At 37.4% G+C, this 72,089-nt stretch overlaps 2 protein-coding genes across 2 annotated transcripts in view; one reads left to right on the top strand and one right to left on the bottom strand.

The window, feature by feature from the left end:
- Positions 1 to 4,062, top strand: part of LMOD2 (leiomodin 2) — a 9,325-nt gene extending 5,263 nt beyond the window's left edge. The window contains exons 2-3 of the mRNA XM_006149199.3: positions 1,815 to 3,176; positions 3,685 to 4,062. Coding sequence (XP_006149261.1) covers positions 1,815 to 3,176; positions 3,685 to 3,711 — 1,389 coding nt within the window. The 3' untranslated portion in view covers positions 3,712 to 4,062. The remainder of the gene's footprint in view (positions 1 to 1,814; positions 3,177 to 3,684) is intronic.
- A 19,076-nt stretch (positions 4,063 to 23,138) lies between these two features.
- WASL (WASP like actin nucleation promoting factor) lies at positions 23,139 to 55,374 on the bottom strand. Its single transcript, XM_006149198.3, has 11 exons — positions 55,362 to 55,374; positions 55,012 to 55,146; positions 52,870 to 52,956; positions 52,484 to 52,580; positions 46,558 to 46,581; positions 42,357 to 42,525; positions 41,550 to 41,592; positions 40,467 to 40,620; positions 32,825 to 33,345; positions 28,588 to 28,696; positions 23,139 to 24,945 (listed from the first exon to the last, which is right to left on the bottom strand). Exons 2-11 carry the CDS (start codon positions 55,141 to 55,143, stop codon positions 24,884 to 24,886), a joined length of 1,398 nt encoding a protein of 465 aa, XP_006149260.1. The 5' UTR covers positions 55,144 to 55,146; positions 55,362 to 55,374; the 3' UTR covers positions 23,139 to 24,883.
- Between the last annotated feature and the right edge of the window lie 16,715 nt (positions 55,375 to 72,089).

The following is a 72,089-nucleotide window of genomic DNA, read 5'->3' as shown; positions in this document are numbered from 1 at the left end:
TCTGCTCCACATTATTGGTTAAAATCTAGTGAGGGCCAAGGGTGATTATCTTTCCTACCTGGACTCTGCAGCCTGTGTCACTTAACCCTGAGTTAGCTGGAGGTTTCAAGGTGATTTGCCAGATGCGGCGACCTGCACGTTTTCCTTTGTGGAGTTTTGACCTCCCATCTTGGGCAGCAGTCCTACCTGCAGGCATCCCTTCTCCAGAGGAGGGTAGGCACTGCAGCAGCTCTCAGGGGGTATGGAATCCCTGTGCCAGTTGTGTACTGGAGAAGGAGATAAAGGCTGGAGGAGCAAATGACAGCCCAGCTTCTGTCTACACTGAGACAAGCCAGGGCAGAGGGCAATGAGTTCTTATCACATCTGCTACTGATGGCAAATTTGGGGAAAAATTTTTAACATTATAAAAGGAGACTTAGGGGCAACAGGTGGCATGATGGTTAAGGTGGCTGTACTCCCACATGGCTGACCATGGTTCGAGTCCCAGACCTGGCAACTTGCCTTCTCACTTTCCCTCTCTCTCTGTCTCTCTCTGGTCAACTTCAACAAAGTAAATAAATTAATAAAATAATAAAGGGACCAGCAGGTGGCATGGTGGTTAAGGCGCTGGACACTCCCACAAGGGCAACCACGGTTCGAGTCCTGGACCTGGTGGCTTGCCTTCTCACTTTCCCTCTCTCTCTTTCTCTCTCTCTGTGTCTCTCTCTCTGATCAAATTAAAATAAATGAGTGAGTAAATAAAATCAAATAAATAATCCTAAAAAATTATTAAAAAAAAAAAAAAAAAAACGGAGGACTTAGGCCAGCATGTGGCATGGTGGTTAAGGTGCCAGATTCCCACGTGGCTGACTACTCTTTGAGTCCGGGACATGGTGGTTTGAAAATCATGCCAGGTGTGTATGCGTGCATGTCTAAAATTCCTAGAGGAGAATGAAAAGAAGGGATTACAATGTGGCCATCCCCCCCACTAGTGGGGTAGGGATTTCTCACTTACCCTTTCTCTGTCTCCCTCTATCTCTCCAGCAAGTGCATGCACTCTATGGCAGATACTTAAAAAAAGAAAAAAATCGGAGGACTCATGGGCCAGCCCCTGGCATGGTGGTTAGGGCAGCTTACCACCTTGTCAACTGCACTGCTTGAATCCTAGGCTATGCATGCATGGTGTGTGTGTATGCATGCTCAAAATCCCAAAAGGAGGGAGAAATTAAGGAGAATGGATTGAAGCACGACCATTCTCCATGGAAGATGTTTTCTCACTTTCTGTCTCTCTCTCTCTTTCCAATGAGCACACGAAATCTTGCCAAATTTAAAAACAAATTTTTTTTTTCTTGGTATAAAAAGAAGGACAGGTGATTCGGAAGGGAGGGTTGAATTTGTGAAACTAAGTATTAGGTTGTTGGGAAAGTCATGACATGTTTTCCTATACAAAAATTCATCACAGCTTTCCTAATGACCCAATAGATGAAAATCCAAGTTCAGAATCAGTGGATACAAAATTGAAAAGTTTATCAAGGGTTTTTCAAAGCTGAAGTTCTGACTTGTTTGAATTGGTAGATTGGTACTATGTTTTTATTCAATAAATTAATTGAATTCTGGATATTCTGCAGAAAACAAAATAAAATGTTAGTAGGAAATGTTATTGATGGTTATGTGACAAAATGTTAATTGTGGTCACCTGAACTAAGAAGATCAGAAGGCTGGGATTGTTCTTTTCTTTTGTTATAGGCTTTTGTATCACTTGCCACGTGTGACTTTTGTAAATTTTAAAATATGCTTAAAAATGAAAAACTTAATGACAATACCATTCTCTGCAGGTTGCAGAAGAAGACAAAGAGGAGAGTGAGGAAGAGCTGATCTTTACTGAGAGTAACAGTGAGGTCTCCGAGGAGGTATATACAGAAGAGGAAGAGGAACAGGAGGAGTCCCAGGAGGAAGAGGAAGAAGAGGAGGAAGAAGACAGTGAGGAAGAGGAAAGAACAGCTGAAAGTGCTAAGGGGATTAATGGAGCTGTCAGTTATGAGAGTGTCAGTTCTGACAGCTCTAAGCCAAAGACATTTAAAAGTCAAATAGAAAACATAAACTTGACCAACGGCAACAGCAGAAGGAACACAGAGTCCCCGGCTGCCATTCACCCTTGTGGAAATCCTACCGTTATTGAGGATGTTTTGGAAAAGATTAAGAACAACGACCCTGACACCACGGAAGTCAATCTGAACAACATCGAGAACATCACAACGCCGACCCTCACCCGTTTCGCCGAAGCCCTGAAGGACAACACGGTGGTGAAGACCTTCAGTCTGGCCAACACCCGCGCTGATGACCCCGCGGCGATGGCCATCGCGGACATGCTCAAGGTCAACAGGCACATCACGAATGTAAACATCGAGTCCAACTTCGTCACGGGGAAGGGGATCCTGGCCATCATGAGGGCGCTGCAGCACAACACCGTGCTCACCGAGCTGCGCTTCCACAACCAGAGGCACATCATGGGCAGCCAGGTGGAGATGGAGATCGTCAAGCTCCTGAAAGAGAACACGACGCAGCTGAGGCTGGGCTACCATTTTGAGCTCCCAGGACCTCGGATGAGCATGACCAGCATTTTGACAAGAAATATGGATAAGCAGAGGCAAAAGCGGATACAGGAGCAAAAACAGCAAGAGGGATATGAGGGAGGAGGCTCCAATCTGAGGACCAAAGTCTGGCAACGAGGAACGCCTGGCTCTTCGCCCTATGCATCTCCCAGGCACTCTCCTTGGTCATCACCAAAACTCCCCAAGAAAGTCCAAACTGTGAGGAGCCGTCCTGAGTCTCCTGCGGCCACACCCCCACCTCCTCCTCCTCCACCTCCTCCTCCCCAAATGCTGCCACCACCACCTCCCCCACCGCCTCCTCCTCCTCCTCCACTCCCGGAGAAGAAGCTCATCACCAGAAACATTGCAGAAGTCATCAAACAACAGGAAAGCGCCCAACGGGCATTACAAAACGGACAGAAAAAGAAAAAAGGCAAAAAGGTTAAGAAACAGCCAAACAATATCCTGAAGGAAATTAAAAGTTCTCTGAGGTCTGTGCAAGAGAAGAAAATAGAAGACAATTCCCGACCTTCTACCCCACAGAGATCAGCTCATGAAAATCTCATGGAAGCAATTCGGGGAAGCAGCATGAGACAGCTAAGGCGGGTAAGTCACCCAAGCACAGGCATCCCCACAGAGTTAGTGAATGAGCCGGCCTCCACTGCACCATGGTACCCTGGTCCCTTTGCAAGATGCCTATTCATATTTGTAAATGTTTTAGCATGTGAGAGCAAGCCTTTCGGGTTTGAAGCATTGGGAGCAGGCTTTTGTGTGAGCACATTTCCATCTGGGAGGTTTGCCTGAGCCCCTTTCTTTGAAATATCAATCTTGTGAGGGCCACCATCATTTGAAGACACTCCAACATGTAAAAATCCTGATTTCCTTAATAAGAAAATCAGGGAGGCTAATCTACATTCATCACTAATAAAAGATTTGATTGCAATGTTGCAAATGACTTAAAACATAATTTATACTATAAAATGTGAATGCCATGCAGTAATAATTAATCCCTAGTTGAATTCTTCTCAGAGAAACTGCTACGGTCGCACCCCACAGACATTTTTCTTTGTATCTTTTACATTGTTTCACTGAAAGAAATCCCCTATTTTTGTAGGTGGAAGTTCCTGAAGCTCTGCGATAAACACACCATATTTACAAGAGGATGCAGAACTGTTCAGTAGTATTAAATAAAGCGCATTGAGGTGTTTCTAAAATACCTTCTTTCCATTTGAAATGTTCCCTGACTTTAAAAATAGCCTTACCCACTAATTCTGCAGAGAATTTTAAGAAACGATCAGCATGATTCTTCTGTAAATATGAAAATGAACTTTTTTATGTGAGATTTGTATTGGCAAGAAACGTTTAAAGAAGCTCTTCATAGTTCTGGATTTGTTGGTTACTCTGAGGTAAAATGAGTTAATAAAACGTGCTGTTATTTTTGTAATCCCAATAAATTTGGATCGAAGTATTTTTTTCTTTTTTTTAAAAGCCAGACTAGTATTTTTTTTCCTGTGTGTATATATATATTTATTAGATGTGTTTGTAACATTGCTGAATATTAAACAATCACATTCTCACCAAAAAGGGTTTGGGGCCTTAGCATTTTCCTTTCTTTGTTTCCTCATATACAAGAAAATCTGAACAGATCTTTCTTACAAACTGGAATCAAGAACTTTCTTAGAAGATTATTTTGGTAATGAGACGAAAGTTGGGAAAAGATCCCAATGTGGCCATTATCATCTTGGATTCATTGAAGTTAGACCTTGACTGACAGCTGACACTCCTGTATTTTGCTCAGTCTGATGGGTACTCAGGAATCAATTTAATCATTCATTATGATAATTATTTCTAGAAAGAAAAAAAAAAAAGGAAACTTAGGAAGTCTCTTTTTTTTTTTTTTCTTTTTTTTGAGATCTTGTTATAGGGTGTGTGCACTCGCCAGAGAAACAGAGAGACAGAAAGCAAGAAATCACCCTCCAGGGAAGATGGCCATGCCACAGTCCCTTCTCCTCCATTCTCTTCTCAGGATCTTGGGCACACATGCACATGTGCCCAACATGAGTTTCAAGCCACTGGGTCCGGGACCTGAACTTTGGTTGGCCATGTGGGAGTCTAGTGACATAACCATTATGCCATCTGCTGGTCCCAGGAAGTTTGATAGGGTGGAAATAAGTGCTTGGAGGATACCTGAAAAATAAACACACAAATTTAGAACTTCTTTATGTGATCTTAAAGTTGCACCATTCAAGTCTCCAACTGAATTCTTTGGATAAGTCTTAGTCCAGTGGTTATCAGCTTTATTTATTTATTTATTTATTTATTTTTTGCCTTCACAAACCATGGTGATGTCAACATTCACAAAAAACGCTTAGAGACATGCGCACATGTATTCACAAACCCCAGCTATCATTTTACCCGTGACTCAAGAAGGGTCTGAATCCAAATAAGAGGACATGTTGGAGATTGCCTTCACTCCACTCTAATTTATGAAAGCTATAAATCCCTTCTAAAGTCCTTTGTATTAAGTGTGATTAGCAATGTATCCTTTGTGTCCTACAGTTCATAAGAGTGGTCTTGGCAAGCTCTCTGGATGACCCATTCAATAACTGTTTGTTTCGTGTACAGACCTTTGGATTATCTCCAATCAAGGATTGAGTTTCACTAGAAAAATCTCTTCAATAGTTCTTGAGCCTATTTCTTTTAGCCTGTTCCTATTGTTTCGCCATTTTCTTACTTGAGAAGAACAGCAGATGTAATCACTTTTAAAGAAAGTTCCAGAAGCCTGTAAACTAAGTCAGTGCCCTGACTCCATGTGGGGTGGAGGTGAGGGGTTTGTGGGTGACTATTTCTGAACCAAGTCATCTCATGTACTTCTCACAACAGTGAAAGGTGCTATCCCCATTTTACAGAAGAGAAACCAAGGTGTAGAGAAGTTCAAGTTGCAGGGGAAATTGGGCATCTCATGCCATAAAGCCCATGCTCCTTTTCTGAACCTCTCTGCTTCTGTCCAGACTAAAACCTTCCAAAGGCTCCTCATTATTAGAATAGTGAAAATTTCCATTTTCTTTGGTACTGACTTCACTATTTTTGCCTCTTTCCACTAGTGTTCACAAGTGTGTTAATTATACTTATTGTACAAAGAAATAAAAGCCCAAATGTAGGTTTTTAAAAGGCATGTGCGTGCATATACATGTGTGAACTTAGAACAGAGAACCAAGACACCACTTCCTTTTTCCTGATCCTTGTATGTAAGCAAGGACGGGGCTCTCCTAAATAAAAGGAAAGGCATGAGTACTAAACAGCTTCTAACCCCCATTATGATAAGGTAGAGGAGCAAATGTTTGCTGATAAACTATGTCATTGATAAAGCTACACAGCACTCCTAGAAGGGGGCTAGCGTAGCCCTCCTAAACAGGAGTAGAAGGCGTGCCCTTGCGTGTCAGGAGCTGTGTGGGCTGGGAAGAGAATTATTTAGAAGTTGAATTTTCTCCTTTGCATTTTAAAAAGCTGTCTTTTTGACTTGCAGAAAGTTTCTAGGAGAGCATAGCATGCACCTAGAAGGCACTTCACAAAATTTAAATAAAAGTATGGACCTTCATATTCAATTTATAAAACAAAATATTATAAAGCCCATAATAGAACAAGCACGAGTAAGTCAGATATTGTGTACATTTATCATTAAGGAAAAACATTTCTAGAACATGTTATTTCAGAATCCAGTACAGTAAACATACATGGTGTTGTCCATCATTCTTCAGCACAGGACAGGGATCCTAGTTCATCCTCCCTGCAAACTCATAAAGCTGGAATGAAAACTAATTAGTTCATCCTTTATAAAGAGCCTTTCAACTCACTGGGAGAGAGGCTGTCCAAGACCAGGAGTGTTTAGGGGATGATTTATATGTGCATGCTAATCTCTGAAAGTACACCTCATCCTGATTCGAAAGGGAGCCAGAATGCTGAGTCTCTCTGCTGCCACAGGTATTTAATAACTCAGTGTCAGCAGGATCTTGATTTCACACCTGCCGTGAGATAGTTACTACCAGTGAGTGAAAGGAAAAGGTTAGTAACAGGCTGCAGTATCTATACTGAGATGCACTAAGATGGGGTAAATCAATAACATCTTGATAAGGCCCCATAACCAGTTCCTTCATGATAAAGTTAAAAGCTTTTTCTTTATTTCTCTGGGACTCTTAAAGTGGACTTCTATTTCCATTAATTACCAAATAACAAGATGCGAAACACTAAGAGCTGACTTAAGACCGACAAAACTCAGAACTTGTTACCAATAGTGATGCAAATATCATTCTGAGAATCCACCATGATCCAAATATTCTGGAGATATGTAGTGAGTAAAGAAGATAAAACCCTGTTTTCATGTAACTTACATTCTAGTGTGTGTGTGTGTGGGGGGGGGACTACTCTTTAAGCATCCATGCATTTATTTATCGAGCGGCTCCTATGTACAAGAAACTGTGCTCTAAGCTCAGGGAGACCAAACCACATTAGAAAGTGTCCTCCTCCTCAATGCACTGGGAATACTAAGAAAACTAATTTCAGCAAAATAAACTTTTAAAATTGTATTATTAATTTATTTATTTTTAATTTGATCAGAGAGAGACTGAATGAGAAAACAAGCTGTCAGGTCTAGGACTCAAACCGTGGTCGGTCAGGTGGGAGCTCAGCGCCTCAACTGCCGTGCCATCTACAGCCCAGTAAAATCTCTTTTTAATTCAGAATCTCAACCTAAAAAGGAAGACCGAGGCAAAGTAACTTAAACAAAAGAATTTATTTGGACCAAGGTTAAGACAATTGACTGCATAGGCACCACAAAATCCTGAATAATGTGTGCTGAGTTCTTACAGATTTCAGGGGCAAGAGTCAAGGATGAGAGCGTGGAGTAGGAAAGACCCTGTACAGGAGAGGTTGGCTAAATGCAATCAGCAGGATGGTCGCATGGTTACTTGTAGTAATTATGTTTAATCTTTAGCCAACTGTGGAGACAGCATGTCTGGAAGGTGTGGAGGAATGAATGTGGGCAATAAGGATGTTACTCGGCAACCAGTCCAATGAGTCCAGGTAACATCTTGCACTACTACAGGTACACATTCCTAAGAATGCCAGAAGAAGTTTTATTTCCTTATAGCACTGACTCAGGTAGACTGGCATCTCCTGTTTTCAGGGAAAACGAGTCTATTTTGGGATCTCTTAGCTTCCTTAAAGTTTCAGTTTGATGATAAGACATTATACATGAATAACTCTATTTCAGTCTAGATTGCTGAGGCCTAGCACAGGAGCTTTGTCTAAAACAATGACTTTCTATAATTTTTATTTAATAATAGACTATACAAACATAGATGTTGGGGTGGATTTGGCCTGTGAACATTTTGCCAAGGATCCTTAACCTCAGATACAGGGTCAAAGGAAACTTTACAGAAGGTGACAATTTAGATGTTTAAAAAAAGTTTATTTTGTGAACCAGCAGTTAGCATAATGGCTATGTCACTGGACTCCCACATAGTCGACCGCAGTTCGCGTCCTGGACCCGGTGACTTAGAACTCACGCCGGGCATGTGTGCGTGCGTGCCCTAGATCCCAAGAGGAGAATGGAGGAGAAGGGACTGCGGCGTGACCATCCCCCCTGGGGGGTGATTTCTCACTTTCTGTCTCTATGTCTCTCTCTGTCTGTCTGGCGATCTTACACGCCCTATAGCGAAAACCTCTCCAAAAAAAAAAGTTTATTTTGGGGCCAGCATATGGCAAAATGTTTATATTGCTGGACTCCCATGTAGTCAACTGTGGTTTAAGTCTTGGATCTGGCAGCTTAAAACTCACACCAGGTGCCAGTGCATGCATACACAAAATCCCAAGAGGAGAACAGAGGAGAAGGGATTGTGGCATGGCCATTCCTCACTGGGGGTGATTTCTCACCTTCTGTCTTTCTGTCTCTCTGACAAGTGCACACATCCTATAACAAAAATCTTTCTAAAAAAAAGAGAGAAAAAAAGTTTATGTAGTCCTTCCATGAGTGAGAAAGACAAAGAGAGGGAAAAACAGAGCGAGAGAAAGAGAGAGAGACAGCACTCCCAACGGGGTCTTGAGATCACAATCCACCCTCAGCTCAGTTAGCCTTGGATCATGGGTATGCACATAACCAGAGTATTCAGGGAGGTCTCCAGACTTGAACCAGGAACCTTCCCATGTGAGATTACCTCACAGAGTGTCAAGTTTTACTGTGCTATTGTCTGATCTTTAATCCAAATTTTTGAACAATAAAAAAAGTCACTAGGCTGAAAGAAAAAGAAAGACAAAAGTGTCCAATAATGAGGAGTGGGAAATGGGGAAAGATATTGAGGAAACAGGTTGGTACAGATTAAGTAAAAAAAAAAAAATCATAAGATTTAATGTAATTCTATAAAAACAGTAATTTGATAAAAATTAATATTTTAGTCATTTTTTCTATTATTAATAAATTCATAGATTAAGAATATGACTACCATATAATTCCCACATGTTTTTTCCTTTCTATAAAAATAGTACATAACCATTAAGAAAAATCAGAGCATATTATATAAAGAATATAAAGAATCCCCATAATCCCATCAACAGAGAACTACTGATAACCATTTTTAAATCTTTCTTAATGCATATTTGAACATTTAGCTACAAAAAAGGAAAGCTAGCTTAGATACCATTACACAATCCACATTTTATTTTAGCAGTTTCAGTAACTGTTGGATATTCAGATTATTTGCTTAGTCCTCTGGTATCGAATATTCATTTGTTCCAGTTCATCCCCTACAATTTGGTTATTCTTCTAACTTGTTCTAAAACCCTTACAAGAAATGAATGGTAGAAAACTCACAGCTAAAAAGCCATTTTCCAGATAGACTAGTGTTGAGAGACATCATTGTGGTGCACCCAAACTGGAAATTAGGTTTCAACCAAAATGCCATGCTTACAAAATTTCTCTCAGCCAAATTATATGCTTCTCTGAACCACAGATGGATGTATTCGTAACGTGCATTTCAAAAAGCTAGTAACATGTTTTATGTCTGAGAAAAAAAAGTGGCTATGGGCCAAGAATCACAACTTGAACCTGAACAACTTAGTGTAAGTTAAGGGATGCGGACATAATTATGAAAACCAGGAGGAGCAATAATGGATTTCAAGAGGCGGAGCCACATGGTGTTTACATAGGATTGAAAATATGACTTGTGTAACCAAGAGAACGATAGCTTTGGTGAGTCCCAGGCTGTGGCAGGAAGTCCAGTGAAGAGACAACTGTAATGAACTAAGAAAAAGTGATGCAGGCTTGAGCCATGAATACTGTATAGGTACAATGTCAGAGCAGATAGAACAGAGACTAAGAACCCCAAAACTACACATAATTTAATTACTAGTTAGATGTAGGGGGCATGAAAGAGAGGAGTCTAGGTTGACATCCCCATTCCTGGTCGAACCATTTGGGCGGTCCCCAAATGCCACAAACTGAGGGGCTGGCAGGTGGCATGGTTGTTGGGGTGCTGAACTCTCACATGACTGACCATGGTTTGAGACCCAACCCTGGCTGCTTGCTTTCTCACTTTCTGTCTCTCTGTCTCTTTCTCTGTCTGGTGAGCACACACGCCCTATAGCAAAAAGCTCTCCAAAAAAAATAAATAAATAAAAGACAGAGACTTGGATGAGGTTGCCTAGGGAGAGTGTGGAGAACAGCAGAGACTGTCTGACCAGAGAGAAAGGAGAGAAACCAGTCATGTTGCACTGCAAAGCTGTACTGAGGATGGAGCCACCGAAAGTCTCAAATGCTTCTAGGAGTTCTTGAACTTGAAAATGTTCAAACTGTTGACCTTGGTGACAGCAAATTCACAGGGCAGTGGGCATGGAAAACTAGATAATAGGTTGGTACAACTCACCAAGATGAAGAATGTATATACTACAAAAAAACCCGAGTATCTGCTCTGGGGAAGAGTCAGAGGGTCCATAAAGGCTCAGGATTTTAAGAGTCACATCTAGTCTGTCATGTTTACTTAACACAAGAAAAAAAGATCTAATATATATGTACCTACATATGTGTGTGTGTATATATATATAAACTTATATCTAAGATCCAGATCAAGTCAACTGGAAACCTCATCCCAACCGTGACAGCCCCAAGTCTTCTGCAAGATTTCTGAGGATTCCTGATTGACAGGTGGGGGCTTCATTTCCACAGTCTCAATATGAAAATTTGGAAAAAAAAGGTAAGATTGAAATTACAACACCGCAAATGTTAAACTGAACACGAGATGCTGTTATTCAAAAATTCTTTGACTAACTCACCACTAATTATTTTATACGACATCATAGTCTATGTTCTTGTGAGTTTATCACTTCCTTTCTGATAATGATTCGGCCTCATTATCACCCTCCTCAATTACTCTTGTGAATTCCAAATTCTTTCACTCTCTTATGCACAGCAAATTCAGCTCTCTATCCTGCACCCAAAGGCAGCTCTAGTTCTACCTCTGCATATCCCAAGCTGGTCAATGTGGCTATCAAATCAAAAGCACCTTTAACAGGCTAAAATTAGGGTTGCAGATAATAGCCTCTCTCTGTAAAACAGGACATTCTCTCCATGGCCACCACAAATACCCTTGGCGAGTCACTCACAACCAGTTATGTGGACTGTAATAATGCTGCTGATTCCAAATTGGTTCCTGTCTCCATTCTTATTCACTCCCAGTTTGTCTTCAACACGTCAGATGGATATTTTTCCAAAATACGATTCTCATTACATCAGTCATATGCCTAAAATTCATCAATGGACACCTATATTCCACAGAAACCCCAATTCTTTAGCATGGCAGAAATGATCCATTTTCCCATGGTAATATCAGACTCCTTGTATGTTTTAATCTTCCCATTATCCTACTGGACTGACATCCTGGAGACCAGGCACTGTAGCTTATCTTTGTGCCTTATAACAATAAGAACTTGTACATATAGTTGAATAGATGGAGATAATTAGCTATTCATCGACAAGAGAAAGACATTGTGATGACATTTCTTGCCATGCCTCATGGAGTGGCCAACAGTGATATGAGATCCTTTTCTTTTGTGCAATGAGTAGATATTATCTGGTTGGTGTTGTTCATCTATGAAGAAAGTCCCAATCAGTCACTTATTCTGGAACTTTATGATCAAAAAGATGTTTTTTTTTTTTGTTTGTTTGTTTGTTTGTTTTAAATGCCAAATTAGATAACATGTTGACATATAGAACTGTTTCTAAACCCAAGAAGGAGATTAGATGTTAAGCGTCTTACCTTTAAATAAATATTAGAGTCTATGGTAGCATGGTAAACTCCCCAACAAAGCGAACTACTTTGAATTGGCCTACTCCGGATTTTTTTCCTACCCTCTGAAGAAGGCTATTGAGGCCTACAGATCAAGCCATTGGATTAGCGGTAAGTAACCTAGACCAGAAATGCCTGCAAATCAGAGAACAGCACATTTGGAATGGCTAGATATGAAGGCATATCAGTCAGCAAAGAAAAATTCATGTCTAGACAGGATAGTAATTACCTGGTCCTTGTGTGCTAGAGCTGAGTGGGGGTGCTGGAGGTGGGAGGATGGTGCAACATATAACCACAGTGTTCAACTAGAGCAAGAAGTGACCCAGGCTCTGCAATGGGGCTTAAGGCAGTTGGTTGTCATTTATGAAGGACAGGGGAAAGCTGTACTTCAGATCTAAACTAGGGGTCAGTCAAGGAGCTAAGGGAGTAGTTCAGATGGGATGGGTGAAGTCCAGTTGTAGTTAGTGGTCCTATTTGATAGCTGAAGAGCAAATGGTGTAGAGCATCCTGTAGAAACATGGTTACCCACAGTGGAAGCGGGCATTGCAGAATAGTGCAACAGGAAAAGGACATTATTATTCAAATGTTGGTATGCTATATATAAGCCGAAAACCAATTGTCTGCAATTTTGGCCTTGCTCAGAAATTTTTTTTTACTTTTTTTTTCTTTTTTTTAATTGGGCAAAAAAGAACATAGTTGAGCAGGTTATGGAGGCAAGATTGGTTACAGGGCCTGGGACAGGGCAGGATCGACATGTGGATACCAAGGGGCAACAAACATATCACCAAGGAGCAGCCACATGTATTGTATTCTGTGTACATTTTGGAGATGAAATTTAAAGAATACCCACATCCACTCCTTCTGACCTTCCTCCCTCAACGATTCTATTTCTCTTCCATGTGTGGTCTGGGGTAGTGGTCAGGCTGTAGTCATGTGTAGCTGGACAGGCCAAAGACAGATAAGTGGAAAATGGAAATTCTCTAATAATTATCATAATCTTTAAAATTCTAGACAAGTTTTACACCCCAAAATTGAAGTTTTTACTTTGACATATGATGTCTGTACAATAGCCATTCTACTTTTCAGACAAGTAATCACTTATCCCAGATAGAAACATTGTGCAAGTAACCATATGATATTTACAAATTAAACAGTTTGCTGGCAATACAACTATTGTAGTCATGTATTTAGAATTTATAAAAAGTTAGGCAGGTAACTGAAAAGCATACTAATCTCTCATCAAAATACTATAGTCACAAACTGCTAATTTTCTCTCCCTTCCTAAATGAAACCTCAGGTGATCCATTGACCACCATTACAAACACACAAAATTAAATCATTGGAAGTTATTTTTAGGTTACTGTCTGCATGTTGTCATTTCTGAATTCAAAATCACAGAATTCCCCTTCGAACTGGGGCTGGGTTGGTGGCAGCACCTCAGATTAAAAAATCAACACGTTCATGCAAACAAATATCCAGCAAATAGTAGTTGAAAGGAATGCTTTACATAAAGTTGGAATAATGAAGTTTTAAAGAAAAATACATTTTAGGGAAGAGTTGGGGAGAAATCTATTTACAAAGGAGGCTCTTCGAAAAGTGCATGGAAAATGCATTATGAGAAAGCAATGCATTAGTTTCAATTTTTGCACTAATATAAATTAATACTTTAATCCCATTTTTTTCTATGAAGTTTTTAATGTCCCCTCATATTTGTACCTATTTGTGAATGTCTTTCTGGAACTTACACTCAGCCTTCCATAGCTCTTGCTTTTTCAATAAGTTATGAATTGGCAGAATAGTGGACAGGTGAAAAAAATTGTATTCAAGAGGAGCAAGGTAATACCAATATCTTTCTTCATTTTTCTGTTACTAAAACTTTTGGGTGACTCTTTGCATAGACATTCATAGATAATTAACAGGAATCTTGACCTGTCAGAACTTGTTAGAACGAATTAGAATCCTTTTTATTCCAGAAGCTGTCTCAAATAAAACTTTTAAGAAATACAAGTTTTTTTAAAAATTTAAGTCAAGGGACCAGCAGATGGCATAACGGTTACATTACTGGACTCCTATGGAGTCAATCACAGTTCAAGTCCCAGACCTGGTGGCTTAAAGCTCATACCAGACATGTATGTGTGCGTGCCTAAGATCCTGAGAGGAGAAGGGATTGAAGCATGGCCGTCTCCCCTGGGGGTGATTTCTCGTTTTCTGTCTGTCTCTTTGGCGAGGGCATGTACCCTACAGGAATAATCTCTCTAAAAAAAAAAAAATAAAAAATAAGTCATAAATACAAATCCAAGTCATCCTTGATCTATAAATTAAGTCACCATTGATTTGATTAAAAAAAAAAAAGAACACAGAAAATTCTTAAGAAGACACTCTGGCAGAGGTTACTTTAAATTCACAAAGAAGAGTCTGAGGTAATTCCAAATAAATTTTTGTGTAATCATTTATTAAGCATTTGGGATTACTCAAGCATACCACGTACCTAATATGATATTTCAAATGGAAAACATATTTTAATGATGATAGAATACGACTTGAGGATTGGAGCTGAGCAAACCGGAGAGAAATTATAAAACATTTACTTACCAAAAATATGGAGCTGCCCTAATCTCAGAATTTGTCTTGGCTTCCCTTCATGGTTGCTGGTTTAGCTGCATGATTATAATGAGTTTTCCTTTATGCTGTGCTTTTGTTTTTTGAAAACAGATCCTGACATTTCTCTCTGATGTTTGTATGTGCATTAGCAGAAAAATTTCACGCCTTCTACATGCGAAGTAGACACTGAAGTAACATCTTAATTTTTTACTCAGACCATCCCTGGTGTCTTCTTGCCACCTGGTAAGCAGGTGCCAACAGCGTTAAAGGTTTGTATTAAGACTGATCTGAGTTTGAGGCCCAGCCATCACTCACTAGCTATTTAACTTGGTGCAAATTATTTTACTTAAGTTGTGTTAACTTTGGCTGAAAAATGGGGATATTTCGATCATAATGAAACATTTCTTGCAGTGCCCAACATTCAATAAGTATCCTCATAAAGCCTGGTTAGTATTATGATGGATGCTTTTCAACATGACTTTCCTCAATGGAAAACATCTGGGATGAAATGTCTGGGAACGGAGGGAGCACAACCACCACGAGACTTTTAAAGCCTCTTTAAGTGGCTGCATCATTGTCATCAAAAAGGAGACTGATCTGAAACTAGGTGAGGGCCCACATTACACTTCTACAAAAAGGAGGCAGGGTCAGTGGATACCACCCTGAGTGAGAGCACAGTCTGCACTGGGAATTGCAAACTAAGTGGGCATGGGCTGACTCTGGCCTCTAGGGAGTGTTTATTTGATAAAAGACTTCTATGGACTGCTAAAGGGATTGTCATTACAAAGCAGGACTAATATTTGAAAGTGTTCTTGCTATAAAAGTGGCCCATGGAATTTGCAGCTTCCCAGTCTCCACTATCAATTCACTTAGAAACCACACATGCAAAACCAAGTCTTCTTCTGTGCATTTTATAGATCCTCACTCTTTTAATTACCTGACAATCACTGTTTATTTCTGTGATGGGAGAGGGGAAGTAGGGAGTAATGGCAAGCACCATAAAAAACACAAAAAAATTGGATAATTTCTAAAACTAATAAGCAGAATGGATATTAACACAACGTTCACTGAAAAAGTAAAACTAGAGAGAAATTTAAGAAGTGGATGCTTTCAAAAAAAGCATTAACTGGAGACTGAGAAGCAATCCTCATTCTTTAAAATCTTTTGGTTTCCTGTTCAACCTTGTGTAGTTGTTTTTATCTTTTGAGAAAATGCTGTGATAAAAAAAGTGCCTTTGGGAATTCAGGTGTCGGAATCCAACACTTGGGAAAATATTGGGTGGTCGGAAAAGTCATAATGCATTTTTGCATAGGAAAAACAGAAAATTACGTCATGAATTTTATGATGACCCAATACGTTTTTTTTCTCCCCTACATTTTCAGTTTTACATTGCATTATTTCTGCTCCTCCAGAACACTTAGCCAGAACGACTCTGGTAAGTCAGTTAATACGTCAAGGTGCACATTTCTTCAGGCCAGCTGTCCTAGAAGAAATATGTCTTTAAAATGCCTCCTGCACTTACATTTCTAGGAATAGCATCATGTTCAACATAAAAATCAGTGCACATCCAAAACTCCACGCCTCATGGTTCCCTTTCTCAATATAAGAGAATAGACAGCCATCAAGAAACGCTGATTTCACTCTGACCAAACAATGAAAGGACATGCATGTGTTTTCTATATTACAGTAACGATTTAACTTGCTATATTTAGAATTATAGAGCAATTTGTTATTAACAACTAAGCACAAAACAGTCTGTAGCTACCAAATCTTCAACTAGCATTAAGTTTTCACCACTGAACTCATCATTGCTAATCACATGGGCAATAATTACAAATATCAATCTCTTCCTTATTGTTTTACCAAAATCTTCTTGTGATAGCAGATGATGAGTGTAGTCATGCACGTTTCCCAAGATTATTGCTTTTAAAGTTACTTCTCTACTTTTAATAGAGTCCATCACAGAACTCATGCTCTAATTTCTTTTTTTAAAATAAAAAATTTTTAAAGAGAATTTTGCTATAGGATGCTTGCATTCACCAGAGAAAGAGAAAGACAGAGACAGAAAGTGAGAAATCATCCCCCAAGGGGAATGGCCATGCCGTAATCCCTTCTCCTTTCAGGATTTTGGACATACATGCACATGCACCTGGTGCGATTTTTTTAAGCTGCCCGTTCTGGGACTCAAAACTATGGTCGACTATGTGAGAGTCCAGCAACATAACCATTACGCTATCTGCTGGTCCCTCTAATTTCTCCTCTTTGTACTTGGTAAGTTGTTTTTAATTCCCACAAGTCAGGTGGCTCTATATATACCTTTTCTTTTCTTTTCTTTTTTGAGAGGTTTTTTTCGCTATAGGGTGCATGCGCTCACCAGACAGACAGAGACAGACAGAGAGACAGAAAGCGAGAAATCACCCCCCAGGGGGGATGGCCACACCGCAATCCCTTCTCCTCCATTCTCCTCTCGGGCTCTTGGGCACGCACGCACACGCGCCCGGCATGAGTTTTAAGCCACCGGGTCTGGGACGCGAACCCCGGTCGACTACATGGGAGTCCAGCGACATAACCATTACGCTAACTGCTGGTACCCTATATATACCAAGCATAATACAAAGGTAACTTAAACATAAAGTAGCTCCAAGATGGGCATCTGAAGTGACCTGCAGGAATAGGCTTCATGTTTTTATGTAAGTTTGGAAGTAGTCTCAGCCATTGGTACATAACACCTGTGTGTCTTCAATATTCAGTGTCAACATTTTTCTTGCTTTCTATTTCTTCACCATTTCATTTCTTTTTACTATTCTTTCATGGTCATGATTCATACCTTGTATTCTAAACCTGTGTCAAGGCAATTTAATAAACTATAAAAACCTACTTAAGGTACTGGCAGAACAACAAAATAGCCTGATTTCTCAATGTGTCTAAGCACTATGAGGTCAATTAAGTTTGCTTTTCTCTTTTTTTTTTTTTGAAGAGGTTTTTGCTATAGGGCGCGTATGCTCACCAGACAGAGACAGAGACATAGAAAGCATCCCCCAGGGGGGATGGCCACGCCGCAATTCCTTCTTCTCCATTCTCCTCTCAGGATCTTGGGCACGCACGCACATGCGCCCGGCGTGAGTTTAAGTCACCAGGTCCGGGACTCGAATCGTGGTCGACTATGTGGGAGTCCAGCGACATAGCCATTACGCTAACTGCTGGTCCCTAAGCTTTTCTTTTTAGAGTTTTTTTGCTTTAGGGTATGAGCGCTTGCCAAAGAGACAAAGAGAAAGAGACAATGAGAAGAAAAGTGAGAAATCGACCCCCAGGAGACATGGACTCCAATTCCTTTTGCATTCTCCTCCCAGGATCTTGGGCTCACATGCACACTTACCCAGAGTGATTTTCAAACTACCAGGTCTGGGACACATGTGGGAGTTCAGTGATATAACTGCTATGCCATCTGCTGGTTCCCCTAAGTTTTATTACTGTGATCTTAAAGATATTTTAGTACATGTAATGAGAGATTTGCTTTATTCTGGGGTCTACTTCCAACTTACAGCAATAATAGTTACTTCAGTATTGTGTGTGTTAAGATAGTTTAACACCTGTATTCAAGTGCATTCATCAAAAGGCTCTGAAAACAAAGCAGATGTTCGGGAATATTCGAAGACTCAGGAATATGGTAAAACACTTTCTTATGTCCCTGTTCCTTCTTGGGGACATCCACCAGTTCCCACTAATATTTAAGAAACTTGTATACCAAAAGTTTTCTGAGCAAAACTCTCCAAAAATTTTTCCTTCTATTTTTACAACACCCATGCCTGTCTTCAATTTTGTAAATCTAATCAACGGGAAAATGTAGCATCATTTTTCACAAGTTAAAAGATAACCCAAGGATTATTTAATGTCAAGTGGTTCACATGCGGGGTCATCACTACAATCCTAACTTATCATACATCACAAACCAAGAACATGATACAAAGATAACACTACAGTTAAGTATGCAGTGGGAAGAGAAACATTTTTTTTTTCCTGTACAAGTGCACAATTTGTTTTTCCTAAATTGTTGGAATGATAACAGGCTTAATGAAGTTTAGTCAGAAAACAGTTATGAAAAAGCCAGTGATTCCAATTAAACTATATATACACATATATAGTCCTGGGAAAACAATGATGGAAGTGCTAAAGTGAAAAGAAGGATGCTACAGAGGCTCAGGTGCTACAGACTTTTCTCTCTCTGAATACAGATTAACCGGCCAACAATGTCAGGCTGACCCAGGCACACTGGCTGGAAAACTTCTGGGCATGGGAGCAGATCTAAAGTGACCACTTGGCATAGAATCTGCCTGTCGTCCTAGACATCTCTAGACAGCAACCATGAACAAAGCAAAGCCACCAAAACAGAATTATAAGGTGCTCCATTTACAGGTGGTTTGGAAAGAAAATGGCTGAAATTCTAGAACTATGCTTATAGAAATAGATTCACATAATTAGTGAACTGTTAACAAAAACCACATCATGGGAACCAGCAGTTAGCGTAATGGCTATGTCGCTGGACTACCACGTAGTCAACCGCGGTTCGCGTCCCGGACCCGGTGGCTTAAAACTCACGCCGGGTGCATGTGCGTGCGTGCCCAAGATCCCGAAAGGAGAATGGAGGAGAAGGGATTCCAGCGTGACCATCCCCCCTGAGGGGTAATTTCTTGCTTTCTGTCTCTAATGTCTCTGTCTGTCTGGTGAGCGCACGTGCCCTATATCGAAAATCTCTCAAAACAAAACAAAATAAAACAAAACAAAACATCATAATCTCTGGCAAATACCCACAGATAAGATGATCAGAAGTCTATTAACTTGGGCCAGCAGGTGGCGTGGTGGTTAGGGTGCTGGATACTCCTACATGGCTGACTACGGTTCGAGTCCTGGACCTGGTGGCTGGCTTTCTCACTTTCCGTCTCCCTCCGTGTGTGTGTCTCTCACTTTGGTCAAAATTAAAAAAAAAAAAAAAAAAAAAAAGGGAAAACTTACATATGAATAGTCTAGTATAGATTAAGCCTTTGCTTGTAATATAAGTGGAATTTTTACATTTACATCTTTGTTCAATAAACAAAACCAAATACACTGTTTTATTAGTTCCTATTTGTTTTTCATCCTTCAAAGTCCAGATACATTTTTAAAATTTTACTCACTGGGCAGTCTCCCAACTTCTAGTCTTTAAAAAATTATGCTTACAAGCACAAATTCTCCTTTCTGTTCTTAGATTCCCATTCTAGTATAAAAACAAATAAAAACCAAAACAACAACAAATAGAAGTTATTTGTTTTTCAGTCTAAAAACTGATTTAAGGGGCTAAATTATACTTGCCTACCTATAGATAATTACAGAATTGAGAATGAATGGCTTTGTTTCCCTATAGTTAACTGGACATGTTAATGTCTTTCCCTTTTACTTGTTTCTTTCAACACCACAGACACTAGATAATTTACTTTCCTGCGTCTTTTCCAATGAGGATGAAGAGTATTCCATTAAATTAGAATCTCCTCTCTTACCAATAATAAAACCAGGAAATTGGATTTAAAGTGTTGTCTGTCCTTGTACTCCTTGGAAGAACTCCAGGTCTTTAAGTGACAGTTCAGTTGTTGACTGAAAATTATTTGGAAAAATTAATATATTCTTAAACTAATTTTCTATAAGACAGGTTGACTGTAAGAGTATATACACCAAATACTCACATCTAAGTAAAAACAATACTTATAACCCTAAGAATCTAAGGTAATTTGGATTTTGATTTGAAACTCAACCTCATTTCAACTCAGGACAAAATGACAGAAGTACCCTGTGATGACCAAATGCTTGGGCAATGTAGGGTGACCACCATCACTGTGTCAAAATATAATCACATGCTTCAGAGTCAGAGGCTGGCTCCTCAAAGCAAAACAGCTTGACTAGGCAGAAATGGGCACAGGATGGTAGAGGCTTCTATCAACACTCAGATTTGTGAGAAAGCAAGCATGAAATTTGTGGTCATCTTCTTCCCCAAATGAACTAAACCTGCAGTTTATTTTTAAGATAAAATAGAAAAAGAAAAAAAGGACACAACACTCTGTACATGTAAAAGAGTACCTGGAATGGAAAGAGCAAGTAGTAGTAGGATCTGGCTTCAAATATTATCCTTCTGACCTCAGGCAAGTCCCAAACCATTCTGAATATGAGCACCCTCACCTGTGAAATGGTGTCCACATGACTGTCCTGATATAACTCAGTGATCTCCAGATGTAAGTGTATATCCACCTTACTCCATTGCAGTGTCTTAATGTCTACTACTTTAGTTATTAATAGCTGCTTAAATATAGTGGTGTTATACTTGACTCGAAATAATTATCTGTGTGCTATTCATATTCTAACTTGTCAGTCTTAAGAGTGGTATAAGACCAGTTTAGATTTACTCTAGACTTGTGTGAAATTAACACTGTATCAACAGTTAATACAGTCATGATGCATTCATTTTATTTAATTTGCTGGCCGAGAGAGGACGAGATAGTGAGAAAGCGCCCTCTCTATGGGGAATGATGATGCCACAATCCTCCTCCATTTCACCCACCTCTGGGAATTTTGGACACACTCACACATGCACCTGGGGTATTTTTTAAGGCACTGGGTCTGGGACTCAAACCATGCAGTTGGCAACCAGCTCAACTGCCACGCCACTGGTTGGCACAATGTATGTATTTAAAACAAAACAAAACAAAACAAAAAACTATGGCAGGTACATCCAAACATGTTTTATTACAAAGACAAATTTTTCAGTAGAATTCTTCATGGTAATGGAGGATTCCAGAATAACATAGAAAAGAAAAGGTGGTCATAGCAGAGCTGTAAAGTATATCCCCATCCTATTCCTAACAGATACTTTCCTATACCTGTTCCCAGTGGCTTCCCTGAAAAACAAAGTATTTTTAAAAGAAACCCATGAGTAAATGACGGCAAAATTATGAGAGAGTTCTGTTCTGGGGGTGAGAGGTGACGGTGTCAATAAATGTACAAGGTAAAAGCTCCTGACTTTTCCAGACGGGATGTTCTACTGTACTATAAATAGGTCTTATCTCTACGCTTGTCCTTTAAAACCTCCATTCCTAAAGCAAAGTCATTTCAGGAATCTCTGCATTGATTAGATAAATATGATGTGACAGGAACAATTCTGAGGCACATTTCTCTTGAAAAAGTCCTTTTAAAAGTTTATTTAATGAATCTTTCAGTGTTCAAGTTTGTACAACAGAAACAACTTTTTAATAGAACATACTATTCTTGAAATGTTAAATGTTTGTTAAATTTGGCTAACACTCTTAAAAGGCATTCTGTAGCATCCTACGCTCTGGATTCCGTAATTCAGTTTAACCTTCAGACACCCACTTGTGCCAGGGTCATTGAAACAGAAAATTCTATTTATCAAAAACTGAGCTTCCTGTGTAAAATGAGCACCATCTTTGATATCGTTTATTTCTGTCCCATGCAAACTCCTATATTCAGCATTTACTGAAACTACCAGTAAACTCCAGTACCGTTTTAATTTAGAAAACTTCCACATTTTTGGTAAGTGACAGAGCTCCAAACTGTCTGACCTTGCAGTGAGAATGCTCTGTATGCCACAGAAGTAGCTTCCAAGGGAGCTGCTGAGCGGCTGCCATGTTTCCCAACAGAACAGGGTGTAACATTCTTCTTGCTCACCATGTTTATTTAATGGCACATGCTAACCCTCAGGGCACGCAGTCTGCTTGAAACTTCAACTGCTACCATTCATTGCTGCATACCCTTTGCCATATGCTACAGTCTGAATGTTTGAACTTAACCTCTTAATAGCAAAGAAATAAAAACACAGTGTTTATACTATTTGGGCCAAATTAATTTTATTATGCTCCATGATGAATTGCCACCAGTGCAACATCCTATTCACTATACATTTCCAAAAAAATTCACATACTAAACAAATTTCAGTTGATAAATGGAAATGAATGATTGAAAGTCTTTATGAATCTCATACACAGAATATGTGGCTAGCTGCAATTGCCTATCACGTAGCATTTAGATATAAAAAGCCTCATGCTAGTTTGTAAATTGCGAAGGCTACCAGACAATCATTTAGCTGGAGTATATGTGGGAGGCTTTCAGACAATGCACAGGTACAGTGCTGACCACAGTGCAAGACAGTGGAGGACTGAAACATGCAACCTCACATCTTACTTCAGAAAGCAGATTCAGTCTTTATGACTGGCCTGAACTCCACAGCTGCTGTGCTTCAACCAATAGGAATTTAGACTTTGTGCAACAAGAAAAATTCTTTTTTCTTTAAAAAGAGCAAACTCAAGTACCTTTGGCAAGTTATGTACTAATCTTACATGTTTAAAATTGTGTTTTCAACTTAAAGAATTGATATGCTCAGTTCAGAGCGGCTCCTGAATATTTACCATGACAAAGTTTGCTCAAAAATCTTCAATTTCTTAGCCAAAAGTTGAGATCTTAAGCTGTCATTAACCTGAAGACATTTCTGGGAAATTAAAAAATTTTTTTTTAATAAAGTCAAAAGGAAAATGTTTAACGTTATTCCGAATACTTGTAATGTTCTATTTACCGTTTGCACAAATTCCTAATTTTATTGGTTAGTAGTTGTCCAGCCTCATCCACACCACTCACTGAGCTCAAGCCACAATAAAAACGACAGTAAGCAGAAAATGATGTCTAGCAGCAGAGGGCACTGTTTTTGCAAGAAACAAAAAGTCTAGAATCTTTCCCATGTGCTTAAATTATTCTTGCAAGGAAGGTAACAATCTTTGAATAACTTAACTATTTTACTGCACCACTTACTGCTTTCAGCAACAAAACCCTTTAAATTATTTCTTATGATAACTAGATGTATGATCACTAGAGATTATGTAATAACTGGTTAAAATTCAAGCCACATCTTGCAGGTCCAGCCTGTCAAGATCATGCCAATACTAGATTTTGGTCGGTACAATTCTAGATAGCATAATTTTTAGTTGGATATTGTGACTATAGTAATGAAATACATTTGGAACTACATTCTGCATATGACTCAATGTGAGAAAAATATGCCTGTATTTAAATCAGATAATTTTCTACCTAAAATTTAAAGTAGGGTGGAATGATAATTAGCACTATGAATATGAAAAACCACCTTTAGGCAGATTAGTGTTTTGTAGAGAGGCAAGGAAACCCTAATTTTAACACACCATTTAGTATGCATAACAAATGTGCAGGTTGTAAAGTTTTATTTTTTGAAAATCTATCATTTGGTTATGTCTCAAGAAATTTGACACTGGGACCAATCTTGTAAGAAAAATATAACTTTCATGTGATATTTGACAGAAACCTTGAGAAATTATCCAGATAAAAATATATAGCATGTTACTAGGTTCAGTATTACAGTGCATAATACCTCTACCAAGTAGATCAGTTTTATGGCTGCAAAATAAAAATGTTAAATTCAACACCATTTTAATAAAGTTCTAAACTTGTACAGCATTTTTACCAAATATTTGAGCAGCCATAATATATAAGGCCCTTCAGATCATGCAGAATGAAATTACCCCTCAAACTCCAACTTAAAAATTTTGTTTCAGAATACCAAATATAATTTAAAATTTTTTTTTGTCAGAAAGAACCTGGCATATTTGCTATAGCATAAAGATAACCTCTGTCAAGTACAGGCATGTAAAGGCCCTTCTGGTTCAGCCTGCAAACACCACTGCTGCACCAACGAGGGCAATACTGCGGTTCGAGGTGTGTTACGGAGTCTCTCCACTAGGATCTCTGTAGTGATTTTATGTAGAGCATATTGCTAAAATTCGAGAAACTTTATCAGTGTAGTGATGTCTACAGAACTGTGCAATGCATCAGCTCCAACATTCATATGTAGCATTGTATTCAAAATGAAGGGGCTAAAGGAACTAAGGTTTGCATCACTTAAAAAAGAATGTAGTGCTATACTAGATTTTAATAAGAAAATTTAGGTACAGAAAAAGTAGGGTATGAAAATAGTGTTTTCCTTCTGGCATTATAACTAAATTACATTAAGGTTTTTGTCAGTCTCACATATAATATTTAAACTCCCTTGTTGATGGAATGAAAATTATTCACAAATCAAGTGAGCATTCTGGTGTAAACTTGCACACAGTAACAGGGAGTAGCTTTGTAGAAGGATTATGACAAACCTTTACAGATTAAATGAGGTATTGCACAGATTAATAAAAAAAAAGCAAAAAAGGCAACAAAAATATACAGCAAATTGGTAGAACATTTACATGATAATTTTACAGAATCCATAGACAGAAAGTAGTGTTTAGTATTTCACCTTAAAAATATATATATATAATATATAGATCAGTCTTCCCATTCATCATCATCCTCAAAATCTTCTTCATCGTCTTCATCTTCATCTTCATCTAGAAAAAAATTCATCAAGAAAACAATGAAAACACATGTATAAATAAAATGACATTACACAATTCTTGTGTGATATTTTCCTATTATTTCACTCCTAACACAAGCCATTTAACTCCAGAAGTCTAATTATTACCAAAGTAGTTTAAAATGAATCTAATAAAATATGCCTGGAGTGTGCTAATGAGCTGAAGATTAGAGTAAGAGGCAAAAGATTTGGTTCTAGTCCTTTCCTCTCTATGTTGATAGATTTCCACTTGTTTCTAAATGTGTAAAATCCCACATGGGTTGGCCTTCTGAATTTCAGGCTCACTTACTATGAATCTAATTGTCTTCTTACATTCTTCACACAGATTATTAAACTCAAAATTTCTGAAGTTTTATCTCCTCCTCCAACTTGCTCTCCCCCCTCCACCCTAGTCTGTTCTGTCAACAGCATTACCATGTGCTCAAATGATTAGGCTCAAAACCTAGAAATCAGAATTCCTCTGTTTTCACCATCTGATCATCAGTTATATTCCTTTTTAAAACTTCCTATGCTACTCTTAAACAACATCAAATCTTGCATGAATTATTATAACTCTATAGTTCATATGCCTCAAAACAAATGCAATGATTTTCTTTTTTTTTTAAAGAGAGATTTCTGCTATAGGGCAAAGCAAGAAATCACCCCTCTAGGGGAGATGGCCAGGCTAAAAATCCCTTTTCGTCCACTCTCCTCTTGGGGTTTTAGGCACACAAGCACATGTGTCTGGTGTGAGTTTTAAGTCGCTGGGTCCAGGATTGGACCATAGTGAACTACGTGGGAGTCCAGCGACATCACCATTTTGCCATCTGCTGGTCCCTAAATTTTAAGTTTAAGAATATTATGCTGTTCTCTCCTTCAAGTTCTCCTATGGCTGACCACTGCTATTTAAATAAAATCTGATGTCACCTCACTCTACCAGACGCTACACAACTTGACCAGTATTTTCTCCCCCTACTCACAACTATTGATGCGGTCTCCTTTAATTCACTGTTTCTAAGAAGAGGGCTTCCTCCCTGTCCCTCAAAATGCTGACCTTAGGCCAGCCACAGTGGTGCAGAGTAACACTGCTCTGTGGTGCTGAAGTTACGTGGGAAGGTCTAAGGTTTCCACTCATGTTCCTGGATGGCTGAGGCTGGATGTGTGTATGTGCGTGTGTGTGTGTGTGAACGTGCGTTTGTGGCATAAACTCACCCAGAGAACACCTTTTATCGCTTTGACATTAGTAGCTATCAAGGTCCTTCTTGAGCATTTTCCATTATCTGAAGTCATTTTTTTCTTTTCCAATTCAGGCTGAATTTCACTGTGGTTAGTCATCTGAATTTATGTTAAACAATCTAATGCTAAGAATTCTTAAATTTTGCCATTCCAAACTTCTGCCACAAGGCTCGAAAGTTCTCCATGCTTTGGTCAATTCTATAATGTTCTTAAATATGCCAGTCACTGGATTCACTCAGTGATAAACTGAGGGATGAGTCTTTTACACTAAGGGACAAGCCATTTTTCCCGTTTTTAGGTTATCATGAGTGGTGTGGCGACAGATGCATAAATGAACGGAGATTTATTATTGATGTCAAATTACTGCTAAATGTTACCTGACATCTACTTTGGTCATAAAAATGACTCAGGTCATTTTACAGAAAAAGCTCTATAAACAATTACCAATTTAAGTAATCACATCTTTTATAATCAAGTTTTTTAATAATTACATCTTTTATTATCAATTTCAATTGCTATGTCTCGAAAAGGAGTTTAGTTAACTTTTTAGCACAAGGTACCAAAACAGGTCAAAGTCAGGTTTTTCAAGAGAAAAATAAGGCCACTTGCTGATGAGGACAATATAAACAGATAAATGTGTTCAAAAAAGGTAAATAAAAATATGAACAAAAAAATCTAGGAGAACAAAAGCCCCAAAGGTGACTATCTTTAGAAAAAGTTGTCTAAAATACAATCGACATATTGTTTCACTTCTAATTGCAGCCATAATTTCAGTGATAGGTAGTAACCTTGTTAATAGGAAACCATAAAAGAGTCTAAGTAGGTGGTCCTAATACCTAGACTATTTTTACCCTATCTATTCTCTCCTGGGTCCACAATACTGCTCCCTATCATTTTAAACCTATCAAAAGTATGTGACCTAGATGACCAACCTTTCCTCCTTCAAACATTTTCTTCATCGGGCTTCTAGAGACTGCATTTTCTAGCCCCAAGACCTTATTAGACCTTCTCTTCTGCATCTATGTCTACTTCCTTGTTTATCTCATCAAGTTCCATAACTTTAAGTAACATGGATCTCTGTACATCCTACTGGCATTTAGCTCTCCCATGAATTCCACTTATTACACGATGCCTACTCAACACCCCCATTTGACTTTTTAATAGGTATCTTAAGTCTAATATATAAAAATCAAACTCTCGTTCTTTCCTCTCAAACTTGCTTCTCTTAAGGTTTTCTGCTCCCTGTTAAGAAAATTCCATTTTTGAGACCAACTGATGGCATAATGGTTATGTCGCTGGACTCTGACTGAAGTTCAAGTTCTGGATCCAGCAGCTTAAAACTCACCCCGGGCACGTGTGTATGTGTGCCCAAAATCCTGAGAGGAGAATGGAGGAGAAAGGACTGAGGCGTGGTCATCTCCCTTGGGGGGTGATTTCTCTCTTTCTGTCTCTGTCTCTCTAGTGAGCACACACAGTGCCCTATAGCAAAATCCCTCTTTTAAAAAAAAGAAAATTTCATTCTTCTGGTTGCTCAGTTTAAAATCTTTATGTCATCCTTCACTCTTTCTTTCAAATCTCACTTCCAATTCATCAGTCAATAATATAATCAGTTTCTAACCACTTTTTTCTTGTTGCTATTAACACACAAAAACGGAAAATAACATTTATTGACCAACTACTATGTACTAGGCAATTTGCTGGTTACATATTATTTTATTTATTTCTCACATCAATCATATATTTGTGAATTCTCTCCATGTAACAAGTAAGAAAACTGAGGTTCACAGTGATGAAATACTAGCTCTAATAAGAATAAAGATCTGATTCTACTACATCATGCTGGAGAAGCTTTTTAGGAACCCTCAACCAGGAATATGAGTCAGCAAAACTCATATTCCTAACCTTTTTAAAAACCAGTATTTGGTTATATGGTTGAATATAACCACTTAAGAATAAATTAGGCAGTGGTTTATTCAAGTATTTTCTTTTTTAATAAAATAACAACCACCACCACCAAAGCTTTAAGAAATTACTGTTTTTTAGCAAACTCCAGAAACAGTGGAAACTTCACAAATTTCATAGGAATGAGATTGAGAAATCTCAAGCCTTGTTTAGACACTGTTAGTATTTTCCAGTACAGGTAATAAAATTGTCATTTTCCAAAAGTTATTCTTCTAACTTATAGCTATGGTGTCCTGGAAACTATTAAATTTTAGCTAGACCAGCCACAGAGGCAACAACTTAAACAAACAACTTAAAAAACAAACAAACAAACAAACAAGAGCCCACATCAGTGAAGTTTCTCTACTAGCAGAGATAAAGCAATCAAAGACATGTAAAGAAAAAATAAACCTTCAAACACCCAGATTTATTAAATATATATTCTTACGCATACACACACCTGAAGAATGAATGGCTTTGCTCCTTTTCTGCATCACTTCCATTAATGCACCCACAATTCCTGATGTGGGTGCAGACGTTGGTGGTGTGGACTCTTGGCCATCCGACACCTCAAAATAACAGAAAAATTCAGTGAAGTCTTTATTAAGGTTGGCCCCATTGCACAGTAGATAAACAGAGTACATTGGGAACAGAAGCCCACAAGGCCAACCACAGTTTGAATAGTGGCCACTATTACATGAAAAATAGGCCAGGTGGACATGCATGCATGGCCACAATCTTGACAGGATGGAGAAGGTGAAGACAAAGGGTTACAGCATGATCACAACCCCACTGGGAGGTGCTTTCTCCTTTTCTTTCTCTAGTGAGTGCATGTACCCTCTGTGAATTAAAAAAAAAAAATCCTTAGAATCACCTCATCTTAAAAGAAAATTAGAAAGAAAGAAAGCAAATTAGCCCAGGGTTAACTAAATTAAGAAGAAGCAAAATGTTGCTTTAAACAAGTCATGCAAAGAATTTTTCTTGCCTTTGAAATATATAAGCGATCAATATATCAATATATTTCCAAAATGATAGCTATTTTTTTTCCCCCCTGAGTGTAGTTTAGAGCATGTGAAAGTACTTCCATTAGGGATATATAGTTGCCTTATGAGGCAGGTATGCTTTTGTTTTGGGAGAGTTTTTTTTTGTTTGTTTGTTTGTTTGCTATAGGGCACATGCACTCGCCAGAAAGACAGAGAGACAGAGAGACAGAAAGCGAGAAGTCACCCCCCGGGGGGGATGGCCACGCCACAATCCCTTCTTTTCCATTCTCCTCTCGGGATCTTGGGCACACACACACACACACACGTGCCCGGTGTGAGTTTAAGCCACTGGGTCCGGGACTCGAACTGTGGTCGACTACATGCAAGTCCCATGACAGTCATTACGTCAACTGCTGGTCCCAAGACAGGTACATTTTGAAAGCTTTCAACGGATTTCCTTAAAGAAAAGTTATTTGCTATGAAAAATTATAGAATCTGTATTTTACTGTAACTGGATCACATGAGGTACAAATATAATACAAAGGTGTAAAGCAACAATTAAATCCTTTCCTGAGTAATACCTTTGCAGCTACATGACCTCTATTCATTCCAGCACACAAAGCCTTAGATTATGAAGCTTTAAAACTACCATCAAGGAACACCATTTTGTAAACCTAGAGTAATAGTTAGATTTCTAGAGTTGTTAGGTGAAAAGCACACTTATGATGACATCTAAGAGCAACTGTGGGGATTTATGTTCTCTATGAGCTTTACACTTTTAAAATCAAACAAACAAAAAACAAACAAAAACAAAACAAGAGACCCCAAAGATTCTCTTTAAAGCCTAATTTCTCAGAATGAAAAAAATTAAAGAGTATCCTTGCTTCTACCGTTCATACTGAAAGAGAAAGAGTACAAGAAGTCTATACATGTTCAAAAAACCAAATACACTTAAGAAAGTACTGCTCTAAATACACTTCAACTAAGATGAGAAACTGGTTTTATGAACACGTACTGTGAATTTTGTTCCTAGACTTACCATGTAAAGGTATAATATTGGTATAATTAGAGATAAAACAGCATAACTGTACTAAATAATTATATAAGTTTAAATATATATATATTCATATATAAAGTATATACAAATATTTGTATTTATGCATGAGACTCTCAAGGAAATATAAAAGGAGTCAGGATATTCAAACTATCTTAAACAATCTGATAAACAGAAGTAGAAACACACACCGTCATCAAACATTTCTGCGTACTTAAACTTGGAAAAAGTGCCATTTGAGGTATTACAGACATGAAATTTAAAATATATTTAAATGAATACTTATAATACTTTCTGCTGGTTCTTTCAAGTAAATCTGTGGCTTTATGTCAGTCATAGTCATTGCAGAATAAATTGATGATTTATACAGACAATTTAAAGAAACAAAGCTAGAGAATTTTAAAAAATTTTTTTAATGATTATGGACTCAGATTATGCTAATAATTTACTGATTAAGCACTCTATGATAATACACTGAATCCAACCAAAAGGAAACTGATTATTTAGGATAAAAATGGCCTACAACATTAAAATGAAAAATATTTTTAAGAGAAGTTAAGAGATCAACTGGCAGGCTTTATTTATTTATTTGGTTTTTGATGATGGGGGAATCTTTTCTCTTTTTTTTTGTTTTTTTTGAGAGGTTTTTGCTATAGGGCACGTGTGCTCACTAGCCAGAGAGAGACATAGAGACAGAAAGCGAGAAATCACCCCCCAGGGGGGATGGTCACGCCGCAATCCCTTCTCCTCCATTCTCCTCTCAGGATCTTGGGCACGCACGCACACACGCCCGGCATGAGTTTTAAGCCACCGGGTCCGGGACGTGAACCGCGGTCAACTACATGGGAGTCCAGCGACATAGCCATTATGCTAACTGCTGGTTCCCATGATGGGCTAATCTTGATAGGCTAGAAAAGAAGCAATGAGGGGAGTAAATAAAAAATTTAACTAACTTTTTAAATTTAGAAAAGAGAATATAACCTTATTCATTAAAAGTAAAATATCACCTTATTACAGATAAATGAGAGAAACAAACGTTTGTTGCAGAGAAGAAAAGAAATAGAAAATGGAAAGCAAAAAGTTAGGCAAGGAATGGGAGACAGAATTTGAGAATTTAGGAACTAGCACAGATTGTAAGTTAAAGTTGAAAGTAAATGACCCTATAAATCTGCTATTCACCTGAGCTGTGCTCATTTTTGAATTAATTCTTCCCCAATAACCACTATTTAAGTTAACTTAAATAGAAAGCTAAAGTGTTCCTGAGAAATCTAAACTTAGTCTGAATTAAATGGGGCAAGGGGGCAGAGACAGTTGCTCACAAGTTAATCTAAGTGTCATTCTGAACTTAAGCTCAAGAAAAGATCTAGATATATTCCAAAGATCAGATGTTTACTAAAAACATGTTATCTAATGTTTAAATATTTTCATTCAATGAATTTTGTTTCTTATCTTTCATACTCCTAGGCAAAGCTTCTGAAACCTAGAAAGTTGTATCAACCCCCTACATCATAAAATATTTTCAATTAAAAGGTACTCCTGTCATTTGCTTTCACCTTGTAGGTAAGACTGTAGCCCAGTGCCAAATCTAACCTGTCTCCTGTTTATTTAAAAAAAAAAAAAATAAAAAAACAAAAAACCTAAAAGCTAAGAATGGCTTTCATTATTTTATTTTTTTAAGAAAGAGAGATTTTTACTATAGTGTGTGTGTGCACTCACTAGAGACACAGAGAAAGACAGAAAGAGATAAATCATCCCTTGGGGTGATGGCCATGCTGCAATCCCTTCTTCACTCTCCTCCTCTCAGGATTTTGAGCACACATTCACATGTGCCCAGGGCGAGTTTTAAGCCATTGGGTCCAGGACTTGAACCAGGGTCGGCTACATGAGAGTCCAGCAACTTAACTATTATGCCATCTGGTGGTCTCTGGCTTTCACATTTTTAAATGAGAAATTTAGGCCTGTAAGTTGAAGATACAATCTGGTGTTTCACAGAAAAAAGTTTAGTTTCAATAAGATGAAATGATTATAATAATCAGTTCAAAGAATCTACGATTACCTGACATCACCATCAGATTCTCAAGCTTCTGGGGAATCTGAATCTCTGCTAATCTAAACTTCAGAACCTGGAAACTTTATAATATGATGTCATTTTCATAAAGAAACTGGTTTGGATTTATCAACGTGATTGCAATTAGTTTTAAGTAGGCCTACTTTTAATTTTCTATAGTTTATTAAAGATGTTTCTTTAAATTAAAGTACCTTTTATTTAATAGTAAAGTCTATAACAATAAATTGAAAACATCTTGTATAATTTAGAGGAAGTTCTAGAACAGGCCAAACTAATCTACGGTAATCAAGTCAGTGATTGTTTTTGAGAAAAATGAGGAGGCTTTCTAGGAGGATAAAAATGTTCTATAGAGTATAGTAGTATAAGTTACATGACTGGAGATGATTATGAATGCTGAAATAAAACATTTCTGCATTAATTGTATGTAAAGATTTTTGTAAAAATACACAAAAAATTTCATAAGATTAAAAAACTAACAAAAAAAGTAAAATAATAAACTTTTCAAAGATGTTATAAATTATTTTAAAATTTATAAGGCAGATGTCAGAGATAAATAACAGACAATCTAAAATGAAAAGAACATGTTACTTACAGATTTCAGCTGAATACCCTGTCGTATCTGGTCTAAAAGTGCATCCCTTCCAGAGCAGGACACTGGTCGACTGTTCTGTTCCACTTTTTTTAGCTGAGCACCCTCTCTGATTTGATCTAAAAGAGCCGCTTTGTTTCCTGCAGGAGTTGGAACTTGATGGTCCCCATCAGAAGGGAGGCCAGGGAGAGGCGGTGGCCCTGGTGGAGGTGGAGGTGGAGGCGGTGGGGGTGGTACCGCTGGCCCCGTCACCGACAGAGATGGAGGTGGTGGTGGAGGCCCTGAGGGTGCTGAGGAGGGAAGGGCTGGAGGTGGAGGTGGGTACATCCTATTTGGTGGCGGTGGAGGGACTGCTACATTTGGCCGGGAAGGAGGTGGAGGTGGAGGTGCAGCTGTCGGGGCTCTTGAAGGCGGTGGAGGAGGAGCACCTCTTCCCCTGGCAGGAGGAGGCGGAGGGCCTGAGCTATGTGGAGGGGGAGGAGGAGGCAGCGGCCCTCCCCTTGATGGTGGTGGAGGTGGTGGTGCTAAAATAAAAACAGAAAAAAAGAAAGCATGCTTTTTATCCCCCAAAACCATAAAGTTTAAAAAGCAATTCTAATATGTTTAAAAACAAAATAATGAAATAATACCAAGAAGAAAAGCTCTCATCTTTGCATTTATTTTATCAAGACATCTGAGCACAGATCATCTCTTAGACTATTATTTGGGACTACTTAGTCTAAAAGTCAGTTTTCTGTTGTTTTTTCAAAAATACTAGTTAAAATGGTAGAATTTTGTTTATGAATCAGTATCAGTGCCAGCTAGTAGTGTGGTGAGTAAGGTGGCTAGGTCCCACGTGGCCAATAGCACAGTTCAAGTCCTGAACCCAATGGCTTGGAAAATATGCCACATGTGGGTGTGTGCGTGGCCAAATTCCTGATAACAGAGTGGAAAAGACTGCGGTATGGCCTTTGCTCTGGGGTGCATTCTCACTCTCTTTCTCTCTCTCTCTGATGAGTGCTTGGGCCCTACAGCAATTTTTTAAAAAAAGTAAAAAATGAAATGCTTTCCTATTTTATGTAGCAATGAAGACATAACAATAAAATTAAGAATTTGATCAATATGCATTTATTTTAATAAAAATTAATATTTTCCCTCTTTAAAGAATCAAGCATATTTTGTTTTTTTTAATAAATTCAATTTATATCCAAAATTACATAATTAATATAACAGAATTGATTCAAAATTATTCACAATAATCTGAGCTAAAACCCAAATATGTTTTTTCTTTTAAAATGTAAGCTCTTGTCATCTAAATTACTTTCACATTTTATTTATTTATGGTCAGTATTCTAGCAATGCCTCATTAAGAGAGGCTGATGGTTCAGTTGAAATGTTCAATTACTTACTCAGGAGATACGAACTCATATTTAACTGAGAACTTCTATAAACTGTAAAAGTAAGCTAAAGTTATTATAACAACTACTGATATTCACTTACAAAAGTGTAATATGGTGTTGGTTGACATTCCTACCTAACCTATTTAATTATAAATACCTACATTTATTACATATAATAGGTTTAGATGTTCATTAATACAATGATAACAGAGAAGGAAAAAAGCCCTCATTTGGGATAACCATGGGAATCCTGCTATAAAAATTCACTATCAGGCCTAACTGCAGTGGCACAAGGAGGGAGAGTTGGGCTGTTGTCTGATGCTGGTGCCACTGCCACACGTGACAATGTGTGCCTATAAACCAAGCTAGTTGGGAGACTGGGCAGGAGGATTCCAGAATGGCAATACCATGCTATAAATCTCTCTCTTCCTCTTTCTCTGTTCCACTTTTTTAGTTTGTCAATATAATGTAAAACATTAGATGAAACACACAGAAAGGCCTATTCTCCTATAGGTACTGTCTCCTGGTATATGAACTTTTCAAATTAGAAACAGCTTGCAGCTGAAAACAGGGAATTACTCTACTTTGATACAGGCCATCAGACTGAGATTCTCCTGTATCTACACTCAAGGAATACTGGAGGTCTGGATGTTGCAGCTTAAGATTCATCTAAGATTCTTAAAAAGTTGCTAGCAGCAGTCCTTTAATAACAACATTTGTAATAAAGGTGCACAGGAGGTTATGGCATATATGTACTATGAATACTCTTGAATAAGGCAGTGCATCAAATCCGTCAAGCAGGTAGAAAATTACATTTCAATCAGCTTAGGTTTATATTTCAAATAGCAATGTTATTTGTCTAGACTGGTTTTTTTATGATTCAACTGTCTGCTAAAATCAAGAGGAGAAGGACTCTCTTCTATTTTATAAGGTTTTAAACAATCACTTTTTGTGGTTTCACTGCATTTTTGGATTCACAATCCTTTGTCTGTAAAATAGCAATTCACATACAAAACATTAAAAGTCTTTCACTTGCAGTAAGTACATGGAATAACCTAGGGTCCAGCTAAAACCCATTCAAACAGACATTAAATCATTGCTCAAAGGGACAAGCCTTTATTTACAGGGAATAAATTATCAACGACATTTAATCCCAGTGTAACAGTTCTATTATCTTGAAAAGTGCTGGCAAACTTTTCTGTATTTTCTTGAAGAAAACATCTATTACCAACTTTCAATTTTTTTTTTTTTTTTTGGAGAGGCTTTTGCTATAGGGTGCGTGCGCTCGCCAGACAGAGAGAGACAGAGAGACAGAAAGTGAGAAATCACGCCCAGGGGGGATGGCCACGCCGCAATCCCTTCTCCTCTTGGGATCTTGGGCACGCACGCACACGTGCCTGGCATGAGTTTAAGCCACCGGGTCTGGGCCTTGAACGGCGGTCGAATACATGGGAGAGTCCAGCAACATAGCCATTATGCTAACTGCTGGTCCCAGAACTTTCAATTTTTATAGTCTATACTATATCTGCATAAAAGGACAGTAAGCAGAAGACATGCTACATTCCAAGGTAAAAATGCAAAACATGAATTGAGGGTAAAGTGTTAATTATGTTTACATGCACAAAAGTATCTGCTCCGTGGACGCTGCACAGTACTATAAGAATGTCTGGTAGCTTATAAATTTTTAAACCTCTGAGAGTCACACAATACTTGAATTAGATTGACAACAGTATTTTTTAGACTTCTAAAAAGGAAGTAAGTGAAAAGCATCAAACGAAAGTTACAACAAACAGAAGCTGCTCTTACTACTGAAGTCTAATTTAAAAATTTTTTGAAGCTTTCAGCAAAAATCCCACAAAAAACTTGTCCTGATGGCACACCTGATATACTTAAAAATATCGTTTTAGATCAATATTAAGAGTATTAGTAGGTAACTCTCTAGACATTAACAAGAATTGTAAGAAAAAAATCATAAAAAAATAATAGCATTACAGAATTCAAGAAACATTACAGAACTGCTCTTTGTACTGTCATCAAGGTAAAACAAATGGAAAAATTCATTTAAAACAAGTTTAAATTCATGAGATTAATGACACTTCCCTGAGGAGACATTTGTAAAACTGTACTGTGTGTTTGTGTTTAGTTCCCCAACTCCAATTAATGTAGAAATGTCAGTTTCTTTTATGTAGGTTATTGAAAGACACATCAAGTGTGAAAAGTGATCACTAAAAATAGTAATTATAATTAGTAATAAAAACAGTGAGGCTGTATACAGAAGGTTTTTAAAAAACAGACACACAGAATTTCATAAAACTATCTAAATGATAAAAAGTACATGCTCTTACTCACACAGAAATAAATTCTCTTCCTATCTTAAAATCTACATGCCCAAAGCTCTAAGTTGAGTTTGGGGCAGAAAATATCACTGGAAGTTAGATTTGGAGGCTGGATATATGAACTCCAGCTTCTGTGAAAATAAACACACCAAGGCATGCACCACTTAAAGCACATCAAATGAATCCCACATACATACCACTCCATTGTGGTGGACCTACAGAACAGATTACTATGAGTTAATGGATTTCAAACAACTGTGCACACACAAAATAAAAAGATACTGTATGTTGGAAATCACAATCTATTGCTTTTTATAAACATGACTACATGGTTTTACAAAGTAAGTATCAAGAGATTTGATTATTTCACAAAGCACATTTTTAAGACTTTATTAACTTCTTCCCTTCTAATTCATTTTTCATACTTTTGAATATTAATTTAATTATATGATCTGCCTAGAAAATGTTTCCTTAATAAACTGTTAGTTTGCCTTTATTGTTTCTTTATAAAATTAAAAGCTGTCTCACATTCTTCAGTCTTTAAAACAATCTATACTGGGAGTTAGGTTCTTGAATATAAATACCATATTTACACTTTGTTCATAAAAGATCTTTTTAAGTCTCTGCCTCTCAGTTAAGGATAAATCTTGCCTAATTTATTTTTATTTATTTATTTTTTTTGGAGAGGTTTTTGCTATAGGGCATGTGTGCTTGCCAGAAAGGCAGAGAGACAGACAGAGAGAAAGTGAGAAATCACCCCCCACCAGGGGGGATGGCCACCCACAATCCCTTCTCCTCCATTCTCCTCTTGGGATCTTGGGCACACACGCACACATGCCCGGCATGAGTTTAAGCCACTGTGTCCCAGACTCGAATTGCGGTCAACCACATGGGAGTTCAGCGACATAGCCATTACACTAACTGCTGGTCCCTAATTTAATGTTTTAAAAGCATGTGACATAAAAAGCAATAGTAAAAAGTTTAGAAAACAAAGTTAAGTAAAAAATGAGGGAGTCTTCAAAAAGTTTGTGAAAAATGTGTTTTAGGAAAAACATTATGTGGATTTCAAAATTTTTTTCTATCAACATCAACTCTTACTTTAATTCCTGTTATAGTCAATTCTTTCTTACAGATATTCAGATGAGAGAGCAGCAGTATTAATAGCTAGATAATGTCAAAAGCACTTTGCAAACTTATAAAGTAGAATGCTAAAGACCGTGAGTACCCTTTAGTAGTATAAGGTGCAGGTGGGTGACAACAGTGAAAAAAAAAAGGGGGCCAAAGAAGACACTGGGGTTCCCAGGACTCTCCATCTTTTGCACACTAATAGTGACTGCCTAGGAGCATATAAAAATAATGATGCTGTGCCTAACTGTGTTTTTTCCTCCCTATGGCCAGAGGGGACATGTGTACCAGAGAAAGAGAGAGAGAGAGAGAGAGAGAGAGAGTGAGAGAGAGACCAGGCAGTCACACTATAATCCTTTTTCCTTCATTTCTCCATTCCATCAAGATCCTAGGCATGAGCACATGTGCCTGGCAACTTTTTCAAGTCACCAGGACCAGGATTTCAACTGCGGTCAGCCATGTGGGTTCCAGATCCCTCTGCACAGCACTTAACTGCTGTGCTACAGGGCCAACAAGATGTGTTTTTTAAGAACGTACACAATTTGGAAATGTAATTTGTTCATGATATAAGATAAATCAGTGTCATGCTAGTTTCAGTGGGACTAGCACTGTTCTCATAACAGCAATTATGATCTTATACTCGTATACATATTGGTCTTGACACCAGATTGCAGGGCTTCTGAGGGCAGAAGCCATATCTTTACATCTAAATATAAATACCCTAAAACCAGTGCTCACATAATGTGTACCTACTATATGAAAGGATGAAGTGATCAAAAGTGAAATGAACAGCAGCAGTGAAAAAGACAAAGAGGTCCAGCCCTGTGGCATGATGGCTAAGGTGCTGGCTCCTAGTGCTCCAAAAACATGCCAGGCATATGTGTGTGTATGCCCAAAATCCTGAAAGAGTGGAGGAGAAGGAATTACAGCATGGGCATCCACCCTTGAGGATGCTTTCTTGTTTCCCTTTACTTCTCTCTTTCTGCCACTCTTTACTGAGCTCACATACTCTACAGCAAACCTAATAAAAATAAAAATAAAAAAGACACTGAAAGTCAAACACATCTAATTATAAACAACAGCTAAATATTTAGGAGATATTTTAACTGGTGAACATTTGTTCTCAATACTGTCTATTACACAGTATGCAAAAATTAGGAAGAAAAAGAGTCCCTAAATGAATAAGGTTACAAAAGTGGGACTGGCAAATTGAAAAGTTTACTTTATCTACATTTTACTGTGTAACTGTTAAGACACAACTAAAACAAGGTGATTTAAATGCAATATCAGGTCTTAAAAGGCTGTAAATTGTTCTGTCATGTTCCAAAAGAAAATATGTACTTTACTCAAGAGAAAAGGTATGCATTTCCAATTTAACAGAAAGATTTAAATGATTTATATTTGGAAAATGTTTACATTAATTATTATTTATTTATTATTATTTTATTCACTTATTTTTTTGGAGAGGTTTTTTGCTTATAGGTGCATGCACTCACCAGAAAGACAGAGAGTGATAGACAGAAATCGAGAAATCATCCCCCCCTCGCAATCCCTTCTCCTCCATTCTCCCCTCGGGATTTTGGGCATGCATGAACACACACCTGGCATGAGTTTAAGCCTGGGTCCGAGATGCAAACCACAGTTGATTACATGGGAGTCCAGCAACATAGCCATTACATCATCTGCTGGTCCCTACATTAAAAATTATTATAATAGAATGATTATATTTAAATTACCACATCTAAGTCTGACCTGGTAGCAGCAGTTAACCCCTGTGCATAGGGATCCAGATCCCACATGGTTGATGGTGGTTCAGTCTCAGCCCTGGCAGTTAGATAAACATATCAAGAATTGTGTGTGTGCTCATACTCAGATCCTGAAGGGGAGGGATAATAATTGAAGTATGTCTACAGCCCACTGGCAGTGGAGCTCGCTCTCATACATGTTCACTCTGGCAATATGAATGAATGAATAAATAACTACACCTGAATTATAGTAAAAATTTTAATGGTGGGTTCTTAGGCATCATTAAGTAAAATATTTAGGCAACTATAATTTTTTATTCTAAAATAAGAATAGCTGGAAGATTTTGTATGACTTTTCATAAATATATTTCCTAATAATAAATAAAAACCAGGAGCCAGCAGAAGGCATTGTGGCTACATTGCTGGATTCCTATGTAGTTGATCATGGTTAGAGCCCTAGACCTGGCTGCTTAAAACTCATGCTGAGCACATGTGCATACATGGACAAAATCCTGAGAGGAGGATGGAGAAAGGATTGTGGCGTGACCATCTCCCCTGAGGGGTGATGTCTCACTTTCTGTCTCTGTCTCCCTAGCAAGTGTATGCACCCTATACAAAAATCTCTCCAAAAAAGTAAAATATAGGGGCCAGTGCATGGCATGGTAGTTAAGGGTGCTGGATTCCCACATGGCTGACCACGGTTCTGGTCCCAGACCCAGCAGCTTGCTTCTTGGCAGCTTGCTTTGACTTTCCCTCTCTGTCTCTCTTGCTCTGTCCCTCTTGGTCAAATTAAAATAAATAAATAAAGTTAAATAAAATAACCTTTAAATAAATAAACAAAATATAAATAATACTAATAAATAACACCATGTCAAGTTTTTTAGTGATAGCAAAATAATGTGAGACATAGTACACTGGGTCAAACTAGCTGTCCATAAACGCATACATTCTGCTCAAGGACAGGTTCACATGAACTTATATAGTTCTCATCCATGAAACTGATGTCAAGAGACTCAAAAGAAAAAAGCTATCAGAATGCCTAAAGAGAAATAAAAGTTACCTTGTCTTCGTAGTTCATTTTTAACAGCTTCCACTCCTCCTGTTTTTTCAATAAAGTCATATATAACTTTTGATGTTTCTCTGTCTTTAAGTTGTGCCTCTGAGATTCCACACATATCAAAAAGATTCTTCAATTCTGGATCCAAATTATTCAGCTATAAAAGATAAAATAACTGCTAACTACAAAAAAATCCCAATTAAAAAAGGATAATAAAATTTTATTCTTCTCTTTAGCCTAATGGTTATATTGTTTATATGTAATTAAACTTCCTTGTTAAAAAAAGATAAAAATAAAGAATATATTTTATATTTTTATTCTATCTCTTTTTGGTTCCTTGCCTTCAAAACAGGGCGTTTCAATTAGATTTCCACTATCACATTCACAATTCAAACATCTAGAATGTTCATCCATTAAACCTGTCCTAAATAAGATTTAGGTATAATTACAGATATACATTTGAAACTGAAAGACAAGGATTTCCCTGAAGCCCCAAGCCCATCACACAAGAGGTATTAAAGATGTGTTTGTGGACTTAACATTATAATTATAACAAAAATAACTCAAATGATTTTTTCATCTTAACCACAAATATTTCTCTTCAAAATAATTTCTTCAAACCTTGATTAATTTTTGCCAGCAATCCCATCTACCTTTCTTAAGTGCTATAAAATAATGAATGATGAAACTGCCATAAAAAATTATGGAGTGAAAAGACCCAGAATACTCCACAACTGGATATTTAAAATGTGATTATACTACTTTCAAGTATTTTGGCATATAGTCCCCCTTAAATTATCTTTAATAGAAATAATTTTCTTCTCTTAGTTTTCAAAGCACAAGAATTTTACTTTTTTAGTATGTATGGCCAAGGGTACAAAAACTGTCTTTTAGAGACAGGCAAGAATGATAGAACATTTATGATTTTGAAACCTCAACGGTATATGTACTTAACACAAGCACATTTATGGTAAATGAGTATTGGACTCCACAAAAATAAATAATAAAAACGAAAGATCTTAAGGTAGGGCATAATATTACCACATATTAAGAATAATGCTGTACAATGTTTGAAAAGACACTTACATCAAAGCCTGTATTTGGATCCCAACCAACGTGTCCAATATGCCTGACGTAGAAAAAATAGAAAAATAAAATATTTAAAGGACATTAAAACATAATATATATAAAATATTACACACCCATTTTGGTCTGAACTAATCTTAGCTCTTTTAGACACAGGTATTCTGGGAAAACCTATGTTCAAGGACTTAGAGGAGATGAGACTAGGATTCCAGCCCTGGTTCTGCTGCAAACTGAATCTTAACATTTGTGTACAATTTCTCGAGCATCTATTTCCTTAACTATCAAATTAGTATAAGAATGCAATCATTTCATATATATGTATATGTGTGTGTGTATATATATACACATATGCATATACGCACACACACTTATATACATATATGTATGTATATATACATATATGAGAAAATAGGCATTTTATAATGAGATAAATAATGCACGTGAAGATGCTTGAAATATGTCACATAAATACAAAAGGTTTTAACTGCCTCTAGGCAATGACTACAACAGACACTCAGAGAACAAAATGAGAAATCCTTTTTATGTCCAATAACTTGTTGAAAAAACAACTTTACCTAACTTTTCTTTTCTGATGGGTGGAAAAGAAAACAATACTAAGATTCACAGAACATTCATTCTTAAAAAAAAAAAAGCAAAAACCTCCAACAAAATGTGTAGCTGAAAAAGTGTGCAAGTGGTAAATACAAGCATCTTTCCTAAAAGATAACAAAATTTTCTAACAGGTTAAAAATTTAGAGCTGCAACAAATAATCAAAAGTAAAGATAAGAACAAAAGAACTATCTTACTGAAAATTGCTTGGTGTCCCAATATCTGCCTTAGTTAATCTCTTCTTTTTAGCTTTTCCTTTCTTCTTTTCTTTGGTATGGGAGATGTTGTTGACTTGTGAACTATAAAATCTATTTGTTGTGATTTCTGGATTTTTTATGTCAACTGTAGCCATGGGTAAATTAGGACCTAAAAATAAAGAAAAAGTAATATGGAGAAAAATAGAATTTAAGCTAACACATATACAATCATAATATAAAATTTAAAATTCTTTTGCAGTGCTTTGACTGTAATCTGTCACATAAAGTCAGGTGTGGAACTTTCCACTTGTAGCGACATATTAGCACTCAAAAAGCTGCCATATTTAAGTTCAGTAATATTTTTCCCACCAGTACACACACATCTTGACTGTCAGAAGTAGAGAGCTCAAAAACATAAAAATTGGAAAATTTCTGATCTTTAAAGATCAATAGAAAAACTATCTCAGGCACTATTAAATAATATCAGTAACATTTTCAGGGGTGACATTAAGTGTAGCACAAACTTGTCTTATACTTTGCAAAAAAATTTTTATCTAAAAACCATAAAAAGTCCAAATATAACATACTCAATAAAAATTTCTTATAAATTTGATTACATTAATGACATTAATGATAGTTCTCAAAATGTTGAACAAAATGCCATCACCACTGTGTAGGAAAACAATTGTCATTTGGCCATTATCTCTAAGTATTCAAGTCTATTTACATATAAATAGAACATGTGAATTATCTAACAGTTGTACTTATAATTTCATAAACTATTCCATGATAAGTTGCTGATATCAGCAAGAAATAATTATTTTTTAGAAAAAAAATGGTATTTAATGATAATATCTCTCTCTCAATATGTTTCCAGCAGGTTAAGGACGCCCTATCACAAAAAATTAAAAAAAAAAAAAAGAAAGAAAAAAAAAGAGTAAGAGCAATACAGGGGCCAGCAGGTGGCATAGTGGCTACAGTGCTGGACTCCCTCACGGCCAACCACCGTTCAAGTCCTAGACCTGGAGGCATGAAGATCATGCCAGGTACATGAGTATGTGTGCCCAGAGTCCCAGAAAAATTAAGGAGAAGGGATTGCAGCATGGTCATCTCCCCTGCGGGGGGTGTGATTTCTCACTTTCCCTCTCACTATCTCACTCTCTGAGCACATGTGGCCTATGGCAAAAAACAAACAAACAAACAAAAAAACCAGAATAATTTGAGAGGCTAATAAAATCATAAAGACGTAAATTTTCAATTTGCTCAGATATCAGATTTCAGCCTTTACTACAGTGTCACAAAATAAGACACTTAATAAGAATACCCAGAATTCAGCGGTTAGAGCATGAAGTAGGGTCACACTCATACTTTCATAGACATCCAACGATCTGTTTTTTACATCTCATTCTTTCCTTTCTGTCCTCTCTCTTATTATATCTTTACCAATCACTATCAGCAACACTGTCCACAACAAGATGTTTCAAATATAAGGATATTCTCTTATCCTTATATTTAGCAGAATTTAAGAACTAACATAAAAGATTAAATCAGAGATAGGCGCTCTTTATTCACACTACCTTTCCTGAAATGGCATTCAAATGGCCAACAGGAAGAAACAATCAGTCTCACCATTTAAAGATAAAAACAAAACCAAAAAGCAATGAGCTTTTTTTTCTTTTTATAGAGTTTGCCATAGGGCAAAGTGCTTGCCAGAGACAGAGAGAAAGTGAGAAAGCAACCCCAGGAAAGACAATCATGACAAGTCCTTCTTCTGTATTCTCTTAGGATCTTGCCCAAGCATGCACAGGTGCTTGTTTTCCAAACCAGCAGGTCCAGGAGTCTAACTGTGCAGTTAGCCATGTGGGATCCAGCCGCCTTAACAATCATGCCACCTGGCTGGCCCAACAATAATTACTGGGCTGTTGGGAACGTCATGACGCATTTTTGCATAGAAAAACATGGGAAAATATGTCATGACTTTCCTGACAACCTAGGAACAGAACAAACACACTTTTATGCTGCTTTAGTTTATATAAAAGCGATCTATTATACTATAGAAGACCTAAATGGTAATAGAGTTGATAAAATTAAGTTTAATGGTTTAAATAATCTAAACTAGTAAAAGAATTCTTTTCTGGGAAATAAGGTTCTTGTAAACCTAACTTATAATACATTAGAGAAGGTAACCCTGCTGTCTCTGAAGAAGGTTCATGAATTAAGAGGATGGGAACGAAATTATCAGTGATGTGTATGATGAATAACAATGTTTAATTCATATGGCAGTCAGACTGTGATTGCCCTACTCCCTCTACCCTCAAATTAGGCATGAATATATTACATATCTGCAAAGTAGTTTATAATTCCTTAGAGTCATTATAGATATATTTCATCAGTACTGGTTAAAACATTCTGTAAGTCTACAGAAGTCTATATAGAAAAATCCAGATTACAGAGTTCTACAGAAAATTAATTTTAGGCGAAAAATCAAGGTTTCTTTTAAAAATTAAACATTTTGTATATGAAAACTGAGGACAAGAAGAGTCAGATGCCCTGTGTAAGGCACGCAACTAGGGACAGAGGCAAAGATGAACTATGGTATCTTGGTTCCGAGTCCTGTACCTTTTCTAGGAACTACTCTACCTTTTATACAACTCCAACTATAAGGTTACTGACAATGCTAACTTTACAAATTACATCATACATTATTTCTGCACCAACTTATCAGTGCTCTGAGACCACAGTCAAACAATTCATCATTCAATAAATATTTACTAGCAACTTTCAGAAAAAATATTTTCTATATATTTTAAGAGATTAGGTACCTGATTATTTTGGCTGACAATAATTATTTACTTAAGAGTTTGAAAATATTAAGAAATACATTTAAAACAGTATTCTAGAGCCTAATTAAATATCTATTTCAAAAGTGACAACACTAAAAAAAAAATTTATAAAGCAGAGTTATTTTTTGATAAAGTTCATAGATGCTTTGGTAATAGATACTCTAGTCATTTCTAGTAAAGTTTAATTTAATTATTCCATTTATGAAATTACACTCATTCTAAGGCCACCTACTAAGCAAATATAAAATACAAGAAGCTATTTTCTTTTCTTTTCAAAAAACAGTCAAATGACATTATTACCTCCTCCTAATTATGGCCAACTGCCACAAGAAAAGGTTTTTAAAAATACTCTTGTGAACAGACATTTCTAGATAATTTTAAATATAAAAGAACAAAAGTTCCTTTTCGATTACATAAAAAGCACAGAACTCTGACCAAGGTAAGCTAGTTGAGAAACAAGTGACCCATAGCCCTCTGTTGTCAAGCAACCATGAAATAGGGAACAGCTCATTGGAAAACATATACACTAAACTGGGAGACTGACCAACAAAGGAAGGGAGAGCTACTGACGAAGATACCAAATTGCATTTTAGGATTATATGTAATTTTTACATAGTGTTTTTAATAGTTGCAACTCAAAAAAGTCCGCTAAATTGATCATCTTAAATGAGGATCTGAGACCAAGCACCTGCGTGGATACTGCCAGACACAGCTATGGTGCCTACTGCCACCCAGTGGAAGTGCACACAAAGCAGTAAAGTGATGGTATTCTTTCAACACAGTGGTCTGTCTCCACATATGGGGAGAGAATCCACAGCGAAGTGGGAAAAAATATTGAGACTTCTATTTATAATTTTTATGCAATATGTATTATGAATGTATTATATACATTATTACCATATTATATCTTCATTTAGTGAAAAAATATGGGATCACTAGAGAAAAGGTTTAAAACTATAAAACTAAAGATGTAAAACCAATAGCAATCTCAAAAAAAGGAACTACATTTAATTATGGCTGACTTTCTTAGTAGTGGTAGTAAAAGTGTGAGATTCCACCCCTCCATGAAGAATTTTCAAGTTCTACTTATTCATAAAAATTAGATGCCCCTTCAAAACACAGAATTAAGATACAAGTACTACTGATCTTCACCCTCTGTATTCTTCCTTTATACTAGAAAACAAAGATTAGTATTTTTGCTGTCCCACATGTCATTCATTAATTTAAATAAGACACAGTCATCTGTAATATTTGATCATAGATATTAAATAGTATATATTAATGTAGGGTACATGTTTCTATAAGGATTAAACAGTAACAAAATTGTTTGGTTGATAAATAATTATCAAGCAACTTACCATTTGAAAGGTCTCGTCTTCTCTCTGTTAGAAAATAAATTAGAAGAATATTGTTAGAAATATGTAACCCATCAATACTAAAAAGTTAATTCACTTAAACTCTGTTTCATTCACAAATTGATGTAAAGGTGACTGAGAAAGGCTTTTCTTTTTTTTAGAGAGATTTTTGCTGTAGGGTGTGTGCGTTGGCTAGAGAGACAGAGAGACAGAAAGCGAGAAATCACACCCCCCAAGAGGGATGGCTGTACCACAATCTCTTCTCCTCCATTCTCCTCTTGGGATTTTAGGCACGTGTGCCCATGCACCTGGCATGAGTTTTAAGATGCCAAGTCTAGGACTTGAACCATGGTTAAGTACATGGGAATCCAGCCATGTAACCATTATGCCATCTGCTGGTCCTGAGAAAGACTTTTCTAAAGAATTTTCATTTAAATAAAGTAACAAAGGAAATGATATATTCAAAGGTCTTAATGTTAGAACATGACACAAAGGAACATCATGAAGATGGGACTGGAGAAAGCAAAAGGAATGGAGGAAAGAGGTAAAATCAGAAGGTGAATCAGGGACTGGGTTGCATAAGGTCCCACAGTCATGGGTAAGGGCTACTGGTCTTGCTCCATATATAACAGGTAGCTCATACAAGGTTTTGAACAGGGCAAAGAGTTTACTCAAGACTATTGTGTAGAAAAGAGATAGCAAAGGGTAGAGGAGAAGCAGAAAGACTGGTCAGGGAGTGAGGCGGTAGTCCAGATGACAGACGATGCTAGTTTGCATTAGGATAGCAGCAGGAGATATAGTAAGAAACAGTCAGCTCCAGGACATGTTTTTGAGGCCAGACTCCATGGAACTCCATGGTAAGATTCATGAGGAACCACACTGAGTCTGAGTGATGAAGTGGAGGGAAAACCTTTTACTAAGGGGATACTAGTACAGAGTAGAACAGATTTCAGTGGGGCTGAGGATAGGGACACAGATCAAGTTTTCTGTTCAGAATGATTAGTCTGAAGGCTCCTCTGACACCCAAATTGAGTACAGAATCTAAAAGACAGAGAAGTCAGTTCTGAAGATAAAATTTTCAGGGCCGTTATGAGACTGGATGAGAGCAGAAAGGGAGTGAGAATACCCAGAGAATTCTGGACACTGGGATACACCAGAAAAACACTGAAACACTATACAACCAATCAGGTAGGAGCAAAACCAGGAGAATTTCTATCAAGTCTTTGAATTTAAACTCTTGCAAACCAGACACTATTTCAATTTTTAAAAAGTTCAAAAGTGGTTCAAGAATTTTAAACAAAGGTAACTTTCAAAGATTTTCTAATATAATTTTCTGAAATTTTAAGAGAAATATCCATAAATAACTGATATAATATAATGATTTATAAATAACCACAAACCAAAACTGTTGGGGACCAGCAGATGGCATAATGGTTATGTTGCTGGACTCCTATGTAGTCAACCACAGTTCAAGTACCAGATTCAAAGGCTTAAAAGTCACACTGGAGGGACCAGCAGTTAGTGTAATGGCTATGTCACTGGACTTCCATGTAGTAGACCGCGGTTCGAATCCTGGACCCGGTGGCTTAAACTCACGCTGGGAGCATGTGCATGCGTGCCCAAGATCCTGAGAAGAGAATGGAGGAGAAGGGATTGCAGCGTGGCCATCCCCCCGGGGGGTGATTTCTCACTTTATGTCTCTCTGTCTCCCTCTTTCTGGTGAGTGTACATGCCCTACAGCAAAAACCTCTTAAAAAAAAAAAAGTCACACTGGACGCATGTGCATGCATGCCCAAAATCCTGAAGGGAGAATGGAGGAGAAGGGAATGCGGTATGGCCAACCCCCCGGGGGGGATTTTTTGCCTTGTTCCCCCTGGGGGTGATTTCTTGCTTTGTGTCTCTCATCTCTCTGGTGAAGGCAAGTGCCCTATAGCAAAAACCTCTCTAAAGGAAAAAAAAAAAAAAAAGATTTAACTGTTGGACAAGTTAAAAATCCTATCAATGGAACATATAAATGTACTATTTCATCTGTTGATCTGATAAAGCAACTTTCTGAAATATTTGAACTAAGCAAGTCCTAGCTAGGCCAATGAATGGCACGCTCCAATTTCCAAGGTGATGTTATCTCTATGCCCAAAAGAGAAATACTACTTAAATTGGTGGATAATACAAATATGGAAATACACTGAGTTAAATGCAAAAGTTTAGAGTCTAAGTCCTAAGAAGCAATTACTTAGATTTATGACACCATCCTAGCTTCAGAGCCACACAGGTAAAAGGGAAAAGGTTTGGTTAAACAAAACAGAACGGAAGCTAATGGTATAAGACATTTGCTAGAAAGATTAGTAAAACAGTGTTTAATCAAATCAAGGGATATTTTACTGGGTTGTTTGAAAAGTCATGATAAATTTTTTCAAGTTTTTGTATGAAATAAGTGTCATGACTTTTCCAATGACCCAATAGTATCATAATCAGACTCTGTTTAAAGTACCATGTTCAACTGTGAACATTTGGGGGGGGAGGTCATAGATCTTTGCTATAGGATGGAGAAACAGAAAGTGAGCAATCACCTCCCAAGGGAAGATGGCCATGCAGCAATCCTTCTCCTCTGTTCTTCTCCAGGGATCCTGGGCGTGCGCACATGTGCACGAACACACACACACACACACACACACGTGCACCCAGAGTCAGTTTGAAGCTACCAGGCCTTGGACTCGAACCGCAGTCAGCCATGTGGAAATCTAGTGACGTAACTGCTACACCTTCTGCTGGCCCCAGTAAACAACATATTTTGAAAGACAAGAAAATTTCATCTAGCTCTGGTATCACGCACTGGATGATGCTGCTACTGAGTAGGATGAGGCCACATGGGAAGTCCAAATTGGATTCCTAACCCATCCTAAAAGCCAGGTATTAGCAATGTGTGTCTATGGTCCCAGGTACCAAGAGGCTAAATTTGGAGGATCTCAATATCATGAAATCCTGGCTATTGAAAAAAAAAAAAAGACATCATAATCTATAGATTTTGAACACAGTACTAAGGATGATGAGTCTATAAACTTTATCACAAGACTATTTCAAGACACTGGGATGGGTTAGACTCAAAATGAGAAAGTATAAGAAGGACAGGACACATGACTTCCCCTATTAAGGAAAAGAAAATAGACTAATTCTTTGTTGCTCCACAAGTTGGACCCCACATGTCTAAGTAAAAGAGAGAGAAAGATGGAATCTGACTCAGCATACATGGGGACCCAAAAAGGACTCAACTGCCTGCCTAACATCAGGATTTTTCTTCTCCTGAAATATTTTAACTAAAAGTTCAGAAACCATTTATTTATAAAACAGACTTCCTATGCCAAGTAAAAGACACCTTTAACTTAGCTACCAATTTCAAAATCACTTATTCTGTATTTTTTCTTTTATTTCTTTTTACATTTTCCCACAAGCATTTACTTTACATATCAAAAAATTATTGCTCATATTCCATAGTTCTTGAGTTAATAAACAACCTTCAAAATTTCAAAATGCTGAATTTTAAAGATTATGTTCAAAATATTTCTTATAATTTTGTTTGTGACTCTATAACCACAGAGACAACAAGGTTTTAAATATTTTTGAAAAAATATTTACATGTCAACTACTCAAATTATTGAAAAGCAAATGCCCAACACACAAAGTCACATATAAACTTTCTCGGTTCAGCCCTGCCTACCAAGTATTCTCTGATATACCATTTGCTAGCAAAGATCATTCTCTTTTTCTTCCTTCAAAGTCTTCTTCAAGATAATCCTCTGGTGTGGTTGCTCTTTTGCAATCTCTACTGATTACAATGCTAGGCTGGAAAAGCCCAGGTTATTTTATATTATAAATTCTTTCATATAGCTTCTCTAATCATCTCTGCCAGGCAGAACTATTTGTGGTGCTAGGTCATCTTTCTAAGAGCTTACTTGAGATCCAGCTTAGTTCCATAGTTTTCTGATTAATCTTCAGATATGACCTTCCAGTCAAAGCCCTGAACAATAATGAGTATTTCCAATTTCTGATTCAATGCAACAAGCATTAATGAACTTATACAAATAATCCTTCTGTCACAAAATAAGAATACTCCCCAATATTTTCCAATTCCAGAGGGTCAGGAAGAAAGAAAAGTTTATGTTTGCACTTAAAGAAACAAACAAAAATATTTTAACAAATTGCTGAACTCAACAACTCAGAAGAAAGTAAAATGCTTAAATTGGGAAAATAAAGCATAGTTAAAAAAAAATCAGTAATGTTTTACTCAAAAGTCATAAAATTCTATTTTGCCAGTTTAGTCTTACGTTCAAACTCTCTTCTGTTGAATATGCAGTGTTACTGTGGTCACTCTTTCTGTTTAAATCCTGTAAGGTAACATTCAATGGTATTATTGATATTTCTTGTCCCTAGCATTAAATTGGTCACTACTTACTCTATATTTTAAGAAGTATTTTTTACTCTTTTTTATATTGAAAATGTCATTTGTTTTGATTGAAATGATCCCGAGAGAGCTCCTGGCCTATAACCATAGCACACCATTGAAATAAATACTGAACGATAATTATTCCCTAAAGTTTAGGTTTCAATACTGTTACATTGAGTACCTTCCTGACAGGAAATCAAATGGTAAATTCTCTTGGCCCTGAAAAGTAACAAAAAATAATAGGCTCCTAACAATTTTCCCATTCATACATTATACAAAAAAAAAAAAAAAAAGATGGAAATAATGAAGAAACAACTTATTTTATTTTCACTTTTTTCCCTCCCTCTTAGAAACCCACTAAAATAACAATGAAAATGTATAAAATGAAATATATGCTTTTTACATGACTGTTTTCCAATACAATGTCTTTTTTCCCTAACCTTATTCATTCTTATTGGTAAAGCACATCTTTGAATACCATGATCTTCACCTTGGAGTACACATACTCCTGCAAGTAAAGGAAGACTATACAAATTTGCCAACCCCAACTCCTGTAGTCATCTTTCCTAAAACTAATTATTTAGGGCGATGATTTTGAAGAGATTCACACCTCTCCTCTTTACTAGAGAAAAGCCTGGAACACTGCTGTCAAGCAACATTTCTGTTGGATTGTGGGACAAGTCATGAAGCAGTTTTGGATAGAAAACATAGAACAATATGCCATGGCTTTCCCAACAACTTAATATACTAATTAATTTAAAGATCTATGAGTATTAAAGTTGCTTTATGCTTATGGTCTCACAGTGTACAGCTCTATGGGGAAAACAGAGACATGACAATGTTTAAAGATCTTATTTACAACTCTGTATATTTGTTTCTAAGTTTGCTAAAGTCTTTGTTTACAAAGTATAAAATACTTTTAAAAATTTAAGTTACAATGTCATTAAAAATGTAAATTGGGACTGGTGGGTGGCGTGGTGCTTGGGGACACTGGATTCTCATGTGGCTGACCATGGTTCGAAGCCTGGACCTGGCAGCTTGCTTTCTCCCTTCTGTTTCTGGTAAAATTTAAAATAATAGTAATAATAACAGCAACAAGTAGAATTAAATGTTAAAAAGATATGAATTTAAGAAGCAGTACACATGGGACTTTATCAAGAAAAAAAAGCGTTACTGGAAAATATCTTACAAGAAATCTGAAAAAATTAGTTCTCAATAAAAGTATTATTTCTATAAGGAGGTTTTTGCCCTTTTTTTTTTCTGGTGGAGTACTAGATAACAATTATTTAGCCTTTATAGTCATTTAGTCTCTGTTGTAACTGTTCAACTGTTTAGTGACAAATGTGGCCATAGACCATAACTAATGAATATAGCTGGATTTCAATCAGCATTTTTGTATAGAAACAAGCAATGGACCACATTTGTCCCATAAGCCAGAGTCTGCTGACTCCTTTTAAATAATTAAGAGGAGGAAAGAAAAAAGGTTACCAGATTTTCTTTGTCGCCGGCCCAATAGGTCTGTAACTGCTTTTCGGAATTTTTTCGCTTCTTCTTCATTGGCAAAATTAAGAGCAACTTGACAAGTCTGAAATATTTTCATCGAAAAAGGCAAACAACAAAATGCACAAATTTAGCTTTATATAAAAAAATGATGGCCAACTGAGGCATACGTCTTAAAAAGGAAAGGTTAACTTTATAAGCAGAAAAATTATATCTGAGTAACTTAAGAAGACAGAAGGCATAAAAAAGGTAAAGTAAAAGACTACTCTTAAGGAAAGTTACCTATCATAGTAAATACTCAGCTAATATACTAAGTACTCCATCCCCAGGGGAAAAAAAAATTAAACATGACAATAAAGGAAAACGCAACTTACATCTCCAGCAAAGGTATGAAAATATCCTCTAGGACTATTATATACAAAGTTATTGTATAGTTCTTGTTCCCACAATAGTTTCCCATCCTAAAAAAAAGTAAAAGTTAAATTACAACTACCAAAAAAATAATCTTTAGGAATGAAACAAGTACTAATATCAGGGGATTATTTATAGTAACATAACTTTTATATATGTATGTCATACATTGGGTGGTTAGAAAAGTCACGATGCATTTTTGCATAGAAAAACAGAATAATACATCATAACTTTTCTGATGATCCAACATATGTAAAATGTAGGTAATACCACATAATTTAATCAGTGATTTTTTTCTTTCTCTCTTTTTCTTTTCTTATACTTTTGCTATAGGGCAGAAGTGCTTGCTGGAGACACAGAGACACAGTGAGACGGAAAGGGAGAAAGCACCCCCATAGAGCGATAACCATGCTGCAATCTCTTCTCCATTTTCCTCCTGGGATTTTGGGAAGGCACACACATGTGTCCAATGTCTTTTCAAGCCAATGGGTTTGGAACTAGAAATGTGCAGTTAGCCATGTGGGACCCAGTCGTCTTAATCTCCACATCATCTGGTGGCCCAAAACAAATGCTGGATAACATATCCTCCTTAAAACCTACATTAACAAGTGAGTTTAATTCAGTATGCTAAGACATAGTCTCATTAGCAAAACACTTCCAAATATAGTTACTTGGCCAAATATATAACTAGAATAATTGCTAACTTGTCAATGTTACATAGAAGTAGTACATGCACTGATTACAAACACACAGTTCCATTAGCAACATTCAGACTGTGTACTTCCAAAAATGATAGGAATACTCCATGTTCTTTCCTTATTCTTATATATGTGAGAGGGTCAAATATACCTTCTTTGTACTATTCATTAATAACGTTCAAATTCTTAAATTTACAGAGCAGTTTCCTAATTAAATACTGGTAAAACTATTATCAATCATGCTGCAGAAAGAAACTGATGATTCCAATGCATTATGGATGACTACTGCCATGGTGTAAGAAATGTATTTAACACCAAAGGTGGCTAATTGTGAGTGTTCAGCAATGGCTACTTATAATTGCAAATAAGTGATTAGGGAAACATAATCTCTGCTCTGTTCTGCAATCAAGGTTTTGCCTAGACCACAATTTCAAAAATGTAAAATACACTGAACATTATGACCACTGTAATGAAATTCCCCTCCTCCTAATGGAGCTGTACGTGTATTCCATTTTGAAATAGTTCTTTTTGCTGCTGATGAGAAATTATCAAAGTTCTTAGGAGCTTCTTTCAAACTATGCACATGTTTCCCACTACCCAGAGTCACTGCCTTGATAATCCAGTTTGTTTGTTTCTTTCTTTTTTTTGAGAGGTTGCTATAGGGTGCATGCACTCTCCAGAAAGACAGAGAGAGATAGAGAGACAGAAAGTGAGAAATCACCCCCCTGCAATCCCTTCTCCTCCATTCTCCTCTTGGGATCTTGGGCACACATGCACACGTGCCTGGCGTGAGTTTAAGACACTGGGTTCGGGACTCGAACCATGGTCGACTACATGGGAGTCCAGTGACATAGCCATTATACCAACTGCTGGCCCCAATAAGCCAGTTTCTAACAGCAGCATGCTGCACCTATCAGCTGTCTTGGAGAAAAATGGATGACAAATACATTTTTATAGGTAATGCGTAATACTTTAACCTTAGCTGAAATAATAACAGTACACAGTAGCAGCTTTGATCCCTAAAGGACTAGGCATACCAGTCTATAATGGAGAAGATGGAATAAAAGAATATTATTAGAAAAACAAAGAATATTATTAGAAAAAGAGGGAATGTGGAAAGTCCAAGACCCAAAGACATAATTAAAAAAAAAAAAAATATCTTCAATGTGTGGTGGCAGAAGAAAGATGAAACAGAGAATTATCCATGTTCTGGCTTGTGCTATGCTTCTATTTGGTCATAATGTCCATGCTTTACAGTTTCTAAAACCAAGCTTCAACCTTCTAATATTAGTTTAAGTATAATTTAAATGTTACCTATAGGATAAACAAATAAATCTAAACTAAATTATATCTGAAACAAATATCCTAACCACCCACAGTTAAAAGTAATGGCAAATCAAAACTCACCTTAATGTCAAATATCCTTAAAAAATAAGATCTCTGAGGATTGTCCTTAACAAGACATGCAACCCCACTGCACTTCTTTGACCACATACAGTTCCGATCTGCTGCATACAACTGTACCACTGCAGAAGACATAGTCTGCAAAACATAAAAGTGATAGCCATTTAGGTTCAAAAAATATTCAGATGACCACAGACCATGCTGACATACTGACTGTCACCTCATGAGAGACTGAAGGAGAAAAACACAGCCCCTGAATTCCTAACCTACAGGAACAAGGAGATAAGCATCTATCATTTTTTCAAAACTTAAAAACGACGATGACAAAAACTCTATAGGGTACATGCACTCACCAGAGAAAGAGAAGAAAACTGAGAAGGCACCCCTAGGGGGGATGGCCATGCCACAATCTCTTCTCCTATATTCTCCTCTTGAGATTTTGGCACAGATGTCTGGTGTATTTAGTCAGGTTGCTGGGTTCAGGACTTGAATCTCGCAGTTGGCCATGTGGGACCTAGCAGGCCCAACCACCACACCAGCAGCATTTACTATTATTTTAAGCCACTACTTTTTGAAGTAATTTCTTATAAATAGCAACTAACACAATAACTATAACAATAATTATTAAAAACTAATATTAACTGATGCTTAAAAATGTATCCAAAACTGTGCTATGTGCTTTTAAATATAACCTCATTTAATCTGTATTACTATTATAGTCTCATTCTACACATGAGAATCCTAGTGCTAAACAGGATAAATAACTTGCCCAATAACACACAGGTAAGTACCAGAGCTACATTTCCATTCAGGCAATCTGTGACTTCCTTCTCATATTTTCCCAGTATTGTTTTGCAGCAAAGTGAACATTTAAGCAATTAAATAATACTATTAATTAAGGCTGACTTATAAAGCAGTTAAGCACTTCAATATAGGTATTAAGTGCAACAGGAAAAAAAAAAAACAGGAATTCTGGTTACAATTATAGTGGTTATAATTACAGTGGTAGATAATATATTGGGTGATTGGAAAAGTCATGACATTTTCCCATGTTTTTCTATGTAAAAATTCATCATGATGTTTCCGATGACCTATAAATATATTATCATCCTGTAAGATCCATTATAGTATCTCCTTTTTTTAAAGCTGGCAAAACAGGGAAAAGAGATTTTTTAGTGACATGCACAGGTGGCCACATAGTTTCAAAGCTATACTAAGAATATGAAAACCAGTTTGAGTGACTATTGTTTTGATTTTTAGAACTTACTTATTAACAGATGCATAAAAGAGAGGCTAACTAATTACATGCAACAGAGACTTAAGGGCACCAGAGTTTCCCAGTATACCATGTTGTCATCTTCCTATGACTGCATCATGAACCAATGGAAACTTCCATTTTATTATAAAATAAGTTTCTTTTATACTGTGATCTAAATAGAATGTAACTATTCATTTTGAGTTTCTACAAAAGTGAGACATTCTCTATATACTGGTACAGCACTTAAAAATCCTTTAAAAGTAATAGTCATGCTTTCTAATCTAGAAATCTCACTCCTAAATTGAAAATTAAGGATCTTTAGAAGATAAAAAATTGGGGGCTGGCCCCATAGCCTCACAGTTAAAGGAGCAGATCCCACGTGACCTACCATAGCTTGAATCAAGGCCCTGGCAGTTAGAAAAACATGATAGGCACATGTGCATACATGCCCCAAATCCCCAAATCCTAATACGATGGAGAAATGGAAGAGAAATGGCATGACCATGTCTCACGGAGGGGTGCTTTTCTTCCCTCACTTTCACAAATGCATGTGTCCTCTGATAGTAAAAAGGGGAAAAAATGATTATGAAATATGAATTTTAGGGTTTTTTTTTTTTTAATTTGCTAGGGGCTATATGCACTTGCTGGAGAGGGATGGGGATGGGGTGGGAGAAACCAGGCCCCATGAGGCATTCCCACCCTGCAACTCTTTTCTCCTCCATTTCTCCTTTTGGGATTTTGGGCACGCATGCACATGTGCCTGGCATTTTTCTCAACCTGCTGTGTCCGAGACTCAAACTGTGCAGGTGGCCAAGTGGGATCCACCTGCCTTAACCATCACACCACTGACTGGTCCCCCCGCCCCAAATTTGCTTTCTAATGGAAATATAAAAATAAAATAGTCTATATGACTATATACTAGATATGTTATTTTCTTAAATAGAAAGAATTTAAATAACTAAAAAGAGGGGGCAATTAAGTAATTATGGCACCTCAGTTCAATGGAATTGAGCACTGTATTAAAATAGACTATATTAAATTTGGAGATACATTATCTGGGGTTTACTTTGCCTGAGGACTGACCTTTTTACTAAGGGAAGTCCTAAGAATTATTATATACATAAATCTTATATAACAATACCAAGTCAGAAATATAAGATTGGTGCACTGCTTATGTTCAAAAATTCATAAAAATATTGTCAAATAACAGTATCATTGTTTTAACTTTTGCAGGCCAAATTCATCTTTACATTTCACACATAGTCATGAGCAGAACATAAAGCAGGAGAAAAATTCGCAGGAGTCATTAAAAATTATGAAGGTTGGGGGACAGATGGCTGCACAGTAGTAAGACAATGCACTCTGAAGCTAACCAACATGAGAGTCCCAGTTTCATGCCGAGACTTCCCTGAATACTCCAGGTATCTGTGTGCTCAAGATCTGGTGCTAGCAAGGACTGGGAGTGGGTTGCAGCATCAAGACTTCGTTGAGAGTGCCAAGTCTCCATTTCTTTCTCTCATGAGAGAAATAAACTTAAAAAAATTATGAAGCTAACTTAGAAAGTGAAAATAGTGTATGCTGGGACAAGAGACTGAACACGGCCTGTTAAAATATATCTGCAGGAGCCAGCAGGTGGCATCGTGGTTAAGGGGCTGGACTCCAACATGGCTAACCATGGTTCAAGTCCTGGACTTGGTGGCTTAAAAAATCATACAACTGGAGTGTGTGTGTGTGTGTGTGTGTGTGTGTGTGTGTGTGTGTACCCAAACTCCCAAGAGGAGAACAGAGGAGAAGGGGTTGAGGTAAGGCCATCCCCTTGCAGGGTGATTTCTCACATTCCCTCTCACTCTCTCTCCAGCCAAGTGTACACTTCCTATGGCAAAAACCTTAAAAAAGTAAAAAGTATCTGTATTCTTAAATGCACAATCTCAGGATGAAAGCTTCATAGGTTTTCCATCACTCCCAACCCCCTATGTGAAAGCTTTGGAAAAATGAATTTTTACAGATATTATCCAAAGGTATCTAATATAAGGCTGAAGAATTAAAAAATCAGATGAAGAAATTTATTTTCTAATGAAAATTCATGTAAATTGTAACACTTTTAGTATGCTGCTGTCAAAATGCATTTCTTTCTATTTTTTTTTAAGAGGTTTTTGCTATAGGGTGCATGTGCACACGAGACACACACAGAGACAGAAAGCAAGAAATCACCCCCCAGGGGGGATGGTCACGCCGCAATCCCTTATCCTCCGTTCTCCTCTCAGGATCTTGAGCACACACGCACACGCGCCCAGCGTGAGTTTCAAGCCACTGGGTCTGGGACGCGAACCGCGGTCGACTACGTGGGAGTCCAGCGACATAGCCATTACGCTAACTGCTGGTCCCAAAATGCATTTATTTCTGAAAAGAAAAACAATTAAGAAATTAAATGCCAAGACAAAGATCTAAAAAATCTATTTTTATTTTAACCAGAAAACAAGTAACAGTTTGCAAAAACCAAACTGTGTTATTTAAGAGTATGAATTCCATTAAAAAAATCTTCTTGCCAAAGGGCTGAGTATTAACATTGCATAACAGTGTCTGGATGTATATGTGAACTTTAAATAAATAAATAAATAAATAAAAATTCAAAGTTAAACATTTACATAAATTAAAAAAACTTAAAACATCCACTTAATAAATAATGATTAATAAGGATAGCTTGCATGCATAACATTTAATATTTTAAGACAACTCTTAAACTCTAGATTGACAGTGCCTTAATTAAGTTTTTGAAAACATTCCATCCATTCCTTCCAAGTAATTACAGCTGATCAACTCCATTACTTCTTGTCTTTCATAATCATGAAGATATTAATGAAAAACAATCTAAGGACAAGTGGTTAGGAAGAGAAATCTATTTATTAGTCTAGTAATGTTAAGGTTAAATTCTATTAATTAAAAGGAAGAAAAAAAGTATTGTTACTGACTTTCATAGAATAGAACCTGTCCTATCTCATGTATTCCTGATATTTCAGTACTGAGTAACTTCAGTAATACATTCATCCTCAGAACTTTCATTGTTAAGGGCAGGAATAAAATGGGAATGTGTTCTGGGAAATAATTCCCTTCCCACTGTCCTCTGGCAGAGCACTTCCACCTCTCTTAGGTTGACTCTGCACCAGACAAGAAGCATTGTCCTGATTCCCTAGGTTAAAATAACTGCTTTTTACTTTTGTGTTTCTGGAGGACTTCTTGATGACCTTGTATTATTCCGTGATGCCAGTCTTACTCTAAAATAGAATGATTTTCTTTATTGATTTTTTTATGCATTACATAGATTATAACTTCCTTAACCACCTAGAAGAGTTTTGCAAGCCTACCTATACTTTGCCCTCAACTAAACAAGTATTTGATAAATTGAAAATCACATGCTGATTTTGATAATACCATAATGAATAAGAGGATGACCTTGATTTTAGCATCTATACTATTAAGTATCATAAAAGGGCATTCTTTCTGCAACTTATGATCAAATTATTTAGAAAAAAGCAACATGTAAGTATGCATACATATTGAGAAAGGAAACCATGGCAGAATGGTATGTACATTTGGCAAAGTATTTGCACCTTTTTGTAGGTATGAAATTATTTCAAAATAATAATTAAAAAAAAACTTTAAAGCACAAATGTTTAAAAATTAACCCCCTTTCACAGCTCTGGCAATACTGAGATGGTAACTCTCTTTTCAGACTCTATGCTGTCTCTATATACATTAGGTACTGCCATACTGACCCCAAACCAGGAAAAGCGCCACAGTCTCCCTTCTCTCTGTCTGAACACCAACTAAATTAAAAGGATCTCCATCCCGAGTAAGACTTAACCCACAAGCATCCAGCACAGTTTAAATTCCTTTCACATTGGGACCAGCAGTTAGCGTAATGGCTATGTTGCTGGAATCCCACGTAGTCAACCACGGTTCGAGTCCTGGACCCGGTGGCTTAAACTCACACCGGGCGCGTCTGCGGGCGTGCCCAAGATCCCAAGAGGAGAATGGAGGAGAAGGGATTGCGGCGTGGCCATCCCCCCTGGGGGGTGATTTCTCGCTTTCTGTCTCTCTGTCTCTCTCTGTCTGTCTGGCGAGCACACGTGCCCTATAGCAAAAACCTCTCCAAAAAAAAAAATTCCTTTCACATTTTCAGAACTACAGTATTATATAACAGGTTGTGGGGTAGCCAGTTGACTGGTCAAGGCAGCTGGATCCCAAATGGCAGACTTCAAGGTTCGAGTTCTGGATCTAGCAGCTTATAAAATACTCCAGTTGCATGTGCACTCAAAATCCAAAAGGAAGGAGAAATGGAAAAGGGGACTGCGGTATGACCATTCCCCATGGGGAGTACTTTCTCACATTCTGCCTTCTTCTATCTCCAGGAGGGCATGCACACTCTGGCAATTACACACACACACACACACACACACACACACACACACACACATATCGACATTAAGAAGTTCAGACCAGGAAAATAGATATTTCTTTGATTACAGAATCAGTTAATGACCTAGGAAGACTGGAAAATACCAGGATTCACTGATCTTTGCTATTGGCAATGAAAAGTCAATGAATATTAAGATGACTTAATCTGAATAGTGATCTACAACTATTATTTTAATAAAGATATAATGTTGTCAATAGAAATATTTAAATACATATTTATATTAATACTTATTTTAAAATATATATGTATATATATAATTTTAAAACTTTGCCAGAGTGCAGGTACACTCACTGGAGAGAGACAAAGAGAAAGAGAAAGGGAAAGTGAGAAAGCACCTACCATAGAGGATGGTCATGTCACAATCTCCTTTCCTCCATCACTCCCTCTTTTTGGGATTTTAGGCAAATATACGCGTGTACCCGGTATGTTTCTCAAGCCACCGGGTCTGGGGCTCAAAATGTGCAGTCAGCCATGTGGTTCCAGCCACCTTAACCACCATGCTACAGACTGGCCCTAATAATATATTTTCAACAAATATCTATAATAAGCTTACTATAGAAAAAAGCGATATAGTTGAATAAAAGGAAGTGTTTTCTATGATCACATTGGCTTAGATTAATAGTCGAATATTTCAACTTTTATAACTCTGAATGTATGTATCTGTGGCCCCAAATGTCTAAAAACTAATCTAAGAAAACGCAGTCCAAGTTTCTTGTTAAATATAAACTCTAAATATTTCTGAAATGTTCTGAAGACATAGATACATGAAATGACCTATTACCTTGAACATGAAGCTTTAATCTTTTTATTTTGAAGGGAAATATGTAAGTATATATAAAGAATTTAGTTGAATTCTTTTAATTACTTAATTATGCAGTAACCCCAAGAAGCAATTTTCTCAGTAATTAAGGTAAACACCTCAGTTATATGCTAAACTCAAAAAACCATCACAGAAAACAGCAACTGAAAGAATAAAAATAATACATCTGGCCATGAACAAGTAACTCCTGAATGGTGAGTACTAGTAAAAACTATTCAGGAAAAGAAATGATAAAAACTCACCTTGAAAAGGAGAGGTCTTATTATATCTACCATGAGAAATAACCAGAAAAGTAAAGAGAAAACAAATGACACTGGCAAGTAAAAAAAATGAACATAGCAAAGACAGAAGGCTCCCCAAGAAATAATTAATTTTTAGAAAAAGCAAAGCTGAAAGAATGGAGGAGGAAGAAGACAAAAGCAGAAAGTAACAGAATCCCAACAGTGAAGAAAAATTGAGCCAGATAAAAACAGCAGCTGGCCTAGGGGCTGAACACAAAGAGTCTTTTAGATCTTAGTAGCCATTTAAGAAAACTACTGTGCCAGGCATATTCGTTCACCAAATATTTACTGAGTACCTACTATGTACAAGGGACTGTGATAAATGGGGGTGAGGGCAGAAATGAAAGTGGGGTGGAATACAATTAATTAGACAAACATGGTTGTCGTGAAACATATAGTCTAAGGGGGATCAGGCAATAACAAAACTACAAAGGAAAAATTAAGTATGCAAGGAAAATATAAAACCTAATTAGAATAGGAAGGCTTTCCTAAAAGACATTTTACCCAAAGGATGAAAAGGGATGAGTCAGGTAAACAAAGGGTTGGAGGAGAGGGGAGGAAATAGCATTCTAAGTAGAAATAGCAGCAAAGACCATAAATATCTCCTGAAAAGAATTCATAGTTGATCTAGAAGATGGGAACAAGGCTTTTCCAGTACTATGCACAGCTGAAAGCCACCTCACTCTTTTTGACCTGATAAATGAGAGTTGATTAAAACTGGGAATTCTCAAATGAAATTGGGAATGTCACTCTATTATGGGAAAGCACACAGGAGTTTCAGGAACCATGTAGAGTGAGGGATGAGAAAGAGAAGAGTATCATAAAATGAAGTTACAAATTTAATATTAAAGTACCATCAAAAATAACTCAATCCTGTGGTTTAGAACCTTGATTTGACATGTGGTACAGTGGTGTATCATTCTCATAATGGCCCTTCATACCTCTTGGTATCAAAATCTCCTTTTAAAAAAATTCCTTCCTTCCTTTCTTCCTTCCTCCCTCCCTCCTCTCTCCTTTCTTTCATGACAGACATAGAGAAATACAAGCACATCCAGCAGGTTATCATGTCACGCACGATTCCCCCACCCTTACCTTTCCCAACCAGCCAGGAGTGTGGGCAAGTAGGCATGCACCTTACAGACATATAGGTTCACCTGGAAACTGAACGTGATTTTCTGTTGGGTTTCCAGCACTGCAGAGCACTGCATTGTGCTGGCCCTCCAAATTATTGTACTCTCCTCCTCTGACCCTGAACCTATGTGACTTGCTTTGATGAAAAGGGCCTCAGTAAGTATAAGTAGAAGTTTAAAAAATACTTGCACTTTGTGGCTTGCCCTCTTGGAATTGCTGCCTTAAAATCTGGGATCAAAGACAATGTGTAGAGCAGGCCCCAGTCCTTGCTACTTGTCCTTTCTGAGCCCAGTCACTAGAACTGGCCCACTGAATGCTATTGCATGACTGAGCCTCAGTGGCACCGACAGACTAACTATCCATTCAATCCACAAAATACTGAGAAATAGGGAACCAGCAGTTAGCGTAATGGCTGTGTCGCTGGACTCCCACGTAGTCGACCGCGGTTCGTGTCCCGGACCCGGTGGCTTAAAACTCACGCCAGGCACGTGTGCGTGCGTGCCCAAGATACCGAATGGAAGAGAAGGGATTGCGGCGTGACCATCCCCCCTGGGGGGTGATTTCTCGCTTTCTGTCTCTATGTCTCTCTCTGTCTGTCTGGCGAGCGCACGCGCCCTACAGTGAAAATCTCTCCAAAAAAAAAAAAAAGATACTGAGAAATAAACTGATATTTCTCTAAGTCATAAAGTGATTTGTTTGCAGCAACAGATAACAGATGTAGGGGGCTGTTTTATATACCAAAATACATATGACTTGTAATAAATGGTTCTAATTTCTTTCATTCCATTTATACTAGACATGTATTTAATAAAATTATCAGTAAAGTTACCAAATTTAAAAATTACAAATCATTAAAGTTTCACTATCAGCACACATTCTTTTTTGGAACCATTTCTAAAAATCATTTCATATAGGGAACCAGCAGTTAGCGTAATGGCTATGTCGCTGAAATCCCACGTAGTCGACCACGGTTCGCGTTGCAGACATGGTGGCTTCAAACTCACGCCGGGCGCGTGTGCGTGCGTGCCCAAGATCCCGAGAGGAGAATGGAGGTGAAGGGATTGCGGCGTGGCCATCCCCCCTGGGGGATGATTTCTCGCTTTCTGTCTCTATGTCTCTGTCTGTCTGTCTGGCGAGCGCACACGCCCTATAGCGAAAAAAAAAAAAAAACCCCCCCCCCCCCCCAAAAAAAAAAAAATCATTTCATATGCACTGAAAGGTATGTGCTGGGCAGAAGACTATGTTCACTGGATAAGATGTGACCACACATCAATTTCACGTGGTGCCTGATTTAATGTCATACATTTAGAAAGTTGTAAATTACTATGTGGCATTATAAAATTAATCAACATTATAGATGTTAAAACCACAAACAGCAAGGTTACTGTGTTCTCAATTTTCCACTTGAAGGACAGTCATATGCAGATAAAGGTGAGAGGAGTACTGATCTCATTACAGCCTGGGTCATATTGCGAATGGCCGAGGACACTGTTAAAAGGGCAGCTCATAGGTGTGGCTTGCTCTTTTCTGCCTCTCCCTTTCCTGTACCTGAACAGGAAGTGATTAAAAAGAATTCTGATTCTTTTTCCTCTTATGAGTCCTCTTCCTCTGTCTCTCTCACAAGGTCAGATGGATTACTGTAAAACCTGAAATGTGGGTTTGCATTTTTGGCAAATGAAGGTGGGAAGGAGATCCCAGAAGAAGCCCACTTCAGCTGGCTGGCAATGACCTTAAAGTTCAAGTCTTGCCATGGTCAAAAAAGAAACCAAAAGATGTAGGGGGATAAGATTATTTGTGTCCTACAGTAAGAAATGATTTTGGAAAGAAGCAATAAAGTATAGTAAAGTATATGGTACCCAAAATATTCACAAATACAACCTAGTTTATCACATGACAGGTTAAAATAAGTTCAGTAATGTGTTTGGACTATGTTAACACAACCAGGGCAAAGGGGTAGCACATTTTTTATAAACCTCTATCAAAATCATTAAGTATTGGGAACCAGCAGTTAGCGTAATGGCTATGTCGCTGGACTCCCACGTAGTCAACAGCGGTTTGCTTCCCGGACCCGGTGGCTTAGAACTCAGGCTGGGCGCGGGTGCGTGCATGCCCAAGATCCCGAGAGGAGAATGGAGGAGAAAGGGTTGCGGCGTGACCATCCCCCCTGGGGGGTGAATTCTTGTTTTCTGTCTCTCTCTCTCTCTCTGTCTGTCTGGCGAGCGCACGTGCCCTATAGCGAAAAAAAAACTCTCAAAAAAAAATCATTAAGTATTGTATTTTTAGTCATGCTTATTCAAATCTTTGAAACTGTAAAATTCAAAATTATTCAGATAACTACAATGTTCTAGATCATCAAGAAAAACACCCAATTTACTGTTAAATGAACCATAGTTCAGCTACACAATTAGATATTATACAGTTGCTTTTAAAAATGAGAGGCCCTTTTAAGTAATCATAAAGAAAGATCAATAAAATACATTGTTATGTGTGTGGGAGGGAGAGTATGCTAACATTTGTACCCAATAGCAAGAACAAGAATAAACAACTTGCATTTGCCTAAGAATGCATATAACTGAAAACAGACAACCAGTAAATGTTGTTATCTGTTTAGAGGTTTCTATGTGTGCCTATGTTTTGTCAAGAAAGAAATGATTGGGCAAATGTAAGATTGGAAAGAAAAGAAACCTTCTACTTTGTTGAAATACTTTTTGATTTTTAAATCACATGAATAGTTTTTCAAAAATTAAATACTGATTTGAAAAGCACAAACACATACTAGACACAAGAAAAAGATCTATTCAAATCACATTATGGTGTAAGTCTGGGAGAAAAAGGGATCATCTTTCTGACCTAGAAATTGTAAACCTAGGAAGAATTTTGAGTAGCTTTTAAGCTTTCTCCTTAAAAATTAAAAGTGAACACTGCTGAATAACATAGTATCGTGCTTACAGAGGCTTAAAGTAATAATACAAAAGCTAAACTCTGGCTATTATAGGGACAGCCTACATCTATAATAAAAGCAAAATCTTTACAAACTTTGAGTCTTTTGAATTCTTAAACATGATTAGTCAAGATAAGCAAATTTAATATTCAATTGGCTTTGTCTTCCATATTTGTTATTCTATATTCAATTCTTAATTATCCAAGCATTTAAAGAAAGTTCACAGAGATGTATGGATACAGCATACATATAATTACACTGACTTCCATATGTCAATCAAGATGGAAAAATATGTAAAGCAGGATTAATCTGCACATGAATAAATTATGAGATTCTGAAAGCATACAGTAAAGTTAAGAAATTTTTTTACAAGTAAAGTTTAAATTCACCATATAGTCTAAGGATGTCTGTTAAATACAACACCTAAGACTCTCACATATATTACACATAAGAATTAGAAAAAACAGGCAAGACCTTTTCTTAAGTTTGTCTTTAAGATTTACGTTTTATCCACAATTAAAGGGACAAAGTATAAAACATACATAATGAGCTAGTCAGTATTTTGAATAATAAATTATTTAATAAATAAACTAGGTTTTAACACTTCTTGGAAAGCTAATGCTGCTAGTTTCCAAAGATTAATTTTATTCAAAACACATTAATCAGTATCTTTAACATTAGTTATTACTGAAATTCAATGAACACACATAGTTACGTGTTCAAATGCAATGTCCACAAAGGAGTAGAAAACTGTATTAAAATAAAAACTTGGAGTTTTTTCTTTTTTTCCTTTTAAAGCATCTTTACTATTAACAAATCAAGAACTTACGGAAGAATGTGAGGATTTTACATAATATACTACCCTACAAAATTATATTACGTATTATAAAGGCAAAAATAGGAAGCTGATTACTTTTTCTAAGGGGGACCCTTAGATCCCATGTGCATATTTAATAACTTAAATGATTTTTTTAATGTATATGACCTCTCACTTAAGTCCCAGATCTGCATGGCTGCAGGGGTTAGGATGGAGCAGCTAAGAAGGGTCAGGACTCCTTTCTCCTCTTTAGAGTTACACCATCTAATAAGGTACCCACTAGCAACATACTGCTAATTAAAGATAAAAACTCAGCTTTTCAATCACATTAGCCATATTTCAAGTGTTCAGTAACAGGTGATTCACCATATGGGAGAGCATCATGAAAAGGTACACTGAACAGTAACTCTCTAGGGACTTTATGCAAATACTTAGAAAAAAGATGGAATTCATAAGGTCAGGGGAAGGTCAGAGTTAGGATCACACAAAGAAATGTTCATAATTAAAAGAATTAACAAAACCATACTTATTTATACAATTTCTGGCTAACTTTGAAAAGAGCATTAATTTAACTTAAATATTTATTACGTAAAGAAAATAGTTAATTAAGAGATAGTCCCTGTCTTTATGGCTTTAAGATGTCATCAAGGCATTAAGAACCTAGTAAAGGGACCAGCATATGGTGTAATGGTTACGTTGCTGGACTCCCATGTAGTCAACTGCAGTTCAAAACCCAGACCCAGTGGTTTCAAACTCATGCTGAGCACATGTGTATATGTCCAAAATCTTGAGAGGAGAATGGAGGAGAAGGGACTGTACCATGGCCATACCCCCTAAGGGGTAATTTCTTGCTTTCTGTCTGTCTGTCTCTCTGTCTCTGTGGTGAGCACACACATCCTATAGCAAAAACCTCTCTTAAAAAACAAAAAAAGAGAACCTGCTAAAGAAGAAGTATTTTTAAAAATTACTGTAACAAAGTATAGTACAAGTATCAAAATAAAAGCAAGAATCAAAGTGCTCCAGGAAGGCTGTGAAGGACAAGGTGAAGACAGAGTTTTTTTCCTAGGGAAGAATAGTGTGATGCTTGAAAGCAGACTCTGGGATAAATCCCACCAATTTACTGGCTATGTGACTTTAAGAAGTACTAAACCACCCTATTATCCCTGTTTCTCATTTGTAAAATGGTGATATTATTATTATCACCATTACTTCGTTAATATGCGTAAAGTACTCTAAACAATTTCATCATAAAATTATTAAGATTAAATTTAAAAATGCATGTAAAGGGGCAGCCACACAGCACAGCAATTAGTTAAGCCTTGTGCATACGGAGCCAGATTCCACATGGCTGACTACTGTTAGAATCCTGGAGGCCTGCAAAACACTAGGCATGTGGGATACTAATGGGATGGAGGACTGGAGGAAGACAGATTGTGGCATGACCACATTCCATGACAAGTGCTTACTCTCTCTCCCCCTCCCTCCTTCCCTTTTCTCTCTATTTCCACCTGTGGTAAGTGCATGCACCCTTCTGGCAAAAAGAAAAAAAAAAAGAAAATGAAGAAAAAGAAAAAAAGAGTATAAAGTGCTTAGAACACTGCTTGGCACTGTATGTACTTATTACATGTTGATTATTATGATAGTCATATAATCATATTTATCAGTTGAAATACTTTCAATCATATCATTTTAAAGCTCTATTACTATTCAATAGATAAGACAAATTAGTAATTAGAGGACTAATATTTCTTTTGTTTTCATCAAGTTCATCAATCAAAATAAAAAGAACCAGAAAAAAGTCCAAGTTGCCAAAACCAGGAAAGGTATTACCTTCACTGTCTGCAAATCTGAAATCAGAATTGTAATTAAAACAAGTACTTCAGTACAGCACAGTAAACATTTTGAACCATGGCATCTAAAGCATGGTTAGGTCAGTGAGAGACCAAATTAATAACCATGTATTATATTTTAATAGAATTTTCACTAATTTGTAAACATATGGCAAATCTACCTTGTAGGCACTTCCTATTTCTGACCTCCAATACTTCCAATGTTAGAAACTCAGTCTTTTTCCAGAGATAATCACCTGATATAAGCTCGATCGATTAAATTAAGATCCTGTCCAAGGAATTTAGAATGCTAAAATGAGACTCAGGGCTAATGGGCTGAGGGCAAAGATGCCTGAAATGAGAGAAGTTTCACTGTCTCTTGCTGTTTTTCAAGCTTCCCAGCCTCCTGCTGTTCCTACAGCTTTATTGTTCAATGTTTTGGATTCCAGGGGATACTCTGGTAGCCAATAAATTCCTTTTCGCTTAAGCTAGTCGGAACTAGTTTCTACTATTTGTACAAAAACAGCCTTTACAATTCAGTTGTTAAAATATATACTGTATGTATTTTCATCCCTCTGATATCTTAATGAAAAGGAATGAGAAATTACACTCCCATTATGTGTGTGTGTTATTACATGCAATTGTATAAATTAGACCTGAAATTTACACCTTGTAGTAGTCACCTAGGACACACTCTGCCTCTACTTTATTTTTCTCCATGAATTCTTCTTGCCCATTATCACTTAGTATAATATACAGATCCATGTTCAAAACATGACAGGTTCCTATTTGATAAAAATAAGGTCCATACTGTTGTTCAAAATTCAAGCTCTTTTCTTGTCTAAGGTGATCAACACTGTCATACACATCTCTTGCTATTAACTCACTACATATCCGAGATAGTAGCCAATTAATTCTCAAATCCTCAATATTCCATACCATATTTCTCATTTTTAAAAAAGAATTTTTTTGGGGAGGTTTTTGCTATAGGGTATGTGCGCTTGCCAGAGAGACAGAGAGAGAGAGAGAGAGAGAGAGAGACAGAAAGTGAGAAGTCGCCCCCCGTGGGGATAGCCACAGGGCAATCCCTTTTCCTCCGTTCTCCTCTCAGGATCTTGGGCAAGCACGGACACGCACCTGGCATGAATTTAAGCAACTGGGTCTAGGACTCGAACCACAGTCAGGTACATGGGAGTCCAGTGACATAGCCATTACGCTAACTGCTGGTTTCTCTCATTCTTTTTTTTAGAGAAATATTTTTGCTATATGGCATGTGTGCTCACCAGAGAGACAAAGACAGGTAGTGAGAAATCACTCCCCCACCCCAGGGGGGAAGGTCGCACTGCAATCCCTTCTCCATCTCCTCTTGGGATTTTGGATGCACATGTGCCTTGCATGAATTGCAAGCCACTGGTCTGGGATGCCAACTGTGGTCAGTCATCTGGGAGTCCAGCACCTTAACCACTATGCCACCTGATAGCCTCACTTTTCATTCATTTATTTATTTATATTTATTGTCATAAGTGCATGTACTTTTGGCGGTGGCTGGACCTGGGGAGAGTGATTACCACCCAGGGCAGATGGCCACATTGGAATCTGTTCTCCTCCATTCTCTTCCTGGGATTTTGGGCTCATGTGTCTAAGCAACCAGTATGATTTTCAAGTTGCCAGGACTGGGACTTGAACTGTGGTCGGCCATGTGGAGCCCATCACCCCAACCACTCTGCCACCTGCTGATTTCCATACTTCTCATCTTAGCCTTGTGTTCATTCTGTTGTAATATCATGTTGGAAACTTCTAAACTTCGTATGTGTAGCTCAATTATCACACTCTTGAGCCAATTCCATGCAACAGTGGTAATGAGCTTCTCCTGAGAAGGTGGATCCCACATGGTGACTGCGTTTCAAACCCCAAGCCTTGGGAACAGCAGTTAGCGTAAGGCTATGTCGCTAGACTCCCATGTAGTCAACTGCAGTTCGCGTCCTGGACCCGGTGGCTTGAACTCACGCCGGGCGTGTGTGCATCCGTGCCCAAGATCCCGAGAGGAGAATGGAGGGGAAGGGATTGCAATGTGGCCACCCCCCCTGGGGGGTGATTTCTCGCTTTCTATCTCTCTGTCTCTGTCTGTCTGGTGAGTACACGCACCCTATAGCAAAAACCTCTTTTAAAAAAAAAGAAAATCAAATCCCAAGCCTAGTCAATCTGAAAGCAGATCAGGCATACACATGAGTGCCCAAGATTCAATGGGCTGGTGACATGAGTATGGAGATTGTAATATTACCAGACCCTAAGGAAGTGCCCCCCCCTTCTCTCTTTCTCATGCATATACTTTATAATGAATAAAGAAAAAAAATTAAAAAGAAAACACACTCTTGATCAAATTGTTCCTGTTATCTGCTTATGCTTCCTCTCTGCGTTCCCATGGTATTTCACTTATATCAATACATCACTTACCACTGAATGACCTGTTATAGGTTCGTAACATGGATTCTGCTTCACCCATACAGTTTGCCTTCTAAAGAAAAAGGCCATGTATGCTTCATTTATGTACCCAAAGCCCTTAGCACAGTATTTTGTATGCATTTTGTGCTCGTTCATTTGTTGAATTGAAATGAAAGGGTTGTTTTTCTTAGAATCATATTGATTACTGCTATATTATAAAAATAATCTTAAATAACTTTTCAGAAGGTAGAAATTAGTATCTTGTGGTATTACAATTATTTTTAGAAGAGTGGCAACACTTTTTTCTTGGCACTCATTAATCATAAATGTCTATACAACATGGTGAAAAATTCCAGTTAATGGATCTCCATTCCTAATATTTTAAATGCCACAACCCACAGGAATTTGCTTCCACTGCAACATGCCCCATAGAAGGAAGCAAGTAAGAGTTGAGGGACCAAAATAGCATATTGAAATCAACATGGATTTTTAAAAAGAGAATGTACTTTCCTTACTAATTTTCAAAGCACATCAAGGCCATTAAGTCAGGTAAGCACATAAGCAGGAAATAATTTCCAATACATTGGTTAGCTAAACAATTTTGTGGTTTTCAAGTCGGTCTTTTTTTTTTTTTTTTTTTGGAGAGGTTTTTGCTATAGGGTGCATGCGCTAGCCAGCCAGACAGAGAGAGACAGAGAAACAGAAAGGGAGAAATCACACCCTAGGGGGGATGGCCACACTGCAATCCCTTCTCTTCCATTCTCCTCTCGGGATCTTGGGCATGCACGCACATGCCGCCGGCTTGAGTGTAAGCTGCCGGGTTCGGGACTCGAACCACGGTCGACTACGTGAGAGTCCAGCGACATAGCCATTACGCTAACTGCTGGTCCCTCAAGTCAGTCTTAAAAATACATGGTGTTCCATCTTTTACACACTGGTGTGATGTGTATTCTGTATACACACTGTTGGGTGTATATATTACACTTACATGCCCAGAATTGCTTCACTACTTCAAGCTTAAGAAAATATAAGGCACAAACTTTTAAATTTAAGATGCTAATCTTTAAAGCAAAGGAAAGAATAAT

This window comes from Tupaia chinensis, unplaced genomic scaffold (genome assembly GCF_000334495.1).
Source record: "Tupaia chinensis unplaced genomic scaffold, TupChi_1.0 Scaffold000257_1, whole genome shotgun sequence".
NCBI lineage: Eukaryota > Metazoa > Chordata > Mammalia > Scandentia > Tupaiidae > Tupaia > Tupaia belangeri.
Note: the sequence above shows the minus strand (reverse complement) of the source record. Positions and strands in the feature narration are given on the sequence as shown.

What these genes read in the sequence shown, in the direction of transcription:
- WASL (XM_006149198.3), bottom strand. Translation starts at nt 55,143, where the DNA reads ATGTCTTCTGCAGTGGTACAGTTGTATGCAGCAGATCGGAACTGTATG. An exon ending in TTCATACCTTTGCTGGAGAT is followed by an intron (nt 52,581 to 52,869) that starts GTAAGTTGCGTT and finishes AAAATATTTCAG; the next exon opens with ACTTGTCAAGTTGCTCTTAA. An exon ending in CCGGCGACAAAGAAAATCTG is followed by an intron (nt 46,582 to 52,483) that starts GTAACCTTTTTT and finishes ATTTTCTAACAG; the next exon opens with AGAGAAGACGAGACCTTTCA.